This window comes from Coregonus lavaretus (assembly GCF_964263955.1).
Source record: "Coregonus lavaretus genome assembly, chromosome: 7".
NCBI classification, from domain to species: Eukaryota; Metazoa; Chordata; class Actinopteri; order Salmoniformes; family Salmonidae; genus Coregonus; species Coregonus lavaretus.
This window is the reverse complement of record NC_139994.1, coordinates 47,065,331-47,137,419: the sequence shown is the minus strand read 5'-3', so window position 1 is coordinate 47,137,419 and position 72,089 is coordinate 47,065,331. Positions and strand designations below refer to the sequence as shown.

At 44.5% G+C, this 72,089-nt stretch overlaps 1 protein-coding gene and 2 long non-coding RNA genes across 3 annotated transcripts; all 3 read right to left on the bottom strand.

Moving 5' to 3' along the window:
• Positions 1–22,603: 22,603 nt before the first annotated feature.
• LOC311132544 (SLAM family member 8-like) lies at positions 22,604–58,122 on the bottom strand (the record flags this gene model as incomplete). The annotated part of the gene is made up of 5 exons (XM_084165809.1): positions 22,604–22,678; positions 22,840–22,994; positions 23,168–23,437; positions 23,688–23,990; positions 58,050–58,122. 5 exons carry the CDS (start codon positions 58,120–58,122, stop codon positions 22,604–22,606), a joined length of 876 nt encoding a protein of 291 aa, XP_084021935.1.
• On the bottom strand, positions 35,408–36,042 carry LOC311131791. The gene is made up of 4 exons (XR_014613468.1): positions 35,992–36,042; positions 35,808–35,870; positions 35,607–35,681; positions 35,408–35,471 (listed from the first exon to the last, which is right to left on the bottom strand). It is a non-coding gene; the product is annotated as an uncharacterized lncRNA (long non-coding RNA).
• LOC311131763 lies at positions 36,431–36,840 on the bottom strand. The gene is made up of 3 exons (XR_014613464.1): positions 36,737–36,840; positions 36,604–36,628; positions 36,431–36,518 (listed from the first exon to the last, which is right to left on the bottom strand). It is a non-coding gene; the product is annotated as an uncharacterized lncRNA (long non-coding RNA).
• Positions 58,123–72,089: the final 13,967 nt, after the last annotated feature.

Genomic DNA, 72,089 nt, shown 5'->3' with positions numbered 1-72,089 from the left:
TTGGCCTTCTGTTTAAAGTCAACCTCAGCATGTCCAGTTGCTGCTGAAAATGGAAAGATCCAGTCAACAAATTAAGGAAATAGCTTATTGCATATTCTGCATCTTCATTGAAATTCCAAAATTGTACATTTAGATTTCACTGACTGCCGACCTGTAGAATGGGTCTTACCTGTGGCCTTCCCTAACTTGACCTCAGAATAGACTGGATTTTCTTTTGGATCAGCTGGCTTTTCTAAGGAGGAGGAGGAGGAGGAAGAGGAGGAGGAAGAGAGAATTTGTAATTTTGTATCAAATCTGATTAGTAAAAAACACTGCTACATTTTGTATTAATTTATGTTACAGTTAAGAATTACTTTTCTTTTTCTTGTCCAACTTTTTGAGTTGAATCTGGGCGTACATCACATCACTTGGTCCAGCAGTAGCAGCAGCAGCATCTGAAACATACAGGTAATACACTAATATCTCTACTTAGTCTTAGTATGCTAGTCATATTAAACATATGAAGAACAACTGCAACAACAACGCTATACTGTATTCATGCTAAACTTAACATAGAGTAACAGTACCATTGTCATTATTGTATGAGGGAGTGATTGCATCGTAGATGTTAGCGCCACCTGTTGGTCAAAGAAGAGAGAGAAAGATTAATTGGTTAGTTATCCCTCAGATTGCCTAGGGACATAGAGCACAGTAACATGTTGTACACAAAGTGGATGGTGAAAAGTCAGTGGATGAAGTTACAGAGAGAGGAGAGTGATAGTGATCTGGGCTGAGAGACTGACCATGCTGCAGACGTGTATACCCAGCATCAGGAACCTGGCCCTGGGTAGATCCTTGGTCCTGTTGGGGGTCCAGGTTGGTGCTGTGTGGCTGGGGGGGCCTACATGGAGAGAGATACTCATGAAACACACAGATGATATTTTACTGTATGAAAAGGAACGTAGTTGAAAGACAACTGTACTCACGAGAATATCCTGTTACAACAGGAACCTGTAATGAAAAATGCATATTATTATATCAGGACATTACTCTTTTGAACTTTTGTAATTAGACATTTTTTTCTTAAACAAGTTAAATGAGAATTGACAAAAGTTGGCGTTTTTATATCGACACAGCAGTACCAGCAGAATGGCCAGTAGAACACCAGCAACAACCAGGCCCACAACCACTACTACTAGGACTGATGTAGAGGGTCCAGGAGTTATGCCTGGAGAGAAAACAGCAAATCACCATCGGACTCGAAAGTAGTGGACAAAGTGAAACATTTCTGTAGATACATTATATATTTGACATCTAACTTGAGATCAGATGACCAGCTTGAGCTTGCAACTCCAAACCTACAGAATGAATGGTCAGACTCAGCAGCTCTACTGATGGTGAAGGTGGCTCCTGTTTTAGTGTGTCTGCCAGTCAAGGTCACTACTTTCTTAGTGTTGTCTTTGTACCATGTATAGCTCCAGGCATTGTCAGACCCCACTGAACACGTCAGAGTTACTGTCTCTCCAGTGTACACTGGGTTTGGATTTACGTCATACCGCTCAGGAAGTGCAAATCAATCCCAGAATAACAGCAAAGGACCTTGTGAAGATGCTGGAAGAAACAGGTACAAAAGTTTCTATATCCACAGTAAAACAAGTCCTATTTCGACATAACCTGAAAGGCCGCTCAGCAAGGAAGAAGCCACTGCTCCAAAACCGCCATAAAAAAGCCAGACTACGGTTTGCAACTGCACACAGGGACAAAGATCATACTTTTTGGAGAAATGTCCTCAGGTCTGATGAAACAAAAATAGAACTGTTTGGCCATAATGACCATTGTTATGTTTGGAGGAAAAACTGGGCTCTTGCAAGCCGAAGAACACCATCCCAACCTTGAAGCACGGGGGTGGCAGCATCATGCTGTGGGGGTGCTTTGCTGCAGGAGGGACTGGTGCACTTCACAAAATAGATGGCATCATGAGGAAGGAAAAATATGTGGATATATTGAAGCAACATCTCAAGACATCAGTCAGGAAGTTAAAGCTTGGTCGCAAATGGGTCTTCCAAATGGACAATGACCCCAAGCATACTTCCAAAGTTGTAGCAAAATGGCTTAAGGATAACGAAGTCAAGTTTCCCACGGGGGGCCAGTATGAAAATGTATGCACTCACTAACTGTAAGTCGCTCTGGATAAGAGCGTCTGCTAAATGACTAAAATGTAAATGTAAATGTATTGGAGTAGCCATCACAAAGCCCTGACCTCAATCCTATAGAACATTTGTGGGCAGAACTGTTAAAGCGGATATGCAGGGTTTGGATTTACGGTCAGTGTAGTTTCAGGCAGAGCTAAGAAAACAGATAGCAGAATATCAAAACATCTTGATACATGCTTGGCCATTTTTAATTATTTAGCTGTTGCAGTTAAGTTTTGATAAAAGCTGATTTTAGGGGTATGTTCACTCTATTCTGTTTCAATTTACAGTGTATACTGTATATATGTAATTAGATGAACCCTCATTGGCTCAGATTTTTTAATGTCCAGATAGTGATTGAAGATAAATAATTAGCTCACCAGTGATGTGGAGAGATGAGCTGAGATATGACTTCTGGGGCCGTCTTGTCCTTGTCCCCTCACACTGGTACTGACCAGCCTGGTCAGAGAGAAAGATGGTGGTGGTTTTACTGGTGTGACTGGAAAGCCGTTCTTTATTTATTAACCAGTGGTACGTCCAGTCTGTGTAGTCTGATATGTCACACTGCAGCTTGACTGTGTCTCCGGAGTACAGTGGTTCCTGGGTAGTGACTATCTTCACTGAGGCTGTAGGCAGAGCTGAGGAAACAGTTAAATGAAGACAAATGCAATTAGTGCACCAATCAGTTAAAAGTATGCTCTTACCCCATATTTCTTCAATTATCAAATGAAATGAGGAAGAATTAATGGAGGAATCTGAACAGCAATGGTAGGCTGACATTTTTTAAACGACAAAATAGCATCCTTAAAATGGGGCCAAATGTCAAGTGGTTATGGGCATGGAGGCACTGATGTGAATGAGAGATAAGATGACTTACCTGTCACCGTCAGTCTGACTGGATCACTCCACTTAGAAAACTTTGTATGTTCAATATGTAGACCGAGACACCTGTAGTCACCACTGTCTGACATCTTAACCTCACTGATCTCATATTCATGTTCCCTACTGAGAGAGTCTACACCATCCTTGCGCCATGTGTATATCCAGTCAGTGACTTCTCCCCTCTGTATGTTACATCTGAGAGTGACAGACTCTCCACTGAATATCTGGGATGAGTTGGGGTGTATGGTCAGATCAGCCTTTGCCCGTCCTGCTCAAAATAAAACCAGCATGATAAAATTGCTTTAAAAATGTCATTTTGAGACACTCAAAACACAAAATATGTCTATCCAAAAGCAGCTTCAAACATCACAAAGAAATATAATGAAGCATTAAGAGATGAAGGCTTGATCAAGTGTACAAATATCTACCATCATCATCTTCAGAGTGTCCAGAGTAGATGTGTGTACTCAGCACTACAACAAAGAAAGTCACATTGCTCCAATATTAGTTTTGAAATAAATAACAACATTCCATATTCATGTTACTGTTTACCAAATCCATCCTGTGCTTTATTTTAAAGATGCAATCGTTTTCTACATAGATTTCTACACTACTAATTGAATCACAGCAATTCAAGTCTTATTCCATCATAACCCAAAATATATGTTTATTTTATGACAATTATTGTGAACAATGTAGATGAATGAATTTCCTTAGCCCCTTCCCTCAGCCGTATACCACAACAAGTGGCAGGTTGGCCATTTTAAGGTAGTTTGAATTACAGACTGCAGCTATAAATGGCCACTGACTTCCCATGTTCTGCACACAGTGAGAGTACAGAGACCAAAAACACCAAAACACCACTCATTCATCTCTTAACACAGTTTACTATAACTGTAGCAAAGGAACCCTCAACCATTTACAATAATCACAACTTGATACTACAACACATCCAACAAATATTGCATTTTGTATTCATTGTCATTGACAGCACATTTTGCATCCACTGAGTTAACACCACTCTTTAGTTCCTGAGGTTTGACCTGGCTAAATGCACACCACCACACTAACCATGTCTGCATGGCATCATCTCTATAAGCTCAGGTTCTCACCGTGATGCAACATCAATGTAGGGTGGTCACATTCTTACTCCATATCTACACCATATTTTGCTGCAATTTCCTTTTAGTGCCGTTTACTAATGTTTTCTCAATAAGGGATACAAAAAAACAAAGTTAAAGCTTGAAACTGTCTTCATTTCCATTAATGTCTTATTCCTTTTTTTAAGTATAAAAATGCGCTGTGTCTCTGTCTCTGTCAAAAAAGAGAAAAGTGGACGCAGAGTGCAGAGTGTTCCAAGAAAAATGGTCATCCTATTTAATCACGGAATTGAATGGGAAAGCTGTATGTTTGGTGTGTTCAGAGCATGTTGCAGTGCTGAAAGAATATAACCTTCGTCGCCACTATGTGAGTCTTCATGCCGACAAATATGACAACTTTCAAGGACAGCGGAGATGAGAGAAGGTGAATGAACTGTTGGCGGGTCTGAAGAAACAGCAGTCTGTGTTTACTCACAGCCGAGACATCAGTGACGCTGCAGTGAAAGCTAGCTACCTCATTGCTAATGAAATAGTGAGGGTGAATTTGTAAAAACATGCATGATGAAGGCAGCGGAGATTGTGTGCCCTGAAAAGCGGCAGGCTTTTGCAAATATCAGCCTGACAAGAAACACAGTTGCAGACAGGATTTCCGATCTTTCAGTGGATTTGGACAGCCAGTTGAAGCAAAAAGTAAAGTCATTTATTGCGTTTTCGGTTGCAATTGATGAAAGGGTCGGAGTGGACTGGTCCCGCGCTGTCAGCCTGGCTACAGATGGTGCGCCCTCAATGATCGGGAAAAAAGCAGGCGTTGTGACAAAGTTCAGAGAGAAAGTGCAATCTGCAAATGGAGGACGTGATTTTTTGACTTTTCACTGTATTTTGCACCAGGAGGCTTTGTGTTGCAAGTCATTAAAGATGGATAACGTCATGAAGGTGGTCATCCAAACTGTTAATTTCATCCGATCCAGAAGCCTGAATCACCGTCAGTTTGACAGCCTTCTCAGAGAGAAATACCACATCTATGGCCATACCACACTGAGGTAAGATGGTTAAGCCGAGGTGCTGAGGCGTTTCTTTGATTTACGAGAAGAAATTGAACAGTTCATGGAAGAAAAGGGCAAACCAGTGTTAGAATTTCCTTCCGCAGAATGGATGCCGGACCTTGCATTTATGGTGGATGTTACAGAGCACCTGAATAACTTGAACAAACAGCTGCAAGGGCGCAACAAAGTTGTCACGCAGTATTATGACAGCATACGTTCTTTCAAGTTGAAGCTGTCATTGTGGGAGACGCAACTTGCCGGTGGTGATGCAGCTCACTTCCCCTGTCTGAAAAATGTGTGCGCGACCCAACATGTGGCAGACATGAAGCGGTTCAAAGATAAAATAACGGGACTGTTACGGGAGTTTGAGCAACACTTTCAGATTTATGTTTATATGTTTTTATGTTGATGTGCTATTGTTTTTAATTGATTTTATTTTATTTGTATATTTAACCTATTCTTGACTCTGTGGTTCTTGCACTTGTTTGGGGAACAGGATTTCATTATTTTTATCTACATTTCTGCCTGAGAAATGACACCCTGATATAGTTCTGTGATCTGTGATATACTTCTGTGAATCACTGAGGCATTGTGTGTTCTTTGTCCTCAGAACTTTCAAATAACTTGAGGTGTTTTATGATTAATAGTGATGTTGTGCTTTTGGACACTGTCCTCAGGCTCAAGCTTTATGTTTATATGTTTTTATGTTGATGTGCTATTGTTTTTAATTGATTTTATTTTATTTGTATATTTAACCTATTCTTGACTCTGTGGTTCTTGCACTTGTTTGGGGAACAGGATTTCATTATTTGTATCTACATTTCTGCCTGAGAAATGACACCCTGATATAGTTCTGTGATCTGTGAAACAGTTCTGTTAATCACTGAGGCATTGTGTGTTTGTGTGTTCTTTTTCTTTAGAATTTTCAAATAAACTTGACGTGTTTTATGATTAATAGTGATGTTGTGCTTGTACTATTTTGGACACACTGTCCTCAGGCTCCAGCTTTATGTTGTATGTTGATCGTATTAAAACAAAGAAAACAATCTGAAGTTGTTGTTTTTAAGTTATATATACCATGATTTTTCCGGTCCGGCCCACTTGGGAATAGATTTTACTCCATGTGGCCCCTGAGCTAAAATGACTTTGACACCCCTGGTCTATTCATATTATAGATAGATAGATAGATAGATAGATAGATAGATAGATAGATAGATAGATAGATAGATAGATAGATAGATAGATAGATAGATAGATAGATAGATAGATAGATAGATAGATAGATAGATAGATAGATAGATAGATAGATAGATAGATAGATAGATAGATAGATAGATAGATAGATAGATAGATAGATAGATAGATAGATAGATAGATAGATAGATAGATAGATAGATAGATAGATAGATAGATAGATAGATAGATAGATAGATAGATAGATAGATAGATAGATAGATAGATAGATAGATAGATAGATAGATAGATAGATAGATAGATAGATAGATAGATAGATAGATAGATAGATAGATAGATAGATAGATAGATAGATAGATAGATAGATAGATAGATAGATAGATAGATAGATAGATAGATAGATAGATAGATAGATAGATAGATAGATAGATAGATAGATAGATAGATAGATAGATAGATAGATAGATAGATAGATAGATAGATAGATAGATAGATAGATAGATAGATAGATAGATAGATAGATAGATAGATAGATAGATAGATAGATAGATAGATAGATAGATAGATAGATAGATAGATAGATAGATAGATAGATAGATAGATAGATAGATAGATAGATAGATAGATAGATAGATAGATAGATAGATAGATAGATAGATAGATAGATAGATAGATAGATAGATAGATAGATAGATAGATAGATAGATAGATAGATAGATAGATAGATAGATTAGGCTTTAAGAAGCCCTCCACTCATTACCTGTATTAACTGCACCTGTTTGAACTCGTTACCTGTATAAAAGACACCTGTCCACACACTCAATCAAACAGACTCCAACCTCTCCACAATGGCCACGACCAGAGAGCTGTGTAAGGATATCAGGGATAAAATTGTAGACCTGCACAAGGCTGCGATGGGCTACAGGACAATAGGCAAGTAGCTTGGTGAGAAGGCAACAACTGTTGGCGCAATTATTAGAAAATGGAAGAAGTTCAAGATGACGGTCAATCACCCTCGGTCTGGGGCTCCATGCAAGATCTCACCTCTTGGGGCATCAATGATCATGAGGAAGGTGAGGGATCAGCCCAGAACTACACGGCAGGACCTGGTCAATGACCTGAAGAGAGCTGGGACCACAGTCTCAAAGAAAACCATTAGTAACACACCATGCCGTCATGGATTAAAATTCTGCAGCGCATGCAAGGTCCCCCTGCTCAAGTCCAGGCCCGTCTGAAGTTTGCCAATGACCATCTGGATGATCCAGAGGAGGAATGGGAGAAGGTCATGTGGTCTGATGAGACAAAAATAGAGCTTTTTGGTCTAAAGTCCACTCGCTGTGTTTGGAGGAAGAAGAAGGATGAGTACAACCCCAAGAACACCATCCCAACCGTGAAGCATGGAGGTGGAAACATCATTCTTTGGGGATGCTTTTCTGCAAAGGGGACAGGACGACTGCACCGTATTGAGGGGAGGATGGATGGGGCCATGTATCGCGAGATCTTGGCCAACAACCTCCTTCCCTCAGTAAGAGCATTGAAGATGGGTCGTGGCTGGGTCTTCCAGCATGACAACGACCCGAAACACACAGCCAGGGCAACTAAGGAGTGGCTCCGTAAGAAGCATCTCAAGGTCCTGGAGTGGCCTAGCCAGTCTCCAGACCTGAACCCAATTGAAAATCTTTGGAGGGAGCTGAAAGTCCGTATTGCCCAGCGACAGCCCCGAAACCTGAAGGATCTGGAGAAGGTCTGTTTGGAGGAGTGGGCCAAAATCCCTGCTGCAGTGTCTGCAAACCTGGTCAAGACCTACAGGAAACGTATGATCTCTGTAATTGCAAAAAAAGGTTTCTGTACCAAATATTAAGTTCTGATTTTCTGATATATCAAATACTTATGCCATGCAATAAAATGCAAATGAATTACTTAAAAATCATACAATGTGATTTTCTGGATTTTTGTTTTAGATTCCGTCTCTCACAGTTGAACTGTACCTATGATAAAAATTACAGACCTCTACATGCTTTGTAAGTAGGAAAACCTGCAAAATCAGCAGTGTATCAAATACTTGTTCTCCCCACTGTAGATTTTGCTTCAAATCATTACATTTGTTGTTGTAGAGTGTAGAGTGAGACACTCTGCGTGAAGAAACAAGGTAAACATCTGGGGTTTCTTATCGCCCCCTTCAGGACAGGCCTGTAACTACTCGACATCCTTGTGGATCACAATATACAGTGGGGGAAAAAAGTATTTAGTCAGCCACCAATTGTGCAAGTTCTCCCACTTAAAAAGATGAGAGAGGCCAGTAATTTTCATCATAGGTACACGTCAACTATGACAGATAAAATGAGATTTTTTTTCTCCAGAAAATCACATTGTAGGATTTTTAATGAATTTATTTTCAAATTATGGTGGAAAATAAGTATTTGGTCAATAACAAAAGTTTCTCAATACTTTGTTATATACCCTTTGTTGGCAATGACACAGGTCAAACGTTTTCTGTAAGTCTTCACAAGGTTTTCACACACTGTTGCTGGTATTTTGGCCCATTCCTCCATGCAGATCTCCTCTAGAGCAGTGATGTTTTGGGGCTGTCGCTGGGCAACACGGACTTTCAACTCCCTCCAAAGATTTTCTATGGGGTTGAGATCTGGAGACTGGCTAGGCCACTCCAGGACCTTGAAATGCTTCTTACGAAGCCACTCCTTCGTTGCCCGGGCGGTGTGTTTGGGATCATTGTCATGCTGAAAGACCCAGCCACATTTCATCTTCAATGCCCTTGCTGATGGAAGGAGGTTTTCACTCAAAATCTCACGATACATGGCCCCATTCATTCTTTCCTTTACACGGATCAGTCGTCCTGGTCCCTTTGCAGAAAAACAGCCCCAAAGCATGATGTTTCCACCCCCATGCTTCACAGTAGGTATGGTGTTCTTTGGATGCAACTCAGCATTCTTTGTCCTCGAAACACGACGAGTTGAGTTTTTACCAAAAAGTTCTATTTTGGTTTCATCTGACCATATGACATTCTCCCAATCCTCTTCTGGATCATCCAAATGCACTCTAGCAAACTTCAGACGGGCCTGGACATGTACTGGCTTAAGCAGGGGGACACGTCTGGCACTGCAGGATTTGAGTCCCTGGCGGCGTAGTGTGTTACTGATGGTAGGCTTTGTTACTTTGGTCCCAGCTCTCTGCAGGTCATTCACTAGGTCCCCCCGTGTGGTTCTGGAATTTTTGCTCACCGTTCTTGTGATCATTTTGACCCCACGGGGTGAGATCTTGCGTGGAGCCCCAGATCGAGGGAGATTATCAGTGGTCTTGTATGTCTTCCATTTCCTAATAATTGCTCCCACAGTTGATTTCTTCAAACCAAGTTGCTTACCTATTGCAGATTCAGTCTTCCCAGCCTGGTGCAGGTCTACAATTTTGTTTCTGGTGTCCTTTGACAGCTCTTTGGTCTTGGCCATAGTTTTACACTTATAGAAGCCTTCATCTGACTTGGATACTGCAGGAATGGTCATCCCTCCTGTGGTCTCATTCCTGATGAGTTCTCCATCTTTGTAGAAATCAATCTTGGGGTTTGGGTTTGTTTCCTGATATCTATTTGTACAGAGCAGAGTCACAGAGTCTCCCTCAGTCATGGGATAGGCAGGGTTTTCCAGGATAACAGCACCAGCTGTGTAACATAATATATAAATAAAACAGTAAATCTGGAATAATCACACACAATATATTAATGTCTTATGAGCTTGCATTTTGTATGAGATACATTCATTCAGTTTCAGAATTGAACATCATTATCATACATTGAAATGTAAAAAAGGTTAGTGAATGTTGTACAATAGACGTACCATCCACTGTGATGTTGACAGCATTACTGTACTCTCCTGATGCAGACTCACACCAGTACACTCCACTGTCATTTTCAAGTGTGAACCTGATGGTACATGTGGACCCTGCCATTGATCCCCAGTTAGAGCCACACCCTGACTCCACTCCTCTCTCTCTGTATCTCTTCAGTCTCCATCCAGTAGAGTTCCCCTTCTCCTCACAGCTCAGTGAGAGAGACTTTGATGTAAAGTGTTGAGTTCTGTTGGGTCTTATTCTGAGAGACACTGAAGGATGCAGGTCTGAAACAAAGAGGAAAAGTCAAACTTATAGTTATATATACACATGAGGATGACTTAAATGTGGTTAAATGCAGTTCCAATGCAGTTAGTTACCTCCTGACCAGAGAAACTGAGGTTCACTGTAGAGTGTGTGAAAAACTGGGTCTCCTCTCCCAGCTCTACACACATATCCTCCTGTGTGATTAGGACCAGCAGGGATCAGTGTGTAGGAGTAGGACCTGTCCGATAGGGAGGGTAACCCAGGTCTATAGGGAACAGTTCGGTACCAGAAGTACCTCCAGCCTGTAGATGACTCTTTAACCCCACAGCTCAGAGTAACTGAGTCTCCAGGGTTCAGCCATTGAGGAGAGACACTCAGGACAGCTTGGGGTTTATCTGTTATAAAGGAGATGACACAATTAAAATGTTTGTTCTTTAATTAAATCATTTTAGTATATAATGTTTACCCATTTTGTTATCATGGTATTGTACCTTACCCCAAAATCAAAATATAGTTTAGTTCCATCATTGATCTCACTGTCTGCAATTTGACCTCATCCCTTTTGTATTTTTCTCACTATTCTGTCTCTTTCTCTTTGTTACAGATACAGGTATCCTGTGTCTTTTTGTGTTTTTCTTCTCCTTCTGCCCTAATCACAGGTGTCCTGTATGTTCCTGATTGGTGGTCATTGGGGTGTCTGCTGATTGCTGAGGTGGACCAATCAGTGGACATTCCTCTGCATTGCACCACCTGTTTCTGGTTTTTCAATCACACATCCCATTGTTTAAAAGCCGGTCAGTTGTGTTCGTTGTTAGAGACTATTTTCCGTATGTGAGTATGGATACTGTGGTGTTTTGTGTACGCACTCATTTGCTGGTTACTCTGTTTGGTAACTTTGTTAGACTATTTCCATATGTGAGTATGGATACTGTGGTGTCCTGTGTTTTGTGTACTCACTAATTTGCTGGTTACTCTGTTTGGTAACTTTGTTGTGTGTTTTTGGGAAAAGGGGAATTTAAGCAAGTTGCCCTTGGGCATACATTACCCGTAGGAAGGAAACTGTCTAAAAACACTAGTTAGACCTGAGCGGACCACCCACTGTATTTTTGTATGATTAGCAGTAGCTTAGCGGTTCTTGAGGCAGGCAAGATCAGTTTAGTTTTTTTTTACACTATTGTTTCATTTCTTGGGTCCTGCTCAGCCCTTTTTCCCAAACCTTTACTGTGTGTTCAAAAATAAACCTTTTATGTTTGACGGTAGTTTATGGTTGTCGTGTAGTTTTTGTTCTCACTGTTTCATGTCACGATACTAATTTGCATGAATTATGTTACGGGTCTCTTGTCCATCCACCCTAGACCTTTAAAGCGACGGGGTTCGTAACATAATGTTGGGGTTCATCCGGGATATATCTCATTGATACCCATGCTACTCATGCAAATTAGTTAGTTAGTCTGGTTCAGTGTTGAACTTGGCAGCTGTAACTACCTGTTTTTTTTTGTGTTCAGTATTCATCCGCTCGTGCTAGTTTAGGATGGCTACTTTTGAGTTGGATGCATTTTTGGAAAACCCTACGTGGGAGGTTTTTGAGAATTGCCGTAGAGTGGATCTACAAGCTTGGCTGACCACTTTTCTGTACCCATATCAAGGGTTTTAGTGTAAGCAGAAGTTAGGAAAGCAGTGTTAGAGATATTGTTGAACGAGCGAGTGCTTGAGTTACCGCCGCCTGAGTCTGCTGCTCCTGTAAGCCCGTCGGTGTCTGAGGACGAGGCTAAGGCTCCAGCCACATTGTCCCGTTTTGACCCACTCTCCCCACTGACTGACAGTGATGCCAGGATGGATGTCCGCTCGACACAGCTCCAAATGGAGGCGGAAGAGCGGGCACAAATCAGGCTAGACAAGCTGGAAACGCGTAGGCTTGATCAGGAACTGGAGACTCGTAAGATGGAACTGGAGACGCGTAGGCTTGATCAGGAACTGGAGATGCGTAAAATGGAACTAGAGGCAGAAACAGCGAGGTTAGTCTCTGCTCATACTATGTCTTCTAGGGAGCTGTCCTCACCAGCTGTGGCATCTGCTACTTTTGATATTAGTAGACAGATCACCTTGGTACCTGTGTTTAGGGAGTCAGAGGTTGATTCCTATTTCAATGTTTTTGAACGTATAGCAGTAGCATTGAAATGGCCTGAAGAGGTATGGTGCCTATTACTTCAGTGTAAATTAACAGGTAAAGCCCAAGATGTTCTGTCAGCGCTACCTCTTGAAGACAGCTTGAATTATGACGTGGTCAAAGCTACTGTTCTTCGTGCCTATGAGCTTGTTCCTGAGGCATATCGACAGAGATTTAGGTCTCATAAAAAGGCTTCTACTCAGACTTATGTGGAGTTTGCTAGAGACAAAGGAAATCTGTTTGACAAATGGCACAGTGCTAGTAAGGTAACTGATTTTAACTCTCTACGGGAGTTAATCTTGTTAGAAGAGTTAAAAAATTGCTTACCCGAACGCATTGTAGTTTATCTGAACGAACAGAAAGTATCCTCACTGTCGGAAGCGTCTGTATTGGCAGACGAGTTTGTGTTGACGCATAAGAGCGTGTTTTCAGCTCGTACGGAGAGCAGGGCCGGAGAGTTGCTCACTTTTAGTCCTAGTCGGCCAGCAGTACATCCAGCACGCCCAAAAGATGTGCGTCACTGTTTCTATTGTCATAAGGTGGGACATATCGTTAATGATTGCTTTCTGCTTAAACGCAAACAGGGGATGCCTCAGCACGCCAGGCCGGGCCAGGCTGATTCGTACGGTTGTAAGGCCGGAATCAAGACAGAGGCCTCCTAGTGAATGTGGTTTGAAAGTCCCTGTCCCAGTCCCAGATCACAGTTATGAACCGTTCATTTTTTAGGGGTTTGTTTCCATATCAGATGACGAAGCGTCTCAGCGTCCAGTTAGAATCCTCAGAGATACTGCTGCGGCGCAGTCATTTATACTATCTGATGTGTTGCCCTTGTCCAATAATACATATTGTGGTTCCAGTGTGTTAGTACAAGGAATTCAAATGGGATTCGTCCCAGTGCCATTGCACTTTGTGAACGTACACTCTGAGTTAGTCAGTGGATTGTTCAGAGTTGGCGTACGTCCTATGTTGCCAGTAAAAGGTGTGACATTTATAATGGGCAACGATATTGCCGGAGGAAAGGTGATACCCGTATTGGAGGTATTGGATAAAAGTGACCAGTCTCTCTCCGAGGAGCTGGCACAGGGTTATCCAGATGTGTTCCCCGCTTGTGCTGTCACACGTGCTCAAGCACGACAAGTGGGTGACGTGATAGATTTGTCGAACACGATTCTATTCAGAGAGTGTGACCCAGAGGATAGCTCGGGTGCTACCTCTGGTAAACTGGTGCAGTCTGACCAACAGCCCAGAGAAAGGAAGAAGGATGTGGAACTTGTTGCCTAGGCAATACAGTTACCAGTCACTTGTGAGCAGCTGATTGCTAACCAGAAGGTTGACATTAGCCTGGCTAAATGTGTTTCTAGTGTTGTCTCAGAGGAGGAGCTAAAGAAGAAAAACATGGCATACTTCATTGATGGTAATCTCCTCATGCGTAAATGGACATCCCATGTTGACGCTGGCGGAGATTGGAATGCTGTTTACCAAATAGTGATTCCTACAGCCTTTCGACAAAATGTTTTATCCCTCGCTCATGATCACCAGTGGTCCGGACATCTGGGAGTCACCAAGACTTATGATCGAGTTTTGCGACATTTCTTTTGGCCTGGTTTAAAACAAGATGTGGCTCAGTTCTGTCGGACTTGCCACACCTGTCAAGTAACTGGGAAACCGAACCAGGTTATTCCTCCCGCGCCTCTTTGTCCCATACCGGCCATAGGTGAACCATTTGAACATGTGATGGTTGATTGTGTTGGACCATTACCAAAGACAAAATCTGGTAACCAGTTTATGTTGACGATTATGTGTGTGGCCACCAGGTACCCAGAGGCCATTCCTCTGTGAAGGATTACTGCTCCAGTGGTGAGTAAAGCGTTGATCAAATTCTTCTCAACTTTTGGGTTACCTAAGGTGGTACAAACTGATCAGGGTACGAATTTCCTTTCTGAACTTTTCAAACAAGTGTTAAAATCCTTGTCAGTTACACACCGTGTGTCAAGCGCATATCACCCAGAGTCTCAGGGTGCGCTTGAACGTTGGCATCAGACACTGAAGTCAATGCTCTGTAAATATTGATTGGAATCTGAGAAGGATTGGGATGAGGGAGTTCCTCTAGTTTTGTTTGCTGTCCGTGAGACAGTACAGGAATCCTTAGGGTTCAGCCCAGCTGAACTGGTGTTTGTACACACCATGAAAGGACCTATGAAAGTCCTTAAGGATCAGTTTTTATCACAAGCGTTGTGTGTGAAAGAAAATGTGTTGGACTACGTTAGTCGCTTTCGTGAGCGCCTACATGGTGCCTGTGGTCTAGCAAAGGAAGCGCTGTCTTCCTCACAGAGACGGATGAAACGGCACTATGACCCCCAGGCTGTTTCTCGTTCACTGCAGCCAGGTGACCAAGTTCTTGTATTGTTGCCGGTGCCAGGAGCGTCATTGTCAGCACGTTTCTCTGGTCCTTATGTAATTGAAAAGAAACTAAGTGAAACTGACTACGTGATACAGACTCCTGACAGAAAACGCCAATCTCGTGTGTGCCACGTTAACATGTTGAAGACATACCACACCAGACCCGTCACTCAGATAGACAGTCCAGAGAAACTGGCCGAGTCGGCTGTCTCTATTGCTGCTACAGCTGTAGTGGGAGGTCATGTTGATGTGGACGGAGATGGTTTGGAGTTGCGCAATACTCAGCAGCAGTGTGCTAGATTGCCCAATTCAGAGATGCTGCTGTCTCTCCCGTCAAGCCTGATTCATTTAACGGACGGACAGTCAGATGATATTGTGAGACTATTACACAGCTTTCCATGTCTTTTTAATGATGTTCCTACATGCACAAATGTGTTAGAACATGACATTAATGTTGGAAACGCTGCACCTATCAAGCAACATGCTTATCGTGTCAACGTCTATAAAAGAAAGATAATGAGGGATGAGGTCGGTTATTTGCTGGAGAATAACCTGGCTATGCCAAGTTCAAGTCCTTGGAGTTCTCTGTGCATTCTGGTTCCTAAACCTGATGGGACATCCAGATTATGTACGGACTATCGGAAGGTCAATGCTGTCACAGTGCCCGACTCATACCCGTTACCCAGATTGGATGACTGTATTGATACTGTTGGTGCTGCTACTTATATAACCAAACTAGATCTTCTAAAAGGTTACTGGCAGGTGCCGTTAACCTCACGTGCCTCCGACATCTCTGCCTTTGTGACCCCCGATAACTTCCTACAATATGCTGTCATGGCATTTGGGATGCGGAACGCACCAGCCACTTTCCAACGCCTGGTTAACACAGTATTGGCTGGAGTTCCTAATTGTAGTGCTTACCTTGATGATCTGGTAATTTATTCAACTGAGGGGTCTGATCATGTTAACACTCTAAGGGTAGTGTGTGAACGTCTAGCAGCCGCTTCTCTAACCCTGAACTTAGCAAAGTGCGAGTTTGGGAAGGCCACTGTTACTTATCTTGGTAAACAGGTCGGCCATGGTCAGGTGCGCCCTGTAGATGCCAAGGTCTCAGCTATAAATGCATTTCCCGCACCTACCACCAGAAGAGAGCTATGCTGCTTTTTAGGGATGGTTGGCTACTACCGTAGTTTCTGTAAAAATGTATCTGCGGTAGTTGCTCCATTAACGGATTTGCTCAGTCCGGCGAGAACATTTGTATGGTCTGAAGATTGTCGTACTGCTTTCAACACTGCTAAAGCACTCTTATGTAGTACTCCTGTTCTTGCTGCGCCAGATTTTGAACGAGCGTTTAAACTAGAGGTAGATGCAAGTGCCAGAGGTGCTGGTGCTGTTCTACTACAGCAGGACCAGAGTGGAGTGGACCATCCTGTCTGTTATTTTTCACGGAAATTTAACAAATGTCAGACAAACTATTCCACCATTGAACAAGAAGCTCTAGCTTTGTTGTTAGCTCTGCAGTACTTTGAAGTTTTTGTTGGTTCCAGTGCATTACCAGTGATAGTGTATACTGACCATAACCCCTTAGTTTTTCTCCACCGGATGTACAACCAGAACCAACGCCTTATGCGTTGGGCACTTGTAGTGCAAAATTATAATTTGGAGATCCGCCACAAAAAGGGGTCGGATAATGTGTTGGCAGATGCTTTGTCTCGTGTTTAAAGATCTAGTTAATTTTTTTTGTTATCCCGTCAGGATGCTGTTGATCTTTGCATTTTGGGTGTTGTGATGGTACGTGTGTCGCAAACCATTGTGGTTTGCTCTTTTAAGGGTGGGAGTGTTACGGATACAGGTATCCTGTGTCTTTTTGTGTTTTTCCTCTCCTTCTGCCCTAATCACAGGTGTCCTGTATGTTCCTGATTGGTGGTCGTTGGGGTGTCTGCTGATTGCTGAGGTGGACCAATCAGTGGACATTCCTCTGCATTGCACCACCTGTTTCTGGTTTTTCAATCACACATCCCATTGTTTAAAAGCCGGTCAGTTGTGTTTGTTGTTAGAGACTATTTTCCGTATGTGAGTATGGATACTGTGGTGTTTTGTGTACTCACTCATTTGCTGGTTACTCTGTTTGGTAACTTTGTTAGACTATTTCCATATGTGAGTATGGATACTGTGGTGTCCTGTGTTTTGTGTACTCACTCATTTGCTGGTTACTCTGTTTGGTAACTTTGTTGTGTGTTTCTGGGAAAAGGGGAATTTAAGCAAGTTGCCCTTGGGCATACATTACCAGTAGGAAAGAAACTGTCTAAAAACACTAGTTAGACCTGAGCGGAACACCCACTGTATTTTTGTATGATTAGCAGTAGCTTAGCGGTTCTTGAGGCAGGCAAGATCAGTTTAGATTTTTTTTACACTATTGTTTAATTTCTTGGGTCCTGCTCAGCCCTTTTCCCCAAACCTTTACTGTGTGTTCAAAAATAAACCTTTTATGTTTGACGGTAGTTTATGATTGTCGTGTAGCTTTTGTTCTCACTGTTTCATGTCACGATACTAATTTGCATGAATTATGTTACGGGTCTCTTGTCCATCCACCCTAGACATTTAAAGCCACGGGGTTTGTAACACTCTTGCAATCCCATAAAAACAGACTTACCTAACACGGTCAATTGTAGAGCATTACTTGACTCGGAGTGTTTTAAGCCATTGCTTTTCTGAAGACCTTCACAGGTATATTGTCACGCCCTGGCCTATAGAACTCTAGCTAGTTTGGTCAGGGTGTGAATATATTCTAGGTTTGTATTTCTATGTTTGGCCAGGTGTGGTTCCCAATCAGAGGCAGCGGTCGCTCGTTGTCTCTGATTGGGGATCATACTTAGGCAGCCAGTTTTCCTGCCTGTTGTGGGTTTTTGTTGTGTTCCTGTGTCAGGCTTGTGTGTTAGCCTTTGGACCGTCACGGTTAAGTTTTGGTTACTGTGTTGTGTGTTTATTCTTTAATAAACATGTACGCCTTTCACGCTGCACCTTGGTCCGTCCCGGTAATTAAACGAACGTGACAGAAAAACCCACCACACATGGACCAAGCAACGTGCCCAGGAGGAGCAGAGAGGATGGACCTGGCAGGAGATAAGAGAGGATCTGGCAAGAAAGATGGAGGCCCTGAAAGGGATCAGGGTGGAGAGACAGCCCCAATAAAAACATTTTGGGGGGCTAAAAGGGTGGTCGGGGAGCGACAGAGAGGAGCCTCGACCACTGCACTCGTGGGGGCTCAAGGAGGAGTCCTCACTGGAGGAGGACGGGGCGCGGAGTGTAAAGGACGGAGACAGTCAAAGACCTCCAGCGCCGTTTCCCAGTCCGGTACGCCCCGTACCTGCTCTCCGCACAAAGCCAGTGGTGCGTGTTCCCAGTCTTGCCCGGCCTGTTCCTGCGCCCTGCACCAAGCCAGTGGTGCGTGTTCCCAGTCTGGCCCGGCCTGTTCCTGCTCTCCGCACCAAGCCGGTGGTGCGCGTCGCAACAACCATCTCTGCAGCACTCCACCAATCAGGCCTTTATGGTACTGGCCTGGTTTTTCAGCGGCAGGGACTGGGAGACTAGTCAGGATCGAGTGAAAGATGATCGGAGCAAAGTACCGAGAGATCCTTGATGAAAACCTGTTCCAGATCGAAGGTTCACCTTCCAAAAGGACAATGACCCTAAGCACACAACCAAGACTACGCAGGAGTGGCTTCAGGACAAGTCTCTGAATGTCCTTGAGTGGCCCAGCCAGAGCCCGGACTTGAACCCGATCTAACATATCTGGAGAGACCTTGAAAATAGCTGTGCAGCGACGCTCCCCATCCATCCTGACAGAGCTTGAGAGGATCCGCAGAGAAAAATGGGAGAAACTCCCCAATACAGGTGTGCCAAGCTTGTAGCGTCTTACCCAAGAAGACTTGAGGCTGTAATTGCTGCCAAAGGTGCTTCAACAAAGTACTGAGTAAAGGGTCTGAATACTTATGTAAATGTAATATTTCCGTTTTTTATTTTTAATAAATGTCTAAAAATGTCTAAACCTGTTTTTGCTTTGTCATTAAGGGGTATTGATGAGGAAAAAACAACAATATAATCAATTTTAGAATAAGGCTGTAACGTAACAAAATGTGAAGAAGTCAAGGGGTCTGAATACTTTCTGAATGCGCTGTACATAGTAGCAAACAGAGCAAGGTGTGCTCCATTCTGTCCCCACAGACAAGTTACTTTCTATACAAATACAGTCCTTCTGACAAACCACTCTACTTCGTATATGATGACAGTCTGCTTAGATCACACCTCTTCACCGTCACACAGAAAAACAGAGAGAGAAAGAGTCAAGAGAAATGTCAAAAGATTGTGAGAAAAAATAGTAGCAGTTGATAGCGTGTTTATGTTCTGACCAACTTCTCCTTAAGGTTGGCTACATGGTCTCACACTCGCTCCTTAGAGACCTGAATTGATGAGATCAGAGCTTGTGGTTTTATATCAGAATGTGTAGATGTTTGTTTTATGCTGCACCATGCACAGATAGATAGATAGATAGTGTAGGCCTCCCCTCAAACCTTTGCTCAGGTGGCAAGCCTAGCCAGCTAACCTCAGTTGTTCCACAATGGAAATGGACATCTTCTGCCACCCCCTCAATTATGAGGAATGCGTTTAGTTAGATACTGTCTACATAGATATGTTTGTTATTGTGTTGTTTATGGTTGTATTTCAATTTGTCTGTTTATGTGATGTGCCTCAGGGTTATTGTTCATGTACTGTATCGTGTTTTTGTGTGTTTTGTGTGTGTGTGTTGTGTGGTTTGTGTGTGTGTACATCAGTGGCAGAGCTAAGCGGAATTTATTACCACTGACCAGAGATGGGAGGAGTTTCAAAGCTGTAACTGTGGAACTGGATTTCCAGGTTAAAGTGTAGAGTTTCATTTTGCTTCAAATCATTACATGTTGAATACATGAAAATATATTTTAAAACGATTTACCTTTAAAAATATCTAAGTGGTTTGTTGTAGAGTGTAGAGTGAGACACTGCGTGAAGAAACAAGGTAAACATCTGGGGTTTCTTATCGCCCATCAGGACTGTAACTACTCCACATACTTGTGGATCACAATATTGAAGCTAATGTGGTCATTGGTCACATAGCAACAACATAACCCCTCAGTCTACTGGGTCTGCCCTCTTATTCCTTCCTCTCTCTATGTCATCATATTAGTACAGACATGGACCACTTCTGTATGGGTTCATATCAGTAGAAGTCCAATCTGTATGTGTTTTACAGAAGACTGACAGCACTATGGTGCATAGATATTTTGTTAATGGGGCTTTGACCGAATTAGAAAGGTACAGATGCTTAAAGAGAAACAGAAAAAAATTGAATCTGATGTCATGTTCATCTTTACACAACTTCCTCTTACTGTAAAATAAATGGACACATCAACACTGTGGTGTTTCTGTGGGTGGAAGAGAGAACTATAGTATATATCTGAGGAAGGAATTTTGTGGATAATAACATATTTGTGCAAAAAGTGAAGTCAATATTGCATATACCATACCTGGTCATGTTGACATTTTCAGTCCAATCTTTAATGTCTCTAGGAGAGGTGTCAAAGGTTTGACTTCATGGCATATTTATCATTTGGTTTATGTCGTAGCTATTTGGAGGTCAACTGCATGTAGATGTTCTTGAGTTACAGCACAAACAAGGTAGGTCTGTCAACTGTTCAAAGTAATAACCCAAGAAAGTAGTGATCACAGTGATAGATTGAATGTAAAAGAGAAATTAATAAGTGAACTACAGAATTTGTATGCTGAAAGAACATTGTCATTCTTCTCTCTGAAAAGGACGTAAATCCCTGCACAACTTTTCATGTGTACTTATCATCCCAGCAACTAGGTTTTCACCGGTTTTTGCATATGACTACAACCATTCTCTATTTGTCTCTCTCTGATCACAGAGGGAAAAGACAGCTTCACACAGTGCCTTCCTTCACAAACCCACACTGCTTAAGACGAAGACAGCAAACCATGATCACTCAACTATGACAAACAAGTGCCCTAATGTAAAGTTCCTCAGCCTTTTAATTTCATTCACTGCGCTCTAGATAAAATCAATCTTAACCAACTGATTAATTAGCGTTATTATGCAAGTTGAGTGGACTTAAAAAGGATTTGAGCCAATGTGTTAGTGTCTTCAATCAACAAACTCTGCTTGAAGTCAGTTGTATTTGAATAAGCTTGTTGAGTAAAATTACAAATTCCTGTTTGCTAAAAACAACTCAAAACCACGCCAATCATCATCATGATCATTATTCCAGCAAGCTCTCTTACAGGTTGATTTTCAGAATGGTTTGTCTCAATACCTGTGTATTTGCATGTACTTTAAAAAAATGTATGTTATCTATGTTTGTGTAGCATAAGATTAATCAACCAATCAAACTAATCCAATCTGTTAGTAGTTCGATTTATTTCACACATTACAGATATGGCTGTTCCAGTTTATATAATTTAGGCAGGCTCAGTAATCAATCTTCCCTACCCCAACAGTCATTCTGAATGCAGGGTGCGTGTGATTAAAAGTTCAAATAATTGGATATCCTAACTCTGGCTGGATTCCAATAGGAATTACACATCGCTTTCCAAGCCAGCATAATGTGACTTGCAGGCTTGATGTGGTCTGGAAACCAGGAGTTTCAGACCAGTGTGTTAGGGTGTAACTAGGCCCTCAAAGGTTTTATGATATATGTAATGTGTTGTCATAATGAGTTTAATTTTAAAGATAACATTCACTTAGACACTCACTTGGTGAAGGCTACAGTACTGAAAACTATTCAATAAAACAACCATGTCTCTGTGGCTAAAAAATACAGTCATGGGAGGTAACTACAATGCACTCTAAATACAAGGCACTCAAGCTATGCAAAAAGGTAGAATATTTTTTTAATTCTGTGAACAGCATATATATATTTTTTGAATTAACTGAATTCCATCTGGATATTGGGACAGACATGCATGCCATTTTGGACATGCGGACAAATCAAATAAGACCAACAACAATCCACACGCAACCAAGGCTCTCCAGCATATACTCTGTGATTACAACCTCATTGATGCCTGGCAAGCACTTAATCCTAATGCAACATAGTATACTTTCTACTCACAGGCATAAATCATTCTCACAAATCAATGTCATACTATTATCTACAACTCTTCTCTTTAATCAAGAAAATAGAAATTCGACATATGAGCTTGTTTGATCACCACTCCTACAACTGCATGTTACACATTTCAGAATCTCCTAATTGTAACTAGACCCTCAAAGAAAGACATAAGGCCTTATGATACACTGTATATATGTGAATCAACAAAGGGAGAAGATTACAGTCATGAAAAAGTAAGCAAATAGTGTAGGTCGTGATGAAATTAACCAGTAACATCTTGGCCTAACTACAGAATATTCACATGCAAGATGCAGAGGATGCAGAGTGTTCTATATCTATGAAAGGCCCAGCCTTCGACCACATCCTGTTCAGCTCACAGTACTTTCTGGTAGGGAGAGGTGGGGGGCTCTGGGCGTCCAAATGCGATCTTGTCATACAGAGTCTGCGGCTACATGTGACAGATAATCAAGAAAAAACTGTTTCAGCATCAACAAAGGTATAGACAATTATCAAAGTAGACTACATAGTCTTCCATTCAATAACAGACATTCAAATTCAATATTCAAATACAAATCAATAATATCATCTGAAGAATATTTCTAGATCCACCTGAAATTTAACTTTAAGTATAGTTAAGGGCCCTAAGCAGTACATATCTGGGTTACTGCGGCCCCTGCAGTAGCACACTGCCACAGCGACAGTGAGGATCAGCACCACAGTGCCTCCTACTGATACTCTGATGTAGATGGTATACCATGCCATCCCTGTCACATATTGTACAACACAAATGATTAGACTATACAATATGATAAAGACTAAATGGCTCTATATCATACACTTCCAATGTAATCACAAGCATTATATATTATATTTGACAACATAAGCATATAAGCACACTGAAAAGTGTATGGAAGGGATTATTATGATATCTAGGTACCTGGGGCGGTTTTGTCATTACCACCCTTTACTGTCGCAAAGACAGTTTTCCAACTGACTAGGTTGGAGGCGTTGCACGTTACACTGATGTCTCTCTCTGCAGGAGAGAGAGAGAAGTGAATCTGCTGGGTGTCCCCGTACATCTCGTTGTCTCTCTCCCAGGTGTATGTAAGGTTGGAGTAGCAGGACACGTTACACACCAGCCGCACCGTACAGAAGTGGTTGGCTAATAGCTTGATGTCTGTCTGGATCACCACCTTGGATATAGGCTTTGACCAACCAGGAGAGAGATAGAGACACATAATCAGTCTTCTAAATGATCCCTACCATAGCCATACCACCAGGAGAAAGACGACAGAGGATAAAACGTGTTAATGTGATGGAAATGTATCAAAGCATGGTGAGTAAGGTCAGTATAAAACCAACAAATCTTCATTATAGTTTAAAGATCATCAGCCGTGGTCATGGATATAAATTAGAATGATATCAAAATAGGATGCAAAAAGGTGATAACAGCCTACCGTTGACCTTGAGAGTGATGGTCCTACCGCCAATCTGACCTTTGTCCCCTTCGCCTGTAACTAGAAAATCACCTGAGTCTTGCAGTGGCAGTTCTCTGACCGTTAAACTAAAGTTTTTGTTGTTCATCTTTAGTCTCCCCTCGAACTGGGATCCAGGTGAATATACACCTTCTGAGTTGACTTCTACAATATCCTTTCCTCTATACTTCCACTCCAATGATTTGAAATGTCCCCTCTCTAAGCCTGCCAGCAGCTCCACGGAGTCCCCCACTGTCTTGTTGATGAACAGAGGAACACCCACACCTGAAAAACACAAATATATATGTTATTCTGACATCAATCAATGGTTGCACACTATATTACAATGATCTTTTCACTGTATAATTATTAATGTAAGTATAGTGTAGCAAGTATTGTAATTACTCATTGTTACGTTGTAATATTTGTTACAGTGTGCCTACATGAATAATTAAACAATAATACACTGCAATGCAAAGTGTTACACAATCAATTAATAGATAATAATGCATTGGATTTATATAGTGCTTTTCCAGGTGTCATTTATACTGTAAATGGCACTACACATATTTGCACTTTCTATCTGTACGTATCTGAGTGTGTGGGTCCTATTTTACTTCATTAAAGTCAGCTCCTCCCCCACATTCAGCAGAACAGGATGAGATGACAGGAAAAGAGAAGTGGGGGTGGATCTGATAACCCCTCCTCAGCTCACAAGTACAAATCCCACTGTGGTTACTGTGTAATTACTCACCAGAAATGCATCATATACTGCATGGGCAACATTATAAATACATTATAAATACATGTCAGTCTGAACTAAGGTATTATAAACCCTTACACAAAAACAGCTCTGTCATGAATTAAGACAAAATAAAGTTACAGCTCAATGAAGTGTGGTATTTAGGGCATAACTGCAGTTGTCCTAGTCCTACAGTTTATCTTATTATGTAATAGAAACAATCATTCCATACAGTCCCGTATTGCCTTAAATGTAATGAGTGACATGCATCTAGCACAGGGTCATAAGATCTTTTCAGTTCTAGTAGCACTGCAACAGCTGCTGGCCCAACCACACCATTGGCACTCATTCAAAACTGCAGAATCAATACATCATGATATGTTGCTGAATATAGGTATTATGTAGGTGTTATCACACAGTAATAAAGCAATTGTTTCGAGATATCCAACCAATCACTGATGACTAGGCATTCTACAGTCAACACACACCATGCAAAGACCAACAATGAATTTAGAGAAAGCTAACTGTTTTCCTAGAGTTATCATGTAAGAAAGCACATGCAATAGATCCTGTGTGAGGATGATTCTACCCTTTGGTGTCACATTAGACTAAGGAGACCGTTGAAAAGACCCTAAGCAGCCAACTGACTGAAGTCAGTAAGTGGTTATCCATTTAGGCAAGACAGAAAGTATCCTTTTTGGTTCCAAACACAAAGTGAGAAACTCTTCCAACTTCTCAGTCAAGTTTAATGGTGTAGCGGTGAAGGAAAAATGCTCTGTTACATACACTGGGATGTGAACTGGACCAACACATGACATGTGAACTTATGGCTCTGAAGGTCATTGGGTAGGTTCACTCCAGGACAAAGTTCCTGGCAAGGTAGCCAAGTTCCTGTATACAGAGAGTATGAGGACCCTGGAAACATCTCTGATACGGTGCCACTATGGCTATGCTTCTATCTCATGGTTCAGTGGCGTATCACAAAATCTGATGGACAAACTTCAAATGGCCAAAAACAAACAAAAGAGAATTATACTGAAGCTCAACCATAGGGACGCACATTGGTCCTAATCATTTCAGGGAACTGAGCTGGCTTCCAGTTGATCTGGTGGTGGTGCAGATTAAACTGTTGATGGTTTTTAAAGTGAGACATGACCTTGCCCCCAGTTACCTGTCTGGTTATTTTAATTTCAGTAGACTCTCATAGCCATCACACCAGAGCTAATGTTGCCAATATCAGACTGCTGCACTGTAGGAGCATGGCTGGAAAAAGCTCTTTCCTTAAAACACTTGTGGAATGGAATGGTGTACCTAACCATATCAAATCCATCAATACACTAGGGAGTTTTAAGAGAAACCTTTTTAGGTTGGAGAGTAGGAGAAGGAGTATTCTCTGTTTATAGAAGCAGGAGAAGGGAACACCAGACATCTCTTTAAGGCGTTGTATGACTGTTTCCTCTGGCTGTATGTCCTCATCTATCACTGTCACTGGTAGCTAGCAGTTGACTAACCAAAACACACAGAGAAGAAAGAGTAGAGAAAGAGCAGAGACTTCCTTTTGATGAGGGCTGCTGGTCTATAAAACAATTCCTGTATGTTAGTTGAAAAAGAAGTCACATTCTATAGTTGCTCTCTGAAAATACCACTTCGCTCAGCTTGAGCATTAGACGATGAGGTGTGGGTGTGTTTGGGGTCTGTCACTGTGTTGTTCAGTCTGGTGGTGGTGGTTTTGGAGCCTGTGTTTCCTAGCTGCTGGTGGTTGCGTGGTTAATAGTCATGGTGTTTCACAGATACCGGTAGCTTTTTCACTTTATGAGCAGACCACACAATGTTGCAGAGAAGATAGAGGGAGGGTTCGGGGGAGGAGCGAGAGAGAGATAATATCATTACATTTACGTCATTTAGCAGACGCTCTTATCCAGAGCAATTAGGGTTAAGTGCCTTGCTCAAGGGCACATTAACAGATTTTTCACCTAGTCGGCTTGGGGATTAGAACTAGCGACCTTTCGGTTACTGGCACAATGCTCTTAACCACTACGCTAGAGAGAGAGAGAGAGAGAGCGAGAGAGAGAGAGCGAGAGAGAGAGAGCGAGAGCGAGAGAGAGCGAGAGAGAGAGAGAGAGAGAGAGAGAGAGAGAGAGAGAGAGAGAGAGACTTTTTGTCTTTCTTTAATGGTACATCCTCACCCCACCCCCCCTAAAAGGGCGGCAGGTAGCTTAGTGGGTAAGAGCGTTGTGCCAGTAACCGAATGGTCGCTGGTTCTAATCCCCGAGCTGACCAGGTGAAAAATCTGTCGATGTGCCCTTGAGCAAGGCACTTAACCCTAAATTGCTCCTGTAAGTCGCTCTGGATAAGAGCGTCTGCTAAATGACCAATTTATTTAAAATAAAATAAACAAATTACCAATATCCCCTGTACTGCATACTCACCTTTTCCTCTACCCCATGTTACAAAAACAACACCACACATCACAATAACCCTAACCTCACCAACTCTACAACCGTATATCCAGACCATCTTCCTCAGCTATACAGACAGCCCCCACAACACACCATATTTCTTGAAACATCTCCACACTTTATCATTTTATAAAACTCAAATTCCACCCTAAGGCGCGCAGAGACCATCCCATTAAATAAGAGTAAAGGGTCTGTTATCCCCCCACCTTTGACCCTGTTCCTCCTTGTTATCCAAATAGCTAACTTTGACTGAGCAAACAGAAAATTCAACAACACACATTTTTCCTTTTCCTTATTTGAATACCTGTACCCCATTATAAACATCCCGACAGTAAACTCCAGCCCCAACCTCTCACACAGACATTCCAACAGAGACATTAAAGGCATTGCCCTGGCGCACACAGAAAACACATGAATCACAGTTTCACTCACGACACAGAAAGGACACCCCTGTCTTACTCCCTGGTCCTCTGTAGCTCAGCTGGTAGAGCACGGCGCTTGTAACGCCAAGGTAGTGGGTTCGATCCCCGGGACCACCCATACACACAAAAAAAAATAATTATGCACGCATGACTGTAAGTCGCTTTGGATAAAAGCGTCTGCTAAATGGCATATTATAATTATTATTACTCCCGGTTCAACCCGTGCTAACCAGCTGTTAGTGGCCAGGGCTCCATGTAAAACCCTCCACTGGAGGTCCCCTGACCTCTTTGGTACTGGGAGTTTGTAGAGCCCCCTCCATCTAAAACCCACCATACTCTCCGCCCCACATGCCCCCTGCCACTGACTCCTAATGTTCCTTACCTTAATGCAGAGGTTGTAGAGGGCTTTACCTCCCACCCCCACAAACTTCCCAGGCTCGGAGTGTTAAAATCTAACAAGTCCTCCAGACCCCCTTGCCAGTCCCCAGTCTCTGCTGTCACCTGCAGTGGCGGAAACATTGGTGGCCCCTCCCCCTTTGGCTGCTCAAACACCCCCCTTACCGGCTCAGACAGTGCCTCCTGGACTTCCCCCAGGAATCTCTCCAGCAGCCTAAGAGACGTCAGTCCTGTTTGTTTTGCTAGGACTTCTGGGGTTTTCCATCCATCCTCTCCCAGCAGTCGCAGGTCACCCAGCCTTAGTAATCCCGCTGCCATCAGTCGCCTCTTCAGGGTGGCTGACGGAACCGATCTCAAAAGGATGACTGGGTTGTGGAAGATAGGCTCCTCCCACACCCACAGCCCAGGATCCACACCCCCTTCTCGTGTGGGCCTTAGTAGCTGCCAGGCCCTCAGCACCGCAGAGTAAAAATCTGAGAGTCCTGCTGTACTCAGCCCCTCCAGCCTCATGAGGAATAGCTGCCGGTCCAACCCTAATCCGCCAGCTCTCCTCAGCAGCGCGCATTATGGCTCCCTCCATCCGACATCAGTATGGTACAGCAGTCTCTGTGCCGCCTTTAGTCGGAATGCAGCCACCCTGCTCTCCAGTTCCACCAGGCCCTGTCCTTCTTCATTTACGGACATATACAACACTGCCGCCCTCAGCCAGTGATGGCCCGACCAGAAGAAATCCACCAGCTTGCGTTGCAGGTCTGCGAGCAGCCCGGAGGGGGGGTTGAGGACAGCCAGTTTATGCCACAGGGAAGATGCCACCAGGTTGTTGATTATCAGCACCCTCCCTCTATATGACACTTGGGACAGGAGCCACCTCCACCTGGCCAGTCTTGACACCACTGCCTGTGACAGCCCCTCCCAGTTCTTCCTGACCCACCTCTCCGAGCCCAGGTACACCCCCAATATTTTAAGCCCTTCACAACCCCACTTCAACCCCCCTGGAAGGAGAGGAGGTGCCCTATCCCCCCATGCCCCACATAACAGAGCTTTGCTCTTTCCCCAGTTTACCTTAGCTGACGAAGCTCCCTCGTACACCTTCAGACTATTCTCTAGTGCCTGCATATCCTGACCATCCCTGACCATCACAGAAACGTCATCTGCATACGCTGACACTGCTGTGCCTATCCAGCACACTCCCTTCAGTCTCCTGCGTAGCAGGCCCAAAAAAGCCTAAATGGCTAGTGTATATAACTGCCCTGATAGAGGGCATCCTTGTCTAATGCCCCGCCTCACCCAGACTGGCCTACTGATCCCCCCTCCCACCTTAATCATACATGATGCCCCAGCATACCACATCTTCACATAGGCCAAAAACCTTTCCCCAAACCCAAACACAGACATCACATTAAACAGATACTCATGGTCCACTCTATCAAAAGCCTTCTCTTGATCTAAAGAGACCAGACCAAAGTTCACATTAGAACTTCGACAAGTCCAACATGTCCCTGATTAAGAACAAGTTGTCCGTGATTAAGCGTCCTGGTATGCAATATGTCTGGTCCTTGTGTACTATAGAGTCCAGATGGGACTTTAGTCTGTTAGCGAGGACCTTGGCAAATATCTTGTATTCCGCACAGAGCAATGCCACAGGTCTCCAGTTCTTAAGTTCACACAAGTCCCCTTTTTTGGGCAGGAGAGTCAGAGCCGCCCGCCGGCAGCTCATCGGCAACTCTGCTACCCCGACGCATTCACGGAACACGCAAAAGAAGTCCAGTCCAATTATTCCCCAGAATTTTTTATAAAACTCCACTGGGAGTCCATCGAAAGCCGTAGACAATGCATACCCTTGGCTTCACCGCTCTGTCTTTCCAAACCAAAGAAGAAGGAGCTGGGAGCATCCATCTCCTTGAGCATGGAGAACCTAGCTCTTACAAGTGCTCCCATTGCTTTAACCTGGAAAAAACTGCCCAGGTCCCTATGTAGTTCAGCTAGATTAGCCTGGAGGCCTACATTGCCTTGCCCCACCAGCTCTACCTCCATCTCACTAATACTACGTTTGAGTTCGCCCAATACTCTCCTAGCCTCTGAGGATGTCAGAGCTGTATACTGTTGGCAGAAAAGCCGAATTTGGACTTTTCCCACATCCCACCATTGACTCAGAGACTCGTACTCCTCTCTTTGCTGTCCCCACCTTTCCCAAAAAGTCTGGAAACCTGAGCAAAAAGTTGCATCTTGTAAGAGCTTTACATTACACTTCCAATAGGATGCCTGCCGAGGCCCTGGTGAAATAGACAGCCGAGCCATGGTTATGTGATGATCCGAAAAACCCACCGGGAGAATGGTAGCGCCCAACAGCCTATTGCTCTGATTCCTGGACATGTACAATCGATCAAGCCGGGCTGCACTCTCCCTAGCCCCAAAGACCTTCACCCAGGTATATTGTCTTGTGTTGGGATGTCTAGTTCTCCAAACATCAACTAGGTCAAATTGATTAATAATGTCCCTTAACACCCCCACTGAGCCTGAATGAGGCTCCTCCCCATTTCTGTCTTTCGTAAAATCCATCGTACAGTTCCAGTCCCCGCCGACCACCAGCGTCTCCTCAGGTGCTACCTGTGAGAGTTCCTTTCTAAGACACCCAAATAGAAGCCCCCTCTCTCTCCCTGTGTTGGGCGCATTTATAAAGACAAAACCCCTGTTGTTAATTTCTGCCTTTACTACAAGCAGTCTACCTGTACACACCTCTTTTGAGGAGCACATTTTTACAGACAGACCCGGTACAAAAAGGACTGCCACCCCTGCACTAACATTTGTCCCATGGCTCAGCACACTTGCCCCTTTCCACCAGAGCCCCCAATCAACTTCATTCACCACATCGCTATGCGTCTCCTGCAGAAACAACACTTTTGTTTTACATATTCACCCAACACACTCCTCTTTCCCGCATCTCTGGCGCCATTAATATTAAGTGAGCCTACCCAAAGAGAGTCTCCATAAGAAGTGGGAGAAAAGCCAGCAAAGAAATCTCAAAAAGCTCCAGTGACAGAAAGAAAATGTTTATCTAAACAGTGTCTGAAGGTAGACCTTTACGCACAGTTGTGACCAACTTCCTTAACCTAAACCGTTTCCTGGGTGAGAGGACACCATGCCCCTCATTTTTCATTGCATGTTGCACTGATCTTACAAACTTTCCCGGATCGCAAAAAAAAGCCTCAAGATTAACTTTTTTCCCCCTTAGTCTCCTTCAGGAACCTTGACAGTTCCGTCACCGTGTACTTTGACCCCTCTGACTGACTGGCTGTCAGCTATGGACCCATTGAGGAGGAGTCTGACTCACCTTCCTCCTCCTCCTCATCTCCATCTCCCAACCTGACCACCTGTCCTTCCTCTCTAGTCAGGGCCTCCCCCCCAGCACCAGGCAACCTGACCACCTGCCCTTCCTCTCTAGTCGGGGCCTCCCCCCCAGCACCAGGCAAAGGTTCCTTGGTGCCTTTCATCACACCAGCCTCTGCCCTCCCACCTCCTTTCTTCTCCCCCTTTTTCCTCTTCCGCTTGACACCCTTCTCCACCCCTCCTAGTCGCTTACCCTTCCCCACTACACTCTCCTCATCCACTAACATGACCTGACTAGACCCAGCCTCATCTACACCACCATCTATAGCCTGACTAGACCCAGCCTAATCTACACTACCATCTATAGCATGACTAGACCCAGTCTCATCTACACCACCATCTATAGCATGACTAGACCCAGCCTCACCTACACCACCATCCATAACCTGACTAGGCCCAGCCTCATCTACACCACCATCCATAACATGACTAGACCCAGCCTCAGCTACACCACCTTCCATCACACGACTAGACCCAGCCTCATCTACACCACCATCTATAGCATGACTAGACCCAGTCTCATCTGCCTGAAAACCTGCCGACAGTACACGAAAACCACTAGCAAACTTACCAAAACGACTCAACTCCTTCCTGATTTGATCATCCATAATAAAGGGAGGCACATTTGCAACTACCACCCTGGTCGAAGGGGTAGAAAGAGGAGAAATTGGCACCAACACATCCCTTACAAATATTCCGCTTGAAATGAGCCTACCCACCAAATTTGCTCTTTTCATGAACACAACCACAGCTTTGTTCATTCTGGACGCGGAATGTATAAATTCAGCTCCTACCTGTTCGCCGACCGCGAGCAGAACCTCCTCCACCTTAATTCCATTATCGGGAACACACCTGAATCCATGCCGTAACGACAGCGTCTCCTCCGCGCTAGGCTGCGAAGCCATCGCTCACACCTCACCGTTCAAAACCCCAGGAAACTAAACCTCTGTCCTCTTCCTCTCTAACTTTGAAAAATAAAAAACAGTCGGCACCACTAAAACAAACAGTGCATTAACCCTCCACCATAGAAAAGAGAAAACAAGGAAAGAAACAACAAATTAGTTAGGACAAGTCCTCCACACCAAACACTCAAACTCCAAAAAACACCCAGCATGCACTGAGAGAGAGAGAGCGAGCAAGAGGGGGGGTTAGAGAGAGAGAGCGAGAGAGAGAGAAAATATCATAACAGTAACAGTGCAATGTGTGCATTTTCATCTAGGCTTCATATGTCTGGAGAAGTGTTTGCATGACTTCTTCTGCATGGTCATAGGACAGTGTGGCTGAGGGATATGAAACACCTGCCAACTTTTTCAGAAGGTATTGGGTCCCAGGTTTCTGACAAAGGCCCCACTTCTACGTTTCAGGTAACATCTTGTGGTGATGTCATTTCCAGTTTCTGTTTCTCAGGAGCAGTGACAATGACCTGGCTGCTGGCTGTCTGTCTGACCACATAGACATAAACACATAGATACAGAAACCCCCTAACTGGAACAGTGACCTTCCAGACCATGCAGGGATACTGAAAATAGTCATACACCACTAATGTAATTATTCGGCATGACCTATCTTTAGAATGAGGAGGCAATATGGGAGAACTGGTAATCATGCATACGTAGCTTACTACCTGGAATTCAACACAGTAATATAAATATTCAATATTGTTTCCATGTAAATACCAGACCCTGGCCCATGAGTCTGACCTTTGCTTACTTGGAAGATCCCTTTGCCATCATAGACTTGCATGTCCACATTTCAATATTAAAAGGAAGTGATACACAGTACCAGTACTGACCAGCTCCTCAGAACTCCTGCAGACAGGATATCAAATCATATCAAATCAAATTGTATTTGTCACATTACATTTTACATTTTAGTCATTTAGAAGACGCTCTTATCCAGAGCGACTTACAGTTAGTGAGTGCATACATTTTCACATGCGCAAATACAACAGGTGTAGACCTTACTGTGAAATGCTTACTTACAAGCCCTTAACCAATAATGCAGTTCAAAGAATTGAGTTAAGAAAATATTTACTAAATAAACTAAAGTAAAAAATTAAGTAACACAAGAAAATTATATATCAATAACGAGGCTATATACAGGGGGTACTGGTACCGAGACAATGTGCGGGGGTACAGGTTAGTCAAGATAATTTGTACATGTAGGTAGGGGTAAAGTGAACATGCATAAATAATAAACAGCGAGTAGCAACAGTGTAAAAATAAAGGGGGGGGGGGGGTCAATGTAAACAGTCCAGGTGGCAATTTGATTAATTGTTCAGCGGTCTTATGGTTTGGGGGTAGAAGCTGTTAAGGAGCCTTTTGGACCTAGACTTGGCGTTCTGGTACCGCTTGCCGTGCAGTAGCAGAGAGAACAGTCAATGACTTGGATGACTGGAGTATTTGAAAATTATTTGGGCCTTCCTCTGACACCGCCTAGTATATAGGTCCTGGATGGCAGGAAGGTTGGCCCCAGTGATGTACTGGGCCGTACGCACAACCCTCTGTAATGCCTTACGGTTAGATGCCAAGCAGTTGCCATACCAGGTGGTGATGCAACCGGTCAGGATGCTCTCGATGGTGCAGCTGTAGAACCTTTTGAGGATCTGGGGACCCCTGCCAAATCTTTTCAGTCTCCTGAGGGGGAAAAGGTGTTGTCGTGCCCTCTTCACGACTGTCCTTATGTGTTTGGACCATGATAGTTTGTTGGTGATGTTGACACCAATGAACTTGAAACTCTCTACCCACTCCACTACAGCCCCGTCGATGCTAATGGGGGCCTGTTCGGCCCTCCTTTTCCTACAGTCCACAATGAGCTCCTTTGTCTTGCTCACATTGAGGGAGATGTTGTTGTCCTGGCACCACACTGCCAGGTCTCTGACCTCCTCCCTATAGGCTGTCTCATCGTTGTCTGTGATCAGGCCTACCACTGTTGTGTCGTCAGCAAACTTAATGATGGTGTTGAGTCGTGCTTGGCCACGCAGTCGTGGGTGAACAAGGAGTACAGGAGAGGACTAATAATTTAGGAAGGTTACCTTCGCTTTCTTGGGCACAGGGACTATGGTGGTCTGTTTGAATATGACATCATAAAACTGAGAAGGCACACTTCCCCAAAAAGTCATTCTGAAAATCTCAATGGGTCTTCCACTGATGGGGTACGGCATTTTTACTTTAACTCACACATTTAGGAGCCTAAGATCTATATTAGGGTGAAAGGAGGTTTGACCAAAGCAGGTTATATGGAAAAGTTGATGATGATGACAATATCCATTTACTGTAAGAAAGCACTCATGCCATCTGGTGGATAAAAAATTGTTTATTAAAAAGCACAATGCAAAGATATTGTAAAAGTACAGGTCATTAGAAGAAAATGTGAATAATACCTATAATATTTTGGAAATTCATATACAAATATGTTATTGTATCATCTGAATGACAGATATAATACATTAAAGATAATACATTTTAACACATTTACAACAAAACAATAATACTCAATACACAACACAAGGCAGATAATTCCTGTAGCTGCAGATAAGATCCGTTCTCATTACACCTTATATTTTTTATAAAGCTGTAACAGTAATACACAATTAAACCATGCTTAAGTAAAATATATCTGTTGGTAAATAAAATACGAAAAAAAATCCTTAAAGTACAAGGTGTTATTGTGTGTGTGTGTGTGTGTGTCTGTTTGCTTGCGTGCGTTGAGCGTGCATAATCCATGTTCCCGCATATCCTTCCGCTCCTCCTCTGATGGTGTGTCCCTCCATCCCTCCATCCATCCCTCCATCCCTCCATCTCTCCATCCCTCCATCCCTCCATCACTCCATCCTTCCATCACTCCATCACTCCATCCTTCCATCCCTCCATCCCTCCATCCCTCCATCCCTCCATCACTCCATCACTCCATCCTTCCATCCCTCCATCCCTCCATCACTCCATCCTTCCATCCCTCCATCCCTCCATCCATCCCTCCATCCCTCCATCCCTCCATCCCTCCATCCCTCCATCCCTCCATCCCTCCATGACTCCATCCCTCCATCCCTCCATCCCTCCATCCCTCCATCCTTCCACCCATCCATCCCTCCATCACTCCATCCTTCCTTCCGTCCATCCCTGCCCCCCTCAAGGTCCTGCAACATATCACCACACAAAGTTGTTGAGGACATGCAGTCAAACAAACTCTTAAGAATCATACAAAAATACATACTTTAAATACATACATTATACTTCAGATAAATAGTTCCATATTAGTATCATATTAAGTATCATTAGCATATGGCTATTAGTCTTACCTGGGGCTGTGACTGGCTTCACTTGAGAATAGACCGAATCTGCCTCAGGTGGGGTTTCTGTTTCTGTAAGGGGTGAGGATAAAACATCAGAATAATAGAACAGTTATATACAGAATATAATACAGCTAGTCAATAAGGGGTCAAAGAGTTGTGAGGTTATGATAGGGGGAATATGGAAGGAGAGATTTATAGTCTTACCTTTCTTCTTCTTGGCTTTGGCCTTCTGTTTAAGGTCAACCTCAGCATAGGTCACATCAACATGTCCAGTTGCTGCTGAAAATGGAAATATCCAGTCAACAAATTAAGGAATTAGCTTATTGCATATTCTGCATCTTCATTGAAATTCCAAAATTGTACATTTAGATTTCACTGACTGCCGACCTGTAGAATGGGTCTTACCTGTGGCCTTCCCTGTCTTGACCTCAGAATAGACTGGATTTTCTTTTGGATCAGCTGGCTTTTCTAAGGAGGAGGAGGAGGAGGAAGAGGAGGAGGAGGAGAGAATTTGTAAGTTTGTATCAAATCTGATGAGTAAAAAACACTGCTACATTTTGTATTAATTTATGTGACAGTTGAGAATTACTTTTCTTTTTCTTGTCCAACTTTTTGAGTTGTATCTGGGCGTACATCACATCACTTGGTCCAGCAGTAGCAGCAGCAGCATCTGAAACATACAGGTAATACACTAATATATCTACTTAGTCTTAGTATGCTAGTCATATTAAACATATGAAGAACAACTGCAACAACATCTCTATACTGTATTCATTCTAAACTTAACATACAGTAACAGTACCATTGTCATTATTGTCTGAGGGAGTGATTGTATCGTATATGTTAGCGCCACCTGTTGGTCAAAGAAGAGAGCGAAAGATTAATTGGTTAGTTATCCCTCAGATTGCCTAGGGACATAGAGCACAGTAACATGTTGCACACAAAGTGGATGGTGAAAAGTCAGTGGATGAAGTTACAGAGAGAGGAGAGTGATAGTGATCTGGGCTGAGAGACTGACCATGCTGCAGACGTGTATACCCAGCATCAGGAGCCTGGCCCTGGGTAGATCCTTGGTCCTGTTGGGGGTCCAGGTTGGTGCTGTGTGGCTGGGGGGGCCTACATGGAGAGAGATACTCATGAAACACACAGATGATATTTTACTGTATAAAAAGGAATGTAGTTGAAAGACAGGTGTACTCACGAGAATATCCTGTTACAACAGGAACCTGTAATGAAAAATGCATATTATTATATCAGGACATTACTGTTTTAAAATTTTGTAATTCGACATTTTTCTCTTAAACAAGTTAAATGAGAATTGATAAAAGTCTCACCTTTGGCGTTTTTATATCGACACAGCAGTACCAGGAGAATGGCCAGTAGAACACCAGCAACAACCAGGCCCACAACCACTACTACTAGGACTGATGTAGAGGGTCCAGGAGTTATGCCTGGAGAGAGAACAGCAAATCACCATCAGACTCTGAGGTAGTTATAGAAAATAAATAAAGTAGTGGACAAAGTGAAACAATTCTGTAGATACATTATATATTTGACATCTAACTTGAGATCAGATGACCAGCCTGAGCTTGCAACTCCAAACCTACAGTATGCTTTTTAACAATACAAATCACTGATGACCACAGATATTATGAAAAGGTAATGTGATCAAAACCGATTTCTCACCTCTCACTGTCACCCAGCTCTCTGGTGATTCTCCTTAAGTAAATTTACACTTATAGAAGCCTTCATCTGACTTGGATACTGCAGGGATGGTCATCTCTCCTGTGGTCTCATTCTTGATGAGTTCTCCATCTTTGTAGAAATCAACCTTGGGGTTTGGGTTTGTTTCCTGATATCTATTTGTACAGAGCAGAGTCACAGAGTCTCCCTCAGTCATGGGATAGGCAGGGCACTCCAGGATCACAGCACCAGCTGTGTAACAAAATATATAAATAAAACTGTAAATCTGGAGTAATCACTCACAATATTTTAATGTCTTATGAGCTTGCATTTTATATGAGATACATTCATTCAGTTTCAGAATTGAACATCATTATCATACATTGAAATGTAAAAAAGGTTAGTGAATGTTACACAATAGACGTACCATCCACTGTGATGTTGACAGCATTACTGTACTCTCCTGATGCAGACTCACACCAGTACACTCCACTGTCCTTTTCAAGTGTGGACCTGATGGTACATGTGGAACCTGATATTGATCCCCAGTTAGAGCCACACCCTGACTCCACTCCTCTCTCTCTGTATCTCTTCAGTCTCCATCCAGTAGAGTTCCCCTTCTCCTCACAACTTAGTGAGAGAGACTTTGATGTAAAGTGTTGAGTTCTGTTGGGTCTTATTCTGAGAGACACTGAAGGATGCAGGTCTGAAACAAAGAGAAAGACTCAAACTTATAGTTATATATACACATGAGGATGACTTAAATGTGGTTAAATGCAGTTTCAATGCAGTTAGTTACCTCCTGACCAGAGAAACTGAGGTTCACTGTAGAGTGTGTCATAGACTGGGTCTCCTCTCCCAGCTCTACACACATATGCTCCTGTGTGATTAGGACCAGCAGGGATCAGAGTGTAGGAGTCTTCAGTAGTCCCATTGCCAGATAGAGGCTTTACAGAGTAGGACTTGTCCAATAGGGAGGGTAACCCAGCTCTGTAGGGAACAGTTTGGTACCAGAAGAACCTCCAGCCTATAGATGACTCTTTAACCCCACAGCTCAGAGTAACTGAGTCTCCAGGGTTCAGCCACTGAGGAGAGACACTCAGGACAGCTTGGGGTTGATCTGTTATAAAGGAGATGACACAATTAAAATGTTTGTTCTTTAATTTAATCATTTTAGTATAAAATGTTTACCCATTTTGTTATCATGGTATTGTACCTTACACCAAAATCAAACTATAGTTTAGTTCCATCATTGATCTCACTGTCTGCTATTTGACCTCATCCCTTTTGTATTTTTCTCACTATTCTGTCTCTTTCTCTTGCAATCCCATAAAAACAGACTTACCTAACACGGTCAATTGTATAGCATTACTTGTCTCGGAGTGTTTTAAGCCATTGATTTTCTGAAGACCTTCACAGGTATATAGACCATTCTATGCAGGACTGATTCTGTACTCAGACTCTGTTTTCGAGTAGAACAACTTCCCACTGTTATAAAAAGCATACTCAATCCCTTTTCCTCCCTGTATGTCACATCTGAGTGTGACAGTCTCTCCACTGAATATCTGAGGCCAGTTGGGTTGGAGGGTCAGAACAGCCACAGGTCTATCTGTACAGACACAAAATAATGTTGATCAGCATTCATCACAATATGACCATATCATAAGTTGTCATTTCTGAACATACAGTATGCAGTCTGAACTGTCTGACTTACCAAGATATAGTCATCAGAATACTGACATATACAGTGATGTCTACACACACACACAGATACACACACACACACACACACACACACACACACACACACACACACACACACACACACACACACACACACACACACACACACACACACACACACACACACACACACACACACAATTCCTCACCAATCACAGTGATATTGGCAAGATCACTGATGATTGATTATATGGATCTGGACTGGATCTCTCCCTGACACCAGTAGAGGCCCTGGTCAGACACAGCAGGTCTACTGATGGTGAAAGTGGCTCCTGTTGTAGTGTGTCTGTCAGACTGGGGCACTACTTTCTTAGTGTTGTCTTTGTACCATGTATAGCTCCAGTCACTGTCAGACCCCACTGAACACATCAGAGTTACTGTCTCTCCAGTGTACACAGGGTTTGGATTTATGGTCAGTGTAGCTTTGGGCAGGGCTGTGAGAAAAGAGCATAATTTAAAGATCTGGATACATGCTTAGCAATATCCAAAGATTTAGTTGTTGTTGGAACGTTTTCATACTATAGAAGTCCATTATTGGTGTATGTTGACTTGATATGGTGTGAATTGAAAATATGATTCTGTTTTTTTCCTAAAAATGTTGTTTAAAAAAAGACTTTCACAGAATAAAATATTATGAAGATCTTATCCTTCTCAACATTTAAGTAAGTGATGGTAATGTTTTTAAACTCACCAGCAACAATGATGGTGAGAGATGGGCTGAGATACGTCTTCTGGGGCCGTCTTGTCCTTGTCCCCTCACACTGGTACTGACCAGCTTGGTCAGAGAGAGAGAAGATGATGGTTTCACTGGGCGGACTGGGAAGCAGTTGGTTGTCTCTGTGCCAGCGGTACGTCCAGTCTCTGTAGTCTGATATGTCACACTGCAGAGTTACTGTCTCTCCAGAATAGACGGGACCCTGTGGAGAGGCTTTCACTGAGGCAGTAGGCAGAGCTGTGGAAACACAGTTATATATGAAGACAAATGCACTCAGAGCACAAATCTCTCCAACGTATGATCTTACTTCTGTAGGAAGTACTGTAACTATTCATTTATACAGTTGAAGTCGGAAGTTGACATACACTTAGGTTGGAGTCATTAAATCTTGTTTTTCAACCACTACACACATTTCTTGTTAACAAACTATAGTTTTGGCAAGTCGGTTAGGACATCTACTTTGTGCATGACACAAGTACTTTCTCCAACAATTGTTTACAGACAGATCATTTCACTTATAATTCACTGTATCACAATACAAGTGGGTCAGAAGATTACATACACTAAGTTGACTGTGCCTTTAAACAGCAAGGACAATTCCAGAAAATGATGTCAAGGTAGGCTAATTGACATAATTTGAGTCAATTTGAGGTGTACCTGTGGATGAATTTCAAGGCCTACCTTCAAACCCAGTGCCTCGTTGCTTGACATCATGGGAAAATCAAAAGAAATTAGCCAAGCCCTCAGAAAAAAAATTGTAGACCTCCACAAGTCTGGTTCATCCTTGGGAGCAATTTCCAAATGCCTGAAGGTACCACGTTCATCTGTACAAACAATAGTATAAACACCATAGGACCACGCTGCCGTCATACCGCTCAGGAAGGAGACGCGTTCGGTCTCCTAGAGATTAACGTACTTTGGTGCGAAAAGTGCAAATCAATCCCAGAATAACAGCAAAGGACCTTGTGAAGATGCTGGAAGAAACAGGTACAAAAGTTTCTATATCCACAGTAAAACAAGTCCTATTTCGACATAACCTGAAAGGTCGCTCAGCAAGGAAGAATCCATTGCTCCAAAACCGCCATAAAAAAACCAGACTACGGTTTGCAACTGCACATAGGGACAAAGATCATACTTTTTGGAGAAAAGTCCTCAGGTCTGATGAAACAAAAATAGAACTGTTTGGCCATAGTGACCATTGTTATGTTTGGATGAAAAACGGGGCTCTTGCAAGCCGAAGAACACCATCCCAACCTTGAAGCACGGGGGTGGCAGCATCATGCTGTGGGGGTGCTTTGCTGCAGGAGGGACTGGTGCACTTCACAAAATAGATGGCATCATGAGGAAGGAAAAATATGTGGATATATTGAAGCAACATCTCAAGACATCAGTCAGGAAGTTAAAGCTTGGTCGCAAATGGGTCTTCCAAATGGACAATGACCCCAAGCATACTTCCAAAGTTGTAGAAAATGGCTTAAGGATAACGAAGTCAAGTTTCCCACGGGGGGCCAGTATGAAAATGTATGCACTCACTAACTGTAAGTCGCTCTGGATAAGAGCGTCTGCTAAATGACTAAAATGTAAATGTAAATGTATTGGAGTGGCAATCACAAAGCCCTGACCTCAATCCTATAGAACATTTGTGGGCAGAACTGAAAAAGCGTGTGCGTGCAAGGAAGCCTGCAAACCGGACTCCGTTACACCAACTCTGTCAGGAGGAATGGGCCAAAATTCACCCAACTTATAGTGGGAAGCTTGTGGTAGGCTACCCAAAACGTTTGACCCAAGTTAAAGATTTTAAAGGCAATACTACCAAATACTAATTGAGTGTATGTAAACTTCTGACCCACTAGGAATGTGATGAAAATAATAAAAGCTGAAATAAATAATTTTCTCTACTATTATTCTGACATTTCACATTCTTAAAATAAAGTGGTGATCTTAACTGACCTAAGACAGGGAATTTTTACTGGGATTAAATGTCAGGAATTGTGAAAAACTGAACTTAAATGTATTTGGCGAAGGTGTACGTAAAGTTTCGACTTAACTGTACATGGATCATGTCTACATGATTTACTCAACATAAATAGTGTCCATTTGTATGATAAAAAACACAAAACAAAGTAACTCACCTTTCACAGTGATAGTGACAGGATCACTGATGATTGATGATATGGATCTGGACTGGATCTCTCCCTGACACCAGTAGAGACCCTGGTCAGACACAGCAGGTCTACTGATGGTGAAAGTGGCTCCTGTTGTAGTGTGTCCTTCAGACTGGGGCACTACTTTATTAGTGTTGTCTTTGTACCATGTATAGCTCCAGTCACTGTCAGACCCCACTGAACACGTCAGAGTTACTGTCTCTCCAGTGTATGCAGGGTTTGGATTTACGGTCAGTGTAGTTTCAGGCAGAGCTAAGAAAACAGAGAGCAGAATATCAAAACATCTGGATACATGCTTGGCCATTTTAAATTATTTAGCTGTTGCAGTTAAGTTTTGATAAAAGCTGATTTTAGGTGTATGTTCACTCTATTCAGTTTCAATTTACAGTGTATACTGTATATATGTAATTAGATGAACCCTCATTGGCTCAGATTTTTTGAATGTCCAGATAGTGATTGAAGATAAATAATTAGCTCACCAGTGACGCTGATGTGGAGAGATGAGCTGAGATATGACTTCTGGGGCCGTCTTTCTTGTCCTTGTCCCCTCACACTGGGACTGACCAGCCTGGTCAGAGAGAGAGATGGTGGTGGTTTTACTGGTGTGACTGGAAAGCCGTTCTTTATTTATTAACCAGTGGTACGTCCAGTCTGTGTAGTCTGATATGTCACACTGCAGCTTGACTGTGTCTCCGGAGTACAGTGGTTCCTGGGTAGTGACAATCTTCACTGAGGCTGTAGGCAGAGCTGAGGAAACAGTTAAATGAAGACAAATGCAATTAGTGCACCAATCAGTTAAAAGTATGCTCTTACCCCATATTTCTTCAATTATCAAATGAAATGAGGAAGAATTAATGGAGGAATCTGAACAGCAATGGTAGGCTGACATTTTTTAAACGACAAAATAGCATCCTTAAAATGGGGCCAAATGTCAAGTGGTTATGGGCATGGAGGCACTGATGTGAATGAGAGATAAGATGACTTACCTGTCACCGTCAGTCTGACTGCATCACTCCACTCAGAATACTTCTTATGTTCAATATGTAGACCGAAACACCTGTAGTCACCACTGTCTGACATCTTAACCTCACTGATCTCATATTCATGCTTCTTACTGAGGAAGTCTACAACATCCTTGCGCCATGTGTATTCCCAGTCAGTGACTTTTCCCCTCTGTATGTTACATCTGAGAGTAACAGACTCTCCACTGAATATCTGTGAGGATTTGGGGTGTATGGTCAGATCAGCCTTTGCCTGTCCTGCAAAAAAATAAAACCAGCATGATAAAATTGCTTTACAAATGTTATTTTGAGACACTCAAAACACAAAATATGTCTATCCAAAAGCAGCTTTAAACATCACAAATAAATATAATGAAGCATTAAGAGATGAAGGCTTGATCAAGTGTACAAATATCTACCATCATCATCTTCAGCGTGTCCAGAGTAGATGTGTGTACTCAGCACTAAAACAAAGAAAGTCACATTGCTCCAATATTAGTTTTGAAATAAATAACAACATTCCATATTCATGTTACTGTTTACCAAATCCATCCTGTGCTTTATTTTAAAGATGCAATCTGCGTTTTCTACATAGTTTTCTACACTACTAAATGAATCACAGCAATTCAAGTCTTATTCCATCATAACCCAAAATGTATGTTTATTTTATGACAATTATTGTGAACAATGTAGATGAATGAATTTCCTTAGCCCCATCCCTCAGCCGTATACCACAACAAGTGGCAGGGTGGCCATTTTAAGGTAGTTTGAATTACAGACTGCAGCTATAAATGGCCACTGACTTCCCATGTTCTGCACACAGTGAGAGTACAGAGACCAAAAACACCATCTCTTAACACAGTTTAATATAACTCTAGCAAAGGAACCCTCAACCATTTACAATAATCACAACTTGATACTACAACACATCCAATAAATATTGCATTTTGTATTAATTGTCATTGACAGCACATTTTGCAAGCACTGAGTTAGCGTCAATCTTTAATTCCATAGTGATGACCTGGCTAAATGCACACCACTACACTAACCCTGTCTGCATGGCATCATCTCTATAAGCTCAGGTTCTCACCGTGATGCAACATCAATGTAGTATGGTCACAGTCTTACTCCATATCTACACCATATTTTGCTGCAATTTCCATTTAGTGCCGTTTACTAATGTTTTCTCAATAAGGGATACAAAAAAAACGTTTAGTTAAAGCTTGAAACTGTCTTCATTTCCATTAATGTCTTATTCCTTTTTACCTTAAGGGCTTAGTAAATCAGGTAATTAGTGTTCATACACACACACACTAACTCAGTACTTACCTAGTAGCAAACAGAGCAAGGTGCTCTCCATTCTGTCCCCACAGACAAGTGACTTTCTCTAGAACTATAGTCCATCTGACAAACCCCTCTACTTCCTATATGATGACAGTCTGCTTAGATCACGCCTCTTCACAGTCACACAGAAAAACTGAGAGAGAAAGATTCAAGAGGAATGTAAAAAGTCTGAGAAAAAAGAGTAGCGGTTTATAGTCTATTCATATTATATTATATAGAGAGACAGATAGATAGATAGATAGATAGATAGATAGATAGATAGATAGATAGATAGATAGATAGATAGATAGATAGATAGATAGATAGATAGATAGATAGATAGATAGATAGATAGATAGATAGATAGATAGATAGATAGATAGATAGATAGATAGATAGATAGATAGATAGATAGATAGATAGATAGATAGATAGATAGATAGATAGATAGATAGATAGATAGATAGATAGATAGATAGATAGATAGATAGATAGATAGATAGATAGATAGATAGATAGATAGATAGATAGATAGATAGATAGATAGATAGATAGATAGATAGATAGATAGATAGATAGATAGATAGATAGATAGATAGGGGTAAGTCATAACCTACACTTGTGTTTTGTTTTTTACATATTGATAGCCCGAGTCGCTCAAGGAATTCGGGACATGGGTGACTAGTTAACGTTAGTTTAGATAGATAGACAATGTAGGCCTCCTCTCAAACCTTTGCTCAGCTGTCAGGTGGCAAGCCTAGCCAGCTAACCTCAGTTGTGCCACAATGGAAATGGACTTCTTCACACAGACAGAACTTCATACAGACACACACACACACACACACATTTGTTTGTGTGTATGTGTACATCAGAGGCAGAGCTGTGTGGAATGTATTACCACTGACCAGAGATTGGAGGAGTTTCAAAGCTGGAACTGGGTAACCGGGTTTCCAGGTTAAAGTGTATCGTTTCATTTTGCTTCACATCATTACATGTTGAATACATGAATCAATTTTTGTCAACTCTTTACCCCTACAAATATGTTGAAGAGTGTAGAGTGTGGGACATGTACAACATGTGTGAAGAAACAAACATGTGGAGAGAAATGTTACAGGTGAAAGCAGTTAAGAGACTTCACCTTTTTGATTTCTATGTTGTTTTTTTTGACCCCATATGTAACTCTGTGTTGTTGTTTTTATCGCACTGCTTTGCTTTATCTTGGCCAGGTCGCAGTTGTGAATGAGAACTTGTTCTCAACTGGCTTACCTGGTTAAATAAAGGTGAAATAAAAAAATAAAAAAACCTTCAGTGGGTATAATAATGTAAATATCTGGGGTTTCTTATCGCCCCCTTCAGGACTGGAACTACTCCACATCCTTGTGGATCACAATATAGAAACTAATATGGTCATTGGTCACATAGCAACAACATAACCCCTCAGTCTACTGGGTCTGCCCTCTTATTCCTTCCTCTCTCTATGTCATCATATTAGTACAGACATTGACCACTTCTGTATGGGTTCATATCAGTAGAAGTCAAATCTGAAAGTGGTTTAAGAAGACTGACAGCAATATGGTTTATAGAGATTTTGTTAAAAAGTGTTGCTTTACATAATAAGAAATGTATAGGAATGTTCAAGATGTAAATGCATTGTTTCAACTAAGCAATACAGAGAGTAAAAGGAATATGTCCTTAAATTTAATTATATTTCAAAGCAATACAATGATGTGGGGAATCATCACTTTTTATTTGACAAATGAGAATTAATACAAAATACAAAATGCAACACAACCTCCATTGTCTTACGTCAGGTGGCGTCACTCCTATGTGACTCTCGTCAGGTAGAATCGTTGTGCTATCTGATGTAAGACAATGCACACCCTCTTTATTCAAGTTCAATAGTGGAACACTCATCTGGCTCCTATAACAACTACTGAAGAAATAACATTTTATAAAAAACATATAGACATAGAAGTAGAAAGTATGAAAAATGTAAATGAAAATAAGCATTAATTGAGTCAAAAACAAACTATACATGTTCCAACATAACTGTTAAAGTTGTTATAGTAGGTCGGCCAACCAAGTATAAACCCACCTTTAGTCCCAGAAAATATTCACATATAGCATATATGCACCTGCATGTAAAAAGCATGACATTATCTAAAATATAACATATTAAAAAAATACAACAAATTCTACTTTTAAACAAAACAGGCACAGCACTCTTTTTCAATCAACAAACTGAAATCAAAGAGGGGTAAGTGTAATATTTCAAGAATATTAACAACAATCAACAATAACAAAGCATACAAGATCCCAAAAGCTGAAAACGTCAACTTGATAAATCATAGCATTTAGTATTTGTAAAATTTCATTCAATGATATTTGACTCAGTAAACGCTATCATAAATCAATGGCAAGGCAATGGCAAAAACTTTAAAATCATAAAAATGGTCATTCAGCTCACAGTTCATACTGTAATGATCACACGGATGATTCGGTCTGTTCGATGATATCATCAGATCGTAACTCATCTTGAGGAGATTTGGTTGTTGAACACATGCCTATAGGAATATAACGGACGGAGAGTAGCATTAGAGTTAAACTGATTCAACTGCTCGTTCAACTGCACAGCACTAAAATGTAATCCTTCAGAAGTAATGAAAATGTTAGTTTGCCTTTTCTGGGGGAAGAACATTTCCATAGAAGACATTTAACAGAAATAGCTGCCACTGGGCACTTTGTCTATTTACATTTGAAATGAACAATTTGAGTCAACATTACTTGATAACAGTAATACAAGAGCATGACATAAAGAAGGAGAATATCAAGCTGGATAAGCTTCTTGTAGATACACACTGAAATAAAGTGGTCACCTTGAGCCCTGCAGCATTTCACCATCAGCATGATAGACACCAGTAGAAAGGGAGACACCACCAGTAGACCACACAGCAGCCTGGACAGCAGAGAGATGGAGACAATGGAACCTGGAGGGACTATCAAAACACATGTTTTACCATCAACACACACAAACACTCACACACACACACACACACACACACACACACAGACACACACACACACACACACACACACACACACACACACACACACACACACACACACACACACACACACACACACACACACACACACACACACACACACACACACACACACACACTGCTCTTCTCACCTCTCACAGTCACCCAGCTCTCTGGTGATTTTCCTTCATTAGATTTACACTTATAGAAGCCTTAATCTGACTTGGATACTGCAGGGATGGTCATCCCTCCTATGGTCTCATTCCTGATGAGTTCTCCATCTTTGTAGAAATCAACCTTGGGGTTTGGGTTTGTTTCCTGATATCTATTTGTACAGAGCAGAGTCACAGAGTCTCCCTCAGTCATGGGATAGGCAGGGCTCTCCAGGATCACAGCACCAATTGTGTAATATAATATATAAATAAAACTGTAAATCTGGAGTAATCACACACAATATGTTAATGTCTTATGAGCTTGCATTTTATATGAAATACATTCATTCAGTTTCAGAATTGAACATCATTATCATACATTGAAATGTAAAAAAGGTTAGTGAATGTTGTACAATAGACGTACCATCCACTGTGATGTTGACAGCATTACTGTACTCTCCTGATGCAGACTCACACCAGTACACTCCACTGTCCTTTTCAAGTGTGAACCTGATGGTACATGTGGACCCTGCTATTGATCCCCAGTTAGAGCCACACCCTGCCTCCACTCCTCTCTCTCTGTATCTCTTCAGTCTCCATCCAGTAGAGTTTCCCTTCTCCTCACAGTTCAGTGCGAGATACTTTGATGTAAAGTGTTGAGTTCTGTTGGGTCTTATTCTGAGAGACACTGAAGGATGCAGGTCTGAAACAAAGAGGAAAAGTCAAACTTATAGTTATATATACACATGAGGATGACTTAAATGTGATTAAAAGCAGTTTCAATGCAGTTAGTTACCTCCTGACCAGAGAAACTGAGGTTCACTGTAGAGTGTGTCATAGACTGGGTCTCCTCTCCCAGCTCTACACACATATCCTCCTGTGTGATTAGGACCAGCAGGGATCAGAGTGTAGGAGTCTTCAGTAGTCCCATTGCCAGATAGAGGCTCTACAGAGTAGGACCTGTCCAATAGGGAGGGTAACCCAGCTGTGTAGGGAACAGTTCGGTACCAGAAGAACCCCCAGCCTGTAGATGACTGTTTAACCCCACAGCTCAGAGTAGCTGAGTCTCCAGGGTTCAGCCACCGAGGAGAGACACTCAGGACAGCTTGGGGTTGATCTGTTATAAAGGAAATGACACAATTAAAATGTTTGTTCTTTAATTAAATTAAAACCCCATTTGTTATCATGATATTGTACCTTACCCCAAAATCAAACAATAATTTAGTTCCATCATTGATCTCACTGTCTGCTATTTGACCTCATCCCTTTTGTCTTTCCTCACTATTCTGTCTCTTTCTCTTGCAATCCCATAAAAACAGACTTACCTAACATGGTCAATTGTATAGCATTAGTTGACTCTGAGTGTTTTAAGCAATTGATTTTCTGAAGACCTTCACAGGTATATAGACCTTTGCAGGACTGAATCTGTACTCAGACTCTGTATTCGCGTAGACCAACTTCCGAACACTGTTTTAAAAACTCAATCTCTTCTCCTCCCTGTAAGTCACATCTGAGAGTGACAGTCTCTCCACTGAATACCTGGGGCCAGTTGGGTTGGAGGTTCAGAACAGCCACAGGTCTCTCTGTACAGACACACCACAGTAAACAAATATAATCATACACCTTAGAATGTAAAATAATGTTGATCAGCATTTATCACAACATGACCATATCATAAGTTGTCATTTCTGAACATACAGTATGCAGTCTGAGCTGTCTGACTTACCAAGATATAGTCATCAGAATACTGACATATACAGTCATGTCTACACACACACAGTCTTGCGCAGCTAACTTTGTGGCGACATTCAATACAGTCCCATTCAAAATCCTATTTTCCCTAACCCCTAACCTAAACCTAACCCTAACCCGTACCATTACCCTAACCCAAAAAACCTAACCACAACCCTAATTCTAACCCTAACACTAATTCTAACCTTAACTCTAAACCCCCTAGAAATAGCATTTGACCATGTGTGGACCACCAAAATGTCCTCAGTTGATCACATTTTTCTTGGTTTAATATTCTTGTTCGGACTTCTGGTCCCAACAATTATAGTCAAACACGTCCACACACACACACAATTAATCACCAATCACAGTGACAGTGACAGGATCACTGATGATTGATGATATGGATCTGGACTGGATCTCTCCCTGACACCAGTAGAGACCCTGGTCAGACTCAGCAGCTCTACTGATGGTGAATGTGGCTCCTGTTGTAGTGTGTCTGTCAGACTGGGGCACTAGTTTTTCAGTGTTGTCTTTGAACCACGTATAGCTCCAGTAAATGTAAGGCCAGAATGAACACGTCAGAGTTACTGTCTCTCCAGTGTACACAGGGTTTGGATTAAGGTCAGTGTAGTTCCAGGAACAGCTAAGAAAACAGAAAGCAGAATATCAAAACATCTAGATACATGCTTGGTAACTTTATATATATATATATATATATATATATATATATATATATATATATATATATATATATATATAATTTAGTTAAATGAAGACTAATTAAATTAGTGTACCAATCAGTTAAAAGAGTCAGGTGTCAGTGTGCAGCGTGAGGATGGAGTCAGGCGCAGGACACAGAACTGAGTAAATAACGAACTTTACTCGGAAAACAACAAATCTAATTTCTACGCAGGGAAATAAAAAAGCTCACAGCACAAAACCATGAGGGAAGCAGAGGGTTAAATAGGGAAATAACCATAACGTGATGGGAACCAGGTGTGTACAATCAAGACAAAAACATAGAAAGGAAACGTAGATCAGTGGCAGCTAGAAAGCCGGTGACGACAACCGCTGATAGCCTCCTGCACAAGGAGAGGCACCAACTTCGGCGGAAGTCGTGACAGTAACCCCCCCTTGACGTGCGGCTCCAGCAGTGCGCCGACACCGGCCTCGGGGACGAGGCACAGGACGATCCGGGTGGAGACGGTGAAATTCCTGCAGTAAGGAAGGGTCCAGTATCTCTCCTCCGGACCGTACCCCTCCCACTCCACGAGGTACTGAAGGCCCCTCACCCGACGTCTTGAGTCCATGATGGCTCGCACAGTATACGCCGGGACCCCCTCGATGTCCAGCGGGAGCGGAGGAACCTCCCGTACCTCAGACTGCTGGAGCGGACCAGCCACCACCGGCCTGAGGAGAGACACATGGAACGAGGGGTTAATACGGTAATCAGGGGGGAGCTGTAACCTATAACATACCTCGTTCAGTCTCCTCAGGACTTTAAATGGCCCCACAAACCGCGGATCCAGCTTCCGGCAGGGCAGGCGAAGTGGCAGGTTTCGAGTCGAGAGCCAGACCCGGTCCCCCGGTGCATACACCGAGGCGTCACTGCGGTGGCGGTTGGTGCTCGCCTTCTGTCGCCTGATGGCCCGTTGCAGGCGAACGTGGGCAGCGTCCCATGTCTCCTCCGAGCGCCAAAACCTTTCCGCCACCACAGGTGCCTCGATCTGGCTCTGATGCCACGGTGCCAGGACCGGCTGATAACCTAGTACACACTGAAACGGAGACAGGTCAGTGGAGGAGTGGCGGAGGGAGTTTTGGGCCATCTCTGCCCAGGGGATGAAAGCCGCCCACTCCCCCGGCCCGTCCTGGCAATAGGACCGCAGAAACCTACCCACATCCTGGTTTACTCTCTCCACCTGCCCATTACTCTCGGGGTGAAACCCTGAGGTCAGGCTGACCGAGACACCCAGATATTCCTTGAACGCCCTCCAGACCCTCGATGAGAACTGGGGACCCCGATCAGACACTATATCCTCAGGCACCCCGTAGGGCCGGAAGACGTGTGTAAACAGAGCCTCCGCAGTCTGTAGGGAAAGGAAGGAGATGGCAGGACTTAGTAAACCGATCCACAACGACCAGGATCGTGGTGTTACCTTGTGATGGAGGAAGATCAATCACAAAATCCACCGATATGTGTTACCGCGGCCGTTGTGGAATGGGTAGGGGTTGTAATTTCCCTCTGGGCAGGTGTCTAGGTGCCTTGCACTGAGCGCACACCGAGCAGGAGGAAACATAAACCCTCACGTCCTTAGCTAAAGTGGGCCACCAGTACTTCCCACTAAGACAGCGCACTGTCCGACTGATGCCAGGATGACCAGAGGAGGGTGACGTGTGAGCCCAACAGATCAATCGATCGCGGACATCAGACGGAACTTATATACGCCCAACTGGACACTGGGTGGGTGTGGGCTCCGTACATAAAGCCCGGCTGATGTCAGCGTCAACCTCCCATACCACCGGTGCCACCAGGCAAGAAGCCGGAAGTATGGGAGTGGGATCCGTGGACCGCTCCTCTGTGTCATACATCCGGGACAGAGCATCTGCCTTAGCGTTCTGGGAACCTGGTCTGTAGGACAGGGTGAAAACAAAACTGGTGAAAAACATGGCCCACCTTGCCTGACGAGGGTTCAGTCTCCTCGCCGCCCGGATGTATTCCAGATTGTGGTGGTCAGTCCAAATGAGGAAAGGGTGTTTAGCCCCCTCAAGCCAATGTCTCCACGCCTTCAGAGCCTTGACCACAGCTAACAGGTCCCAGTCCCCCACATCATAGTTTCGCTCCGCCGGGCTGAGCTTCTTTGAAAAGAAAGCACAGGGGCGGAGCTTTGGTGGCGTACCCGAGCGCTGAGACAGCACAGCTCCTATCCCAGCCTCGGACGCGTCCACCTCTACTATGAAACAGACCTTTTTAAAATGACTAAATAGCCTCCTTAAAATGGGGCCCAATGTCAAGTGTTTATGGGCATGGAGGCACTGTTCTGAACGAGAGATAAGATGACTTATTTAGTCATTTTAAAAAGGTCTGTCTACCATTGTTGTTCAGATTCCTCCATTCCTTAATTCTCATTTCATGTAATAAATCCCTGGTTGGCCCATCATGACCCCACTATTTCGTGGCAACAGAGGGCTCTGAAGGGATGGTCATGTTAGTGCTCAGGGGAGTGTGTAGGTGTTTCCATAGGTGCAACTACTGTGGAGAGTCCAAACCAGGTCTCCCCCATGCACATCCCCCCCGAATATGCCGATTTGGCTCTCGTCTTCTGTAAAAAGAAGGCGACTCAATTACCACCCCATCGACGGGGGGATTGTACGATAAATCTCCAGGTAGACGCAGCACTTCCCAGGAGTCACGTGTATCCTCTGTCACAGGAGGAAATGGCTGCTATGGAAACATATGTCTCCGAATTTCTAGGACAGGGATACATTCGGCCTTCCACTTCACCTGCCTCCTAAAGTTTGTTTTTTGTGAAGAAGAAGGATGGAGGTTTACGCCCGTGCATTGACTATCGGGGTATCATTCAGATCACGGTGAAGTACATTTACCCGTTGCCTCTCATAGCCAGTGGTCCTCTGTAGCTCAGCTGGTAGAGCACAGCGCTTGTAACGCCAAGGTAGTGGGTTCGATCCCCGGGACCACCCATACACAAAAATGTATGCACGCATAACTGTAAGTCGCTTTGGATAAAAGCGTCTGCTAAATGGCATATTATTATTATTATTATTACCTGTCACCATCAGTCTGACTGCATCACTCCACTTAGAATGCTTCTTCTGATCAATATGTGTACCCAGACACCAGTAGTCACCACTGTCTGAAATCTTAACCTCACTGATCTCATATTCATGCTTCCTACTGAGGGAGTCTATGACATCCGTGCGCCATGTGTATTCCCAGTCAGTGACTTCTCCTCTCTGTATGTTACATCTGAGAGTGACACTCTACTGAAGATCTGTGAGTATTTGGGGTGTATGGTCAGAACAGCCTTTGCCTGTCCTGCACAAAATAAAAATTGGCATGATACAATTGCTTTACACATGTTATTTTGAGACACTCAAAACACAAAATATGTCTATCCAAAAGCAGCTTTAAAAATCACAAACAAAGAAATATGATGAAGCATTAAGAGATGAAGGCTTGATCAAGTGTACAAATATCTACCATCATCATCTTCAGAGTGTCCAGAGTAGATGTGTGTACTCAGCACTACAACAAAAAAAGTCAAATTTCTCCAATATTAGCTTGAAATAAATAACAACATGCCATATTAATGTTACTGATGACCAAATCCATCCTGTACTTTATTTTAAAGGTGCAATCTGCATTTTCTACATAGATTTCTACACTACTAAATAAATTACAGAAATTCAAGTCTTATTCCATTATAACCCAATGTAGATGAATGAATTTCCTTAGAACCATCCCTCAGCCGTATACTTCAACAAGTGGCATTGTGAGCTTTTTGTGGTAGTTTGAATTAAGGACTGCAGCTTTAAATGGCCACTGACTTCCCATGTTCTGCACACAGAGAGAGTACAGAGACCAAAAACATCAATACACCACTAATTAATCTCTTAACATAGTTTACTATAACTGTAGCAAAGGAACCCTCAACCATTTACAATAACCACAACTTGATACTACAACACATCCAACAAATATTGCATTTTGTATTCATTGTCATTGACAGCACATTTTGCAAGCACTGAGTTAGCGTCAATCTTTAGTTACTGAGTGATGACCTGGTTAAATACACACCACCACACTAACCATGTCTGCATGGCATCGGCTAAACAAGCTCAGGTTCTGACAGAGATACAACATCAATGTAGGATGGTCACATTCTTACTTCATATCTAAACCATACCTGCAGCATCTTCCTTTTACACTGTTTTCTCAACAAGGGACAAAAAACAATATCTTATTCCTTTTTCTCTTAAAGGCTTAGTAAATCAGATAATTAGTGTTCATAAACAAACACACTAACTCAGTTTATTTATTCTAAAATTGATGAAAAAATAATAATTCCTCATCAATTTACACACAATACCCCATAATGACAAAGTGAAAACAGGTTTAGACATTTTTGCAAATGTATATAAAAAAACAAAAAAACAAAAAAACATTAATACTTCATTTACATAAGTATTCAGACCCTTTGCTATGAGCTCAGGTGCATCCTGTTTCCATTGATTATCCTTGAGATGTTTCTACAACTTGATTGGAGTCCACCTGTTGTAATTCAATTGATTGGACATGATTTGGAAAGGCACACACCTGTCTATATAAGGTCCCAGATTTGACAGTGCATGTCAGAGCAAAACAAGCCATGAGGTCGAAGGAATTGTCCGTAGAGCTCCAAGACAGGTTTGCGTTGAGGCACAGATCTGTGGAAGGGTACCAAAACATTTCTGCAGCATTGAAGGTCCCCAAAAACACTGTGGCCTCCATCATTCTTAAATGGAATAAGTTTGGAGCCACCAAGACTCTTCCTAGCGCTGGCCGCCCGGCCAAACTGAGCAATCGGGAGACAAAAGCCTTGGTCAGGGAGGAGACCAAGAACCCAATGGTCACTCTGACAGCACTCCACCAATCAGGCCTTTATGTTAGTGGCCTGACAGAAGCCTCTCCTCAGTAAAAGGCACATGACAGCCAGCTTAGAGTTTGCCAAAAGGAACCTAAAGACTCTCAGACCATGATAAATAAGATTCTCTGGTCTGATGAAACCAAGATTGAACTTTTTGGCCTGAATGCCAAGTGTCACGTCTGGAGGAAAAGTGGCACCATCCCTACGGTGAAGCATGGTGGTGGCAGCATCATGCTGTGGGGATGTTTTTCAGCGGCAGGGACTGGGAGACTAGTCAGGATTGAGTGCAAGACGATCTGAGAAAAGTACTGAGAGATCCTTGATGAAAAACCGCTCCAGATCGGAGGTTCACCTTCCAACAGGACAACGACCTTAAGCAAACAACCAAGACAACACAGGAGAGGCTTCAGGACAAGTCTCTGAATGTCCTTGAGTGGCCCAGTCAGAGCCCGGACTTGAACCCGATCAAACTTATCTGGAGAGACCTGAAAATAGCTGTGCAGCGACGCTCCCCATCCAACCTGACAGAGCTTGAGAGGATCTGCAGAGAAAAATTGGAAAACTCCCCAAATACAGGTGTGCAACGCCAGGGTTGTGGGTTCGATTCCCACGGGGGGCCAGTATGAAAATAAAAAATAATAATGTGTGCACTCTGGTCGCTCTGGATAAGAGCGTCTGCTAAATGATGTAAATGTAAAAAAAAAAAAAATATGTATTTGAACAAGCTTGTTGAGTAAAATTACAAATTCCTGTTTGCTGAAAACAACTCAAAACCACGCCTATCATTAACATTATTCCAGCATGCTCTCTTGCAGGTTAATTTTTAGAATGGTTTGTTTCAATACATGTGTATTTGCATGTACTTTAGAAAAACGTATGTTATCTATGTTTGTGTAGCATAAGATTAATCAACCAATCAAACTAATACAATCTGTTAGTAGTTCGACTTATTTCACACATTACTGATATGGCTGTTCCAGTTTATATAATTTAGGCAGGCTCAGTAATCAATCTTCCCTACCCCAACAGTCATTCTGAATGCAGGTTATGTGGGATTAAAAGTTCAAATTATTGGATATCCTAACTCTGGCTGGATTCCAATAGGAATTACACATCGCTTTCCAAGCCAGCATAATGTGACTTGCAGGCTTAATGTGGATTGTAAGCCAGGAGTTTCAGACCAGTGTGTTAGGGTCTAACTAGGCCCTCAAAGGCTTTATGATATATGTAATGTGTTGTCATAATGAGTTTAATTTGAAAGATAACATATTCACTTAGACACTCACTTGGTGAAGGCTACAGTACTGAAAACTATTCAATACAACAACCATGTCTCTGTGGCTAACAAATACAGTCATGGGAGGTAACTACAATTCACTCTAAATACAAGGCACTCAGGGTATGCAAAAAGGTAGAATAATATTTTTATTCTGTGAACAGTATATATATATTTTTTGAATTAACTGAATTCCATCTGTATATTGGGACAGACATGCATGCCATTTTGGACATGCGGTCAAATCAAATAAGACCAACAACAATCCACACGCAACCAAGGCTCTCCAGCATATACTCTGTGATTACAACCTCATTGATGCCTGGCAAGCACTTAATCCTAATGCAAAAGAGTATACTTTCTACTCACAGGCATAAATCATTCTCACAAATCAATGTCATACTATTATCTACAACTCTTCTCTTTAATCAAGAAAATAGAAATTCGACATATGAGCTTGTTTGATCACCACTCCTACTACTGCATGTTACACATTTCAGAATCTCCTAATTGTAACTAGGCCCTCAAAGAAAGACATAAGGCCTTATGATACACTGTAAAGGAAGAAGATTACAATCATGAAAAAGTAAGCAAATAGTGTAGGTCGTGATGAAATTAACCAGTAACATCTTGGCCTAACTACAGAATATACACATGCAAGATGCAGAGGATGCAGAGTGTTCTATATCTATGAAAGGCCCAGCCTTTGATCACATCCTGTTCAGCTCACAGTACTTTCTGGTAGGGAGAGGTGGGGGGCTCTGGGCGTCCAAATGTGATCTTGTCATACAGAGTCTGCGGCTACAGATGTGACATATAATCAAGAAGAAACTGTTTCAGCATCAAGAAAGGTATAGACAATGATCAAAGTAGACTACATAGTCTTCCATTCAATCACAGACATTCAAATTCAATATTCAAATACAAATCAATAATATCATCTGAAGAATATTTCTAGAACCCCTTGAAATGTAACTGTAAGTATAGTTAAGGGCCATAAGCTGTACATACCTGTGTCACGGCGGCCCCTGCAGTAGCACACTGCCACAACTACAGTGAGGATCAGCACCACAGCGCCTCCTACTGATGCTCTGATGTAGATGGTATACCATGCCATCCCTGTCACATATTGTACAACACACATGATTAGACTGTACAATATGATAAAGATTAAATGGCTCTATATCATACACTTCCAATGTAATCACAAGCATTATATATTATATTTGACAACATAAGCGTATAAGCACACTGAAAAGTGTTTGGAAGGGATTATTATGATATCTAGGTACCTAGGTCGGTTGTGTCATTACTACACTTTACTGTCGCTGAGGCAGTTTTCCAACTGATTATGTTGGAGGCGTTGCACGTTACACTGATGTCTCCCTCTGTTGGTGAGAGAGAGAAGTGAATCTGCTGGGCGTCCCGGTACATCTCATTATCTCTCTCCCAGGTGTAGGTGAGGTTCAAGTAACTGGATGAGTTGCACACCAGCCACACTGAACAGGAGTGTTTGGCCAATAGCTTGATGTCTGTCTGGATCACCAACTTGGATATAGGCTCTGAGAGAGAGAGAGAGAGAGAGAGAGAGAGAGAGAGAGAGAGAGAGAGAGAGAGAGAGAGAGAGAGAGAGAGAGAGAGAGAGAGAGAGAGAGAGAGAGAGAGAGAGAGAGAGAGAGAGAGAGAATTCTGCAATATCCGTTTCGCTATACCTCCACTTAATTAGGGTGACATTCTGCCCCTCTAAGCCTGCAGGCATCGTCACAGAGTCCCCTACTGTCTTGTGGAATGACAGGTATGAAGAAACACCCACACCTGAAACACAAAAATTGACACTGGCATTCTGACATCAATCAATGGTTACACTTACTGCTGTGTAATTATTCATGTAAGTATGGTGTAGCAAGTATTGTAATTACTAATTGTTACACTGTAATACTTGTTACAGTGTGCCTACATGAATAATTACACAATAATACACTGCAATGCAAAGTGTTACCCAATCAATTCATAGATGGATTGGATTTATATAGCATACACACCATGCAAAGACCAACAAGGAAGTTAGAGAAAGCTTACGGTTTTACTAACTTTATAATGCAAGAAAGCACATGCAATAGATACAAAGCATGAACAGCAGAAATATATATTTTTTACAAAACCTACCATAGTGGAGGTTGGAGAGTAGGAGAAGGAGTATTCCCTGTTTGGAGAAGCAGGAGAAGGGACCACCAGACATCTCTTTAAGGCGTTGTATGACTGTTTCCTCTGGCTGTATGTCCTTATCCATCACTGTCACTGGTAGCTAGCAGTTGACTAACCAAAACACACAGAGAAGAAAGAGTAGAGAAAGAGCAGAGACTTCCTTTTGATGAGGGCTCCTGTTCTATAAAATATTTCCTGTATGTTAGTTGAAAAGGAAGTCACATTTTATAGTTGCTCTCTGAAAATAACCCTTCACTCAGCTTGAGAGTTAGACGATGAGGTGTGGGTGTGTTTGGGGTCTGTCACTGTGTTGTTCAGTCTGGTGGTGGTGGTTTTGGAGCCTGTGTTTCCTAGCTGCTGGTGGTTGTGTGGTTAATAGTCATGGTGTTTCACAGATACCGGTAGCGTTGCTACTTTATGAGCAGACCACTCAACGTTGCAGAGAAAGATAGAGGGAGAGAGAGGGTTCGGGGGAGGAGAGAGAGAGCGAGACAGAGATAGAGAGAGAAAGAGAGAAAGTGATAGAAAGATAGAGAGAGAGACAGAGAGTGAGAAAGATAGGAAGAGAAGGAGAGTTGGGGTGTTAGAGAGAGCGAGAGATCAAAAATATCATGACAGTGTGTGTGCATTTTCATCTAGGCTTCATATGCCTGGAGAAGTGTTTGCATGACTTCTTCTGCATGCTCAGAGGTCAGTGTGGCTGAGGGACAAACACCTGCCAACTCTATCGGAAAGTAGTGGGTCCCAGGTTACTGACACAGGCCCGTCTTCTACTTGGAATTCAACACAGTAATGGAAATATTCAATATAGTTTCCATGTAAATACCACACCCTGGCTCATGAGTCTGACCATTACTTACTAGGAAGACCGCTTTGCCATCATAAACGTGCATGTCCACATTTCATTATTAAAGAGGAAGAAATACACAGTACCAGTACTAACCAGCTCATCAGAACTCCTGCAGAGTATATGACATCATAAAACTGAGAATAACTGTTCTTTTCAGGCACACCCTTCCCCAACAAGTCATTCTGAAAATCTCAATGGGTCTTCAGCTGATGGGGTATGACATTTGAACTTTGCTCATGAGGCATTTTTTATATTCTTCAAGATTCAACGGGTATATATAATTAAGTCCAACAATGGATGTAGCAATAGCAGATTGCCCCTTTAATTCACACATTGTGGAGCCTAACACTTTGAACACACCAACTGCATCATTGCGCATAATAGTATGCAGCATCATCTAGATATGTGTGCAACAAAAGTTCAACATTCATTTTCTGCTACCATTGCTGTCAACCCGTTTACGCATACAGTTTGATGCATACGTTCGATAAATCCAACGTATGCACCACACAGAACGCACTGCAACTGCCTCTGCAACGCAATGCTGCAAGGCAAATGCAGCGTTCCATTGGAAATTAATGTACTTCTGGTGTACCAAACCGCAATGATGCAGTTGGTGTGTTCAAAGCCTAAGATCTATATTAGGCTGAAAGGAAGTTTGACCAAAGCAGGTTATATGGAAAAGTTGACGATGATGAGAATATCCATTTACTGTAAGAAAGCACTCATGCCATCTGGTGGATAAAAAATAGTTGATTAAAAAAGCTCAATGCAAAGATATTGTAAAAGTACAGGCCAATTGAAGAAAAATATATACTTATACGACTGCAAGAATATGTTATTCTATCATCTGAATGACAGACATAATAAATCAAAGATAATACATTTTAATACATTTACAACTGTTATGACAAGTTTCTCTGGTATCTCGTACTTCAGGATGTAAGACAATATTTAAACACTTAGATGGAGAGTTGATTCATAGTGTCACGGTATACTTGTGGATGTGGTGGTGAAGTCAGGCGCAGGACACAGCTGATAAGTCAAAACGACTTTACTTGACTCAATGACACAATACAAAAATAAATGGCCTCGAACACACAGGAGGCGATAACCTACGCGCAACGCGTAAAACACTAAAGCACAAAATATACCAAAAAGGCAAACGACAGGCGGACAATAACACACAACTACAAAACATAACACAGACAAACTTATAGGTGACATAATCAGGACAGAATACGAAACAGGTGCACTAAACTAGACAAGACCAAACAAACATCGAAACATCCAACGGTGGCAGCTAGTACTCCGGGGACGACGAACGCCGAAGCCTGCCCGAACAAGGAGGAGGAGCAGCCTCGGCGGTATTCGTGACAGTACCCCTCCCTTGACGCGCGGCTCCAGCCGTGCGCCGACCCCGGCCTCGGGGACGGCCAGGAGGACGCGGAGCAGGGCGCGTGGGATGGTTACGGTGGAACTCCGTCAGGAGGGAGGGATCTAAGATGTCCCTCCTAGGCACCCGGCACCGTTCCTCCGGACCGTACCCCTCCCACTCCACGAGATATTGTAGACCCCCTATCCGACGTCTCGAATCCACGATGGACTGGACTGAGTACGGAGCCCCCTCGATGTCCAGTGGGGGAGGAGGAGTCTCTCTTATCTCATTGTCCTGGAGTGGACCAGCTACCACCGGGCTGAGGAGAGACACATGGAACGAGGGGTTAATGTGATAATCATTAGGCAGTTGTAACTTGTAGCATACCTCGTTCAATCTCCTCAGGACTTTAAATGGCCCCACAAACCGCCGACCCAGCTTCCGGCAGGGCAGGCGAAGGGGCAGGTTTCAAGTCGAGAGCCAGACTCGATCCCCAGGTGCGTATACTGGACCCTCACTGCGGTGGAGATCGGTGCTCGCCTTCTGTCTACGGATAGCCCGCTGCAGATGGATGTGTGCAGCGTTCCACGTCTCCTCCGAGCACTGAAACCACTCATCCACCGCAGGAGCCTCGATCTGGCTCTGATGCCATGGTGCCAGAACCGGCTGATACCCTAACACACACTGGAAAGGGGTCAGGTTAGTAGAGGAGTGGCGAAGAGAGTTCTGGGCAATCTCTGCCCAAGGGATATAACCCGACCACTCTTCCTGCCGGTCCTGGCAATACAATCTCAGAAACCTACCCACATCCTGGTTCACTCTCTCTACCTGCCCATTACTCTCAGGGTGAAAACCCGAGGTAAGGTTAACCGAGACCCCCAAACGTTCCATGAACGCCCTCCAGACTCTAGAGGTGAATTGGGGACCTCGATCAGACACTATATCCTCGGGAACCCCGTAGTGCCGGAAGACGTGGGTAAACAAAGCCTCAGCGGTCTGTAGGGCAGTAGGGAGACCCGGCATTGGGATGAGACGACAGGCCTTAGAGAACCGATCCACAACGACCAGAATGGTGGTATTCCCCTGGGAGGGAGGTAGGTCAGTGACAAAATCTACCGAGAGGTGAGACCACGGCCGTTGTGGAACGGGCAGGGGCTGTAACTTCCCCCTGGGCAGGTGTCTAGGCGCCTTACACTGGGCGCACACTTAGCAGGAGGAGACATAAACCCTCACGTCCCTAGCCAATGTTGGCCACCAGTACTTAACACTAAGGCAGTGCACTGTCCGGCCAAAACCTGGATGTCCAGAGGAGGGTGACGTGTGAGCCCAATATATGAGACGATCACGGATCTCGAGCGGCACGTACGTCCGCCCCACTGGACACTCTGGAGGAGTAGGGTCGGTGCGTAACGCCCGCTCGATTTCCGTATCGATCTCCCACACCACCGGTGCCACCAGACAAGACTCCGGCAGTATGGGAGTGGGCTCAATGGACCTCTCCTCTGTGTCATACCGCCGGGACAGGGCGTCTGCCTTACCGTTCTGGGACCCTGGGATGTACGTAAGCTTAAAGACAAACCGGGTCAGAAACATGTTCCACCTAGCCTGACGAGGGTTCAGTCTCCTAGCTGCCCGGATGTACTCCAGGTTACGATGGTCAGTCAGAATGAGAAAAGGGTGTTGAGCCCCCTCAAGCCAATGCCTCCACACCTTTAGGGCCTGAACTACGGCTAGCAGCTCCCTGTCCCCTACGTCATAATTTCGTTCCGCCGGGCTGAGCTTTTTAGAATAAAAAGCGCAGGGCCGGAGTTTAGGAGGCGTGCCTGAGCGTTGAGACAATACTGCCCCAATACCGGCCTCTGACACGTGTCACGGTTTCGGCCGAGGCTGCCTCTCTCCCTTGTTCGGGCAGGCTCCGGCGTTCGTCGTCTCCGGAATTCTAGCTGCCACCGATTGATGTTTCATGTTCGTTTGCTTTTGTCTGTTTGTTTCTACACCTGTTTCTGTTTTGTAGTAATTAGTGTCCTATAAGTTTCTCGTTGTGTTTGTCTTGTGTTGTGTGTGATTGTTACCGTCAGTCTGTGTATTGCTCGGTTGAGCGTTATTTTCTCCACTGTTTGCTGGAGCGTTCGTTGCACTTGTGTGTGCACTTATTTCATCCTGACGCACCTGTTTGTGCGCATTGTCTTTTCGCCTTCGTGCGTATTTTGCTGTCAGGCTTTTTGTCCTGTTGCCTGTGTTTAGGCAGAAATACAGCTTTTTGGATTTCAGTCTGCTTCCTGCGTTTGATTCCTACACCACACCTACAACACAACCTGACAGAATCACACACCACCCAGTATGGAATCAGCAGGAGCCGAAGCAGCACATTCAAGACTGGAAACCCAGGTTCGGGAACAGCAAGAGCAGCTCCTGCAGATGGGGGCCGCCCTGCAGGAGGTGATGACCACCCTCCGAGGCTGGGGTCCGCCTCCACCGCCAGCCGCCCTGCCAGCACCATCGGCCAGCCCACCCAGTCCAGCGCCGGAACCTCGCGGAGTCCGACTATCTCTCCCGAGGTCCTACGACGGGACCGCAGCTGGGTGTCAGGGATTCCTGCTCCAGGTAGAGCTGTACCTGGCCACAGTACATCCGGCACCTTCAGGGCATGAGAGCGTGTCCGCCCTGATCTCCTGCCTGGCCGGTAAAGCGTTGGAGTGGGCCAACGCGGAGTGGAGGAAGATCGACGCCACGACTATTACATACACCGAGTTCTCCCGCCGCTTTAGGGCGGTGTTCGACCATCCCCCGGAGGGGAAAGCGGCGGGGGAGCGTCTGGTCTTCCTCAGGCAGGGGAGGAGGAGTGCCCAGGAATTCGCACTCGAATTCCGTACTCTAGCGGCAGATGCAGGGTGGAATGAGCGGGCCCTCATCGATCTATACCGATGTAGCCTCAGAGAGGACGTCCGTCGGGAGCTGGCCTGTAGGGACACCAGTCTCACTTTCGACCAGCTGGTCGACATGTCAATCAGGTTAGATAACCTATTGGCTACCCGCGGACGTCCTGAGGGGGGTCCGTCCATTCCATCCTCCAGCGCATCCGAGCCGTGTCCTATGGAGCTCGGGGGCGCTGGCGCTAGAGATAGGAGGAGTCGGCAGACTAGGGGGTCCATCCACTGCACCAACTGTGGTCGGGGAGGACACACCGCGGCTAGGTGCTGGGGATGGCCTCCTAGGGGAGATGACGACAGGTCCCGCACTGGGGATTCCCTCCAGGTGAGTAGGCGCCCCACTCACCCAGAGCTCACTGTTGCCCATTTTTGTATACCTGTCAGTTTTCCACAGGTAGCACCTCAATCCCAGCATAAGGCGCTGGTAGATTCAGGCGCGGCTGGGAATTTTATTGATAGAAGGTTTTGTTTAAGGTTAGGGATTCCCCGTATTCCTGTGGACGTTCCTTTTCCCGTTCATGCCCTAGATAGTCGTCCGTTGGGTACGGGTTTGATCAGGGAGGTCACGGCGCCACTTAGGATGTGTGCGCAGGGGAGTCATCAGGAGATGATTCAGCTGTTCCTGATTGACTCTCCTGCGTATCCGGTGGTGCTGGGCCTACCTTGGTTGAGTACCCATAACCCCGCTATTTCATGGCAGGAGAGGGCTCTGATGGAGTGGTCTGCTCAGTGTGTGGGTAGATGTTTAGGCGTTTCCGTAGGGGCTACCTCGGTGGAGAGTCCAAACCAGGTGCCCGCATTGCACATTCCACCTGAGTATGGGGATTTGGCGATTGCGTTTAGTAAGGATAGGGCGACGCGGTTGCCACCCCATAGGCAGGGGGATTGTGCGATAGACCTTCAGGCAGGAGCTGCGCTCCCACGGAGTCATGTGTATCCTCTGTCTCAGGAGGAGAAGAAAGCTATGGAGATTTACATAGACGAATCACTGAGACAAGGATACATACGGCCGTCCACTTCCCCCGCGTCCTCGAGTTTCTTTTTCGTGAAGAAGAAGGATGGTGGTTTGCGTCCGTGCATCGACTACCGTGGTCTCAATCAGATTACGGTGAAGTATAGTTATCCACTCCCGCTGATTGCGACCATGACTGAGTCGTTGCATGGGGCGCGCTTCTTCACGAAATTAGATCTCAGGAGCGCGTACAACTTGGTGCGCATCAGGAAGGATGATGAATGGAAAACAGCCTTTAGTACCACCTCGGGTCATTACGAGTATCTAGTCATGCCATACGGGTTGATGAATGCTCCGTCGGTTTTCCAATCATTCGTGGATGAGATCTTCAGGGACATGCAGGGACAGGGAGTCGTTGTGTACATCGATGACATTCTCGTGTACTCACCTACCCGTGTCGAGCATGTGGCCCTGGTGCGCAGAGTGTTGCGGAGGCTGGTGGAGCACGACCTGTATGTGAAGGCAGAGAAGTGTCTGTTTTTCCAGGAGTCTATCTCCTTTTTGGGGTATCAGTTGTCAGCGTCAGGGGTGAAGATGGAGGTAGACCGAGCGTCGGCCGTGCGTAATTGGCAAACACCAACCACTGTGAAAGAGGTGCAGCAGTTTTTGGGGTTTGCGAATTACTACCGGAGGTTTATCCGGGGTTTTGGGCAAGTGGCAGCTCCCATCACGTCTCTCTTGAAGGGGGGTCCGGTGCGTCTGCAGTGGTCAGTCGAGGCGGACAGGGCGTTTGGGAGGCTGAAGGACCTGTTTACCTCGGCTCCGGTGCTGGCGCATCCGGATCCCTCTTTACCATTTCAGGTAGAGGTGGACGCGTCTGAGGCCGGTATTGGCGCCGTGCTTTCACAACGGTCAGGCGCGCCACCTAAACTCCGCCCCTGTGCCTTCTATTCCAAGAAGCTCAGCCCGGCGGAGCGAAATTATGACATAGGGGACAGGGAGCTGTTAGCTGTGGTACAGGCCCTTAAGGTGTGGAGGCACTGGCTTGAGGGGGCTCAACACCCTTTCCTCATTTTGACGGACCACCGTAACCTGGAGTACATCCGGGCAGCGAGGAGGCTGAACCCTCGGCAGGCTAGATGGAGTATGTTTTTGACCCGTTTCTCTTTTAAGATCACCTACATCCCTGGGTCACAAAACGGGAAGGCAGATGCGCTGTCTCGGCTGTATGACGGGGAGGAGAGGTTCGTGGAGCCCACTCCCATACTGCCGGAGTCGTGTCTAGTGGCACCGGTGGTGTGGGAGCTCGATTCTGAGCTCGAGCGGGCATTACGCACCGACCCTAGTCCACCACAATGCCCGGAGGGTCGGAAGTATGTTCCGCTCGAGTGTCGGGATCGATTGATCTATTGGGCTCACACGTCACCCTCCTCTGGACACCCGGGTATCGGCCGGACAGTGCACTGTCTTAGTGCCAAATATTGGTGGCCCACGTTGGCCAGGGATGTGAGGGTTTATGTCTCCTCCTGCTCGGTGTGCGCCCAGTGTAAGGCGCCTAGACATCTGCCTAGGGGTAAGTTACTGCCCCTGCCCGTTCCACAACGACCATGGTCCCACCTCTCGGTGGATTTTATAACTGACCTTCCCCTCTCTCAAGGGAATACTACCATCCTGGTCGTTGTGGACCGGTTCTCTAAGGCCTGTCGTTTGCTCCCCATGCCGGGTCTTCCTACTGCCCTGCAGACCGCCGAAGCTATATTCACCCATGTGTTCCGGCACTACGGGGTGCCCGAGGACATTGTGGCTGACCGAGGTCCCCAATTCACCTCCAGAGTCTGGAGAGCTTTTATGGAGCGGTTGGGGGTCTCGGTGAGCCTCACCTCGGGTTACCACCCGGAGAGTAATGGGCAGGTGGAACGCGTTAACCAGGATGTGGGTAGGTTTCTCAGAACGTACTGCCGGGATCGGCCGGAGGAGTGGGCGAGATATGTGCCCTGGGCCGAGATGGCACAGAACTCTCTCCGCCACTCCTCCACCCAACTAACCCCTTTTCAGTGTGTTTTGGGGTACCAGCCGGTTCTGGCACCATGGCATGAGAGCCAGATCGAGGCCCCCGCTGTGGATGAGTGGGTGCGGCGCTCGGAGGAGACGTGGGACGCTGCACACGTCCATCTGCAGCGTGCCATACGTCGACAGAAGACGAGCGCCGACCTACACCGCAGTGAGGGGCCAGTGTACGCACCTGGAGATCGAGTCTGGCTCTCTGCCAGAAACCTGCCCCTCCGCCTGCCCTGTCGGAAGCTGGGTCGGCGGTTTGTAGGGCCATTTAAAGTCCTGAGAAGGTTGAACGAGGTATGTTATAGATTACAGTTACCAGTTGAGTATAAGTGTATTAACCCCTCGTTCCATGTGTCCCTTCTCAGGCCGGTGGTAGCAGGCCCACTCCAAGAACATGAGATCTTGGAGACCCCCCCGCCCCCGTTGGACATCGAGGGGGTACCGGCGTACACCGTGAGATCCATCTTGGATTCTAGACGTCGGAGAGGGGGTCTTCAGTATCTAGTGGAGTGGGAGGGGTACGGTCCGGAGGAGCGGTGCTGGGTGCCGAGGAGAGACATCTTGGACCCGTCGCTCCTGACGGAATTCCATCGGGGGTATCCGACGCGCCCTGCGCCGCGGCCTCCGGGTCGTCCCCAAGGCCGGAGTCGGCGCGCGTCTGGAGCCGCGCGTCAAGGGGGGGGTACTGTCACGGTTTCGGCCGAGGCTGCCTCTCTCCCTTGTTCGGGCAGGCTCCGGCGTTCGTCGTCTCCGGAATTCTAGCTGCCACCGATTGATGTTTCATGTTCGTTTGCTTTTGTCTGTTTGTTTCTACACCTGTTTCTGTTTTGTAGTAATTAGTGTCCTATAAGTTTCTCGTTGTGTTTGTCTTGTGTTGTGTGTGATTGTTACCGTCAGTCTGTGTATTGCTCGGTTGAGCGTTATTTTCTCCACTGTTTGCTGGAGCGTTCGTTGCACTTGTGTGTGCACTTATTTCATCCTGACGCACCTGTTTGTGCGCATTGTCTTTTCGCCTTCGTGCGTATTTTGCTGTCAGGCTTTTTGTCCTGTTGCCTGTGTTTAGGCAGAAATACAGCTTTTTGGATTTCAGTCTGCTTCCTGCGTTTGATTCCTACACCACACCTACAACACAACCTGACAACACGTCCACCTCCACTTGGAACGCTAAAGCGGGGTCCGGATGCGCTAGCACCGGAGCCGAGGTGAACAGGTTCTTCAGTTTATCAAACGCCCTGTCCGCCTCAGCCGACCACTGCAAACGCACCGGGTCCCCCTTCAGCAGGGAAGCGATGGGAGCTGCCACCTGTCCAAAACCCCGGATAAACCTCCGGTAGTAATTGGCAAAACCCAAAAACCGTTGCACCTCTTTAACTGTGGTTGGAGTCTGCCAATTACGCACGGCTGACACACGGTCAATCTCCATCTCCACCCCTGACGCGGACAACCGATGACCCAAGAAGGAGATGGACTCCTGGAAAAACAGACATTTCTCTGCCTTGACATACAAGTCATGCTCCAACAGCCTACCCAACACTCGGCGTACCAGGGCTACATGCTCGGCTCGTGTAGACGAGTACACTAGAATGTCGTCAATATACACAACCACCCCCTGCCCATGCAAATCCCGGAAGATCTCGTCCACAAAGGATTGGAAGACTGAAGGAGCATTCATTAACCCGTATGGCATGACGAGATACTCATAATGACCCGAGATGGTACTAAATGCTGTCTTCCATTCATCCCCCTCCCTAATGTGCACCAAGTTGTAAGCGCTCCTGAGATCCAGTTTTGTGAAGAAACGCGCTCCGCGCAATGATTCCGTCATACTCGCAATCAGAGGAAGAGGATAACTGTATTTACCTGTGATCTGATTGAGATTACGGTAATCAATACACGGGCGCAACCCTCCATCCTTTTTCTTCACAAAAAAGAAACTCGAGGACACAGGGGAAGTGGAGGGCCGGATGTATCCCTGTCTCAGAGACTCGGCTATGTATGTCTCCATAGCCGCCGTCTCCTCTTGAGACAAGGGATACACATGGCTCCGCGGAAGTGCCGCACCTGCCAGGAGATCTATCGCACAATCTCCCCGTCTATGAGGTGGCAATCGCGTCGCCCTAGTTTTGCTGAACACGAGTGCCAAATCCTCATACTCGGGGGGAATGTGCATTGCGGGCATTTGGTTCGGACTCTCCACCGTGGTCGCCCCTACGGAAACACCTAAACATCGCCCAACACACTGGTTAGACCATTCCTTGAGAGCCCTCTGTTGCCACGAAATGGTGGGATCATGGGCGATTAACCAAGGAAGTCCCAGTACCACGGGATACGCAGGAGAGTCGATCAGATACAACTGAATAATCTCTTCATGACCCCCCTGCGTCCTCATCTTAAGTGGCGCTGTGACCTCCCTAATCAACCCAGATCCCAACGGACGGCTATCTAGGGCATGGATAGGGAAGGGTATATCAATGGGCAGGAGGGAAATCCCTCACACAAAAATTACGATCAATGAAATTCCCAGCTGCGCCTGAATCGACTAGCGCCTTATGCTGGGACTGAGATGCAACCTGAGGAAATACCACAGGTATACAAAAGTGAACAACAGAGAGCTCTGGGTGAGGTGGGCACCTACTCACCTGGAATGACTCCCCAGTGCGTGACCTGCTGCCTCGAACCCCTGGAGACCCTCCCCAGCACCTAGCCGCAGTGTGTCCTCTACGACCACAGTTGGTGCAGGGGACGGCCTCCCTCGGTATCTCCCTCCTCCTCTCTCTAGCGCCAGCACCCCCGAGCTCCATAGGGCTCGGCTCGGAGGTGCTGGGGGATGGAATGGACGGCCCCAACTCTGGACGTCCGCGGGTGGCCAGCAGGGTATCCAGACGGATTGACATGTCCACCAGGTGGTCGAAGGTGAGATTGGTGTCCCTGCAGGCCAACTCTCGTCGAACATCCTCACGCAGGCTACACCGATAGTGGTCGATGAGGGCCCTCTCATTCCACCCCGCATCCGCCGCTAGAGTCCGGAAGTCCAGGGCAAACTCCTGTGCGCTCCTCTTCCCCTGTCGAAGGTGGAACAGACGCTCTCCCGCCGCTTTACCCTCAGGGGGATGATCGAAAACAGCCCTGAAGCGGCGGGAGAACTCCGCGTAGCTGATGGTGGCGGCGTCTATTCCCCTCCATTTGGCATTGGCCCACTCCAATGCCTTGCCGGAGAGACAGGAGATGAGGGCGGAAACGCTCTTGTATCCCGAGGGCGCCGGGTGTATGGTTGCCAGGTAGAGCTCCACTTGAAGGAGGAACCCCTGACACCCGGCTGCGTGCCATCATATGCCCTCGGGAGCGAGAGCCGAATGCCACTGGACTCCGGAGCTGGTATGGTGGGGCTGGCCGATGGTGGTGGTAAGGTAGGAGGAGGTGTGGGCAAACCTCCTCTCTCCCATCGGCGCAGGGTGTCCATGACCTCCTGCATGGCGGATCCGAGTTGCTGGATCCTGGCGTCCTGGTAGCTGACCCGATCCTCCAGCGACTCGGTTCCCGCCGTTGCTCCTGCTGACTCCATAGTAAATGGTGTGTTATTCTGTCACGGTATACTTGTGGATGTGGTGGTGAAGTCAAGCGCAGGACACAGCGGATAAGTCAAAACGACTTTACTTGATTCAATGGCACAATACAAAAATAAATGGCCTCGAACACACAGGAGGCGATAACCTACGCGCAACGCGTAAAACACTAAAGCACAAAATATACCAAAAAGACAAACGACAGGCGGACAATAACACACAACTACAAAACATAACATAGACAAACTTATAGGTGACATAATCAGGACAGAATACGAAACAGGTGCACTAAACTAGACAAGACCAAACAAACATCAAAACATCCAACGGTGGCAGCTAGTACTCCGGGGACGACGAACGCCGAAGCCTGCCCGAACAAGGAGGAGGAGCAGCCTCGGCGGTATTCGTGACACATAGTTATTTAACATGACAAGCGGTACGGGTGTAGCCTCTTGTCATCCGAATGATTTACATATAAAAATCTCTCAGTTTATATAACGCTTTCCAAGCTACTTCCATCCAACAGTTGCCAACCATTATTGAGTGTCACTCATCTCCTACATTAGGATCCCCTACATGGTATCGTGTGGCACCCTAGCCAGGCCATTCCGTCACATACTCCTTCTAAGATAAGCACCAGTGGCCCCCAATCTATCTTGGCACGCCGACCTTCTGTCACCCCCCAGTGACATCCATAACACATGGCGTGTCCTTACCCTCTCTCCCACATACAGCTCATGTGTTTAAAGACATTAACAAATACTGTATTAAAATATGTTATATCAACAACAAAACAATACAATTCAATGCACAATACAAAACAGATACAATTGCTGTAGCTGCAGATAAGATCCATCATCATTACACCATATAATTAAACAAAGCTGTTACAGTAATACACAATTACACCATGCGTAAATACAATATATATGTTAGTAAATAAAATACGAAAAAAATCCTTAATGTAAAAGGTGTTATTGTGTGTGTTTGTGCGTGTGTGTGTGTGCTTGCGTGCGTTCGTTGAGCGTGCATAATCCATGTTCCCGGGTTCCTTCTGCTCCTCCTCTGATGGTGTGTCCCTCCATCCCTCCATCCTTCCATCTCTCCATCCTTCCATCCCTCCATCTCTCCATCCCTCCATCCGTCCATCCCTGCCCCCCTCAAGGACCTGCAACATATCAACACACAAAGTTGTTTAGGACATGCAGTCAAACAAACTCTTAAGAATCAAACAAAGATACATACTTTAAATATATACATTATACTTTGATATCAGAGCATTACTTCCATATTAGTATCATATTAGTATCAATAGCATATGGTTACGATGGTCAGTCAAAATGAGAAAAGGGTGTTTAGCCCCCTCAAGCCAATGCCTCCACACCTTCAGGGCTTGGACCACAGCTAACAGCTCCCTGGCCCCCACATCATATTTGCGCTCCGCCGGACTAAGCTTTTTAGAAAAGAAAGCACAGGGGCGGAGTTTTGGTGGCGTCCCCGAGCGCTGAGACAGTACAGCACCGATCCCAACCTCGGACGCATCCACCTCAACTTAGAATGCCAAGGAAGGATCCGGATGAGCCAGCACCGGAGCCGAAGTAAACATGTCCTTCAGATGCCTAAAAGCCCTGTCCGCCTCAGCCGACCACTGCAGATGCACCAGCCCTCCCTTTAGCAAGGAGGTAATGGGAGCCGCTACCTGCCCAAAGCCCCGGATAAACCTCCGGTAGAAATTGGCAAAACCCAAGAACCGCTGCACCTCCTTCACCGTGGTTGGAGTCTGCCAATTACGCACGGCCGAAACGCGGTCAATCTCCATCTTCACACCTGACGCGGACAAGCGGTGTCCCAGGAAGGAGATGGACTCTTGGAAGAACAGACATTTCTCTGCCTTCACATACAGGTCATGCTCCAACCGTCTACCAAGCACCCGACGAACCAGGGACACATGCTCGGCTCGTGTAGCGGAGTATATTAGAATGTCATCGATATACACCACTACACCCTGTCCATGCAGGTCCCGGAAAATCTCATCCACAAACGATTGGAAGACTGAAGGAGCATTCATCAGACCGTATGGCATGACGAGGTACTCATAGTGCCCCGAGGTGGTACAAAATGCTGTCTTCCACTCATCTCCCTCCCGAATACGCACCAGGTTGTACGCGCTCCTGAGATCCAATTTAGTGAAGAAGCATGCCCCGTGCAATGACTCCGTCATAATAGCAATCAGAGGTAGTTCATAGCTGTGTTTTATTGTGATCTGATTT